The 69,739-nt window shown below is 53.0% G+C and overlaps 2 protein-coding genes across 4 annotated transcripts in view; one reads left to right on the top strand and one right to left on the bottom strand.

Annotated features, from left to right (window-relative positions):
• The window catches only part of VPS37C (VPS37C subunit of ESCRT-I), a 28,667-nt gene extending 8,266 nt beyond the window's left edge, over window positions 1–20,401 (top strand). For 2 of the 3 annotated variants that reach the window (XM_060159044.1, XM_060159045.1), the window contains 4 exons: window positions 13,315–13,413; window positions 16,424–16,595; window positions 17,341–17,423; window positions 18,223–20,401. In XM_060159044.1, coding sequence (XP_060015027.1) covers window positions 13,321–13,413; window positions 16,424–16,595; window positions 17,341–17,423; window positions 18,223–18,912 — 1,038 coding nt within the window. In that variant the 5' untranslated portion in view covers window positions 13,315–13,320 and the 3' untranslated portion in view covers window positions 18,913–20,401. The remainder of the gene's footprint in view (window positions 1–13,314; window positions 13,414–16,423; window positions 16,596–17,340; window positions 17,424–18,222) is intronic. The other variant, XM_060159046.1, reaches the window with a different exon arrangement.
• A 4,755-nt stretch (window positions 20,402–25,156) lies between these two features.
• Window positions 25,157–46,532, bottom strand: CD5 (CD5 molecule). Its single transcript, XM_060157663.1, has 11 exons — window positions 46,414–46,532; window positions 35,100–35,147; window positions 33,050–33,361; window positions 32,517–32,579; window positions 31,938–32,270; window positions 29,630–29,923; window positions 28,847–28,972; window positions 28,085–28,138; window positions 27,034–27,153; window positions 26,425–26,516; window positions 25,157–25,596 (listed from the first exon to the last, which is right to left on the bottom strand). Exons 1-10 carry the CDS (start codon window positions 46,463–46,465, stop codon window positions 26,428–26,430), a joined length of 1,491 nt encoding a protein of 496 aa, XP_060013646.1. The 5' UTR covers window positions 46,466–46,532; the 3' UTR covers window positions 25,157–25,596; window positions 26,425–26,427.
• Window positions 46,533–69,739: the final 23,207 nt, after the last annotated feature.

A 69,739-nucleotide genomic window follows, 5' to 3' on the forward strand; every position in this document is an offset into this window, starting at 1 on the left:
CGTTCTCTGGAGGTTACTGGGGGATGTGGAAGAGGGCTGGAGAGGGCTGAGTCTGCTAGAACCAGGCAGGCAGCTGCTGGGGAGGCTGGCTTGTGGTGGACGTTCTGCACCAGGATGGAAACGAGTCCAGAGCTGAGTGCGGCCGCTGGTACGGCATTGCCACCTCTAGCCTGTTTGACGATAGCCTTTGTATAGATTCCTGCCTGAGTCCAGAGTAGATCTGAGGAGGCTCAGGCCTGGTTTCTCTTTTTCTGTGGCTACACTGTTGCCCCCAACACACCTGCCTGCCTCTGCTGGAGCCAGAAGTTCGTAGGGTCAGGCATCGCTGGCAGGGGTAGGGTCCGGAGCTGCCCCACTTTATACTAGCCTAGGATGGCCCCAGATCAGCGAGAAAATAGAGTCTCATCATCTCGGACTTTGAACAGACACGCTTGAGTGACCCCGTACAGACTCCTGTTATTTGTCCTGAGTGTGTCTTTGGCTTGACCTTAATCTTGATCCTTCCTTAAGGATGGTTGAACCTATGTGGTCAGCTTGATCTGCAGATTAGAAAGTGTGGGGTGGGGTGGAGGACTGACAGCTGCAGTGTGAGATCCCTTCTGAGTCACCTCAACAGTTGGGATGGAGGAGAAACAGATGGAAGTTCAGTGGGAAGAAGCTGAGGATGGTTTTCTTCTCAAGTCAGAGCCAGGGACCAGACAACGAGGACGCTTCTCTAAGTGGCCAGGTTGTGCTTTACTGTCAGGAAGTTTCAGGAACAGGCTGCTTGCTAGATGACCTGTTTCCTGGCCATCGTCTTGATTGAAGCTGAATGCTGTTGATCAGAGTTATATCCAGCCATCTGAGTTCCGTCGCTCTGTTGACTGATGTGGTCTCTGGAGGAATCTTAAGTTTTCTCTCCTTAGTGTCCACGTGGGAGGGGCTTGAGTTGCAGAGGTAGGAATGGGCTGAGTGTGTGAGCTTAGCCATGTGATGAGAATCATGACCCTTTATTGAGCCCAGCCTGAGAGCCGGGCATTAGACTTCCTGGGCACTAACTCATTTCATCCTCATAAAAGTCCTCTGTTACTGACGAGACCGACGTATGGAGAGATTAAGTAAGCTGCCTCTGCCCTTTCTTGCTTCGTCTCCCAAAGACTCGTCCTGCCCTGTGCTCTGTGAGTCCACGTAGCATTTACTACGCAGAGCCCTCCTTCCCTCCCCCTTTGCCCTGCTGGTGAGGCATTACTGCTGGAGGAGGGGGGCTTGGGCAGGGTATGGGGCGGGGAGTGTTGGGATTAGCAGGGGTGAGGGGTTAGGGCAGTGCTTTTCCAGCTGCCTTCTGGCAAGGTGCCTCGGGGGCCCCCTTGAGGTCAAGGGGAAGACTGAGCTGGGAGAGTAGGGCTCTCCCCCTGCCCCTTCGCCCAGAGCATGGTCTCTGTGATCTGTTCCGTGCGCTGGGGGTTTGAAAAAGTTTCGGAAAACAACAGGAGTGGGCACACCAGGCAAGTGGGAAAAGAGGATGGCGGCGGCACGTCCTGACAGCATGGCAGGCTGTGCTTAGATGGCTCCCAGCTGGAGGGTCAGGGTGGGGGGAGATAAGCAGAAAAGAGAGGGAGGGAAGGAGGGAAGAGATGGCTAGCTTCAGGGAAGGTTGGAGGGAGGTGGAAGCAGTGTTTTAAAAAAAATGAATCCAGAGGTGCCTGGCATATTAGAGGTGGGGAGACCCACTTGGAGTTTGTGGAAGGGCCGGGGTGGATGCACCTAAAAGACATTGGAACAATGACTAGATGAAACCTGGTGGTGGACATCAGAGTGAGGAAGATGGCCTGGAGAGTTAGAAGTTAGGGTGAGAAGCTGGAGGATGCTGATGGAAGTGGAGGTTGGGAGGGGAGTCTAGTTTGAGGAGAAAAAAGTCTAGTTGGATGGGAGTGCCCCCTGCACTTGGCCCAGTAAACAGCTCATCATTCCTGGGTCTTCTCACTTGGGGGCCTGCCTCTGGGAAAAGAGGTGTCAGATGGAGTTATTCAGTGAACGCAAGGAGGATTCGCTCATGTAAATATCAATGTAGAGATGATACTTTCCTTCCAAAAACCTTGTCCTGAGAGATTGTACATCCCTTCTGTAGGTGGGCCCCCTTTATGTTTGTGGACCTTTGTTCAGATGGGTCTGGAGCCCGTTTCAGAAAGCTACACCCTCTGCTTCCCTCTGAGACCTGTTCTTTCAGAGTCCTCCCCCACGAGCCTAACTGGGTGCCTGGCAGGGTTGTCAGGCAGCATTTTACAACAATAAGTTTTATAAAGGTGTGAGAATATATGAATTGATGCTACCTAGCGCTTGCTTGGTGGTTTTCCTAGCACCTCCAGAAGGTTTCATGTTTATTTCTTGTTAAGTCCTCATAACCAGCCCATGAGGTTGGTAGAGATAGTCCCATGCTACCAATCAGAAGCAGAATTAGAAGGCTGAATAACTTGCCCAAGGTCATGTAGCTAGTAAAAGGTCAAGCTGGGGTTTGAATCCAGAATATTGGACTCTCAAGCCCTGAACTCTTTCCACTGCTTTTCACACTGTCTTAACTGTTCAGCATTGGGGGCTATGGAGGGAGCTCTGACTCCCAACCCCAGAAATTCCTTAGAAAGAATGAAAACTAAAGAAGTCTCCCTTCTGGAGCATACACACCAACTTTTCAGATTGTTGGGGCAGGTTAATTCGACGGTGTTTTGGGCCAGGTGAGAAGCGCAAGATGGTTGGTTTGCTTTTATCAACTCCTGTGGGAAGTTAGGTGACTGAAGGCCTGGTTACTTGATCGCGTGGCTGGAATCATCCTGGGAAAAGAAAAATAGATCAGGTCAACACGTATTTCCTCATTACGCAGCAGGCTTAGAAAGGTTTCTGAGGCAACCACAGGTGTTTCTGACGAGAGGGGTGGGATGGGGCCAGTTCCCTATAACATGTGCAGATTGAACTGTGCAGGTTGCTATGGTAACAGCTTCTTATGCTACCATAGGGAGACGTGGGAAACTTACAAGAAACCAAAGGCCTTTGCAACTCTCCTTGCAGTGTGATTTCAGGCTTGAAGTAGCCAGCAAGGAAAGGTTGGCTGGTAACTGAGAGGAAGGGAGTAATTGGAGCCAGTGCTTTAGCTCCTGGTGGAGTCAGGAAAATGGAAGCGCCTGGCTCAGTCACAGTTCTGTGTCATGGTTCAGAGGTAGCGGTCATTTTGCTTGACTCAATATTGAGCCCCAGGGGTGTCAGGAATCGCCTCTAATCATTGGATTGCCCGCCCTCCAGGAGGCAGAATAATTAATACTTGTTTAGGGCACAGGAGCTTGCAGAGCTCTCTCAGGGCCGTTTGCTCATCCCAGGCACACACGCGATCCTCAAGGTGGGATTATCATCATGGTGCCCATTTTCCCGATGAGGAACCTGAAGTTAAGGGACTTGATCAAGGTCACACAGCTAAAAAGCTGAGGAGCCAAAACGCAAACCCAGGGCATCAGTCCTCAAATTCTGTGTGTTTCTACTCTGCAGCCAGCCAGGAGAGAGCTGGCACTAATTGTTCAGGCAGAAGCAAGGGACAAGGGGCACTGCGAGGCATCTCTAGGACTGGTACACCTTATCTCTGATCTGAGCGCCCTCACACTTAGAAAATGCTGCGTTTTGCTTTCAGTCTTTACTTTCTTTTTTTTTCTGAGTTTATCCTTGCATAGGATCTGATATCAGTTGAAACTATTTGTTGTTGAGCTGAACAGTCCCGGGATAGATCCCTGTTGAGCAAGAGCCGTCAGTACCTTGCTTTCTTTTCCACCTGTTGAGGTCAGATCTGGGGGGCTGTCCTGAGGTGAGCATTCGCCAGCATCCTCTCCCCACCGGGACATTCTGCAGCCTCCCCCTCGGGGAGTGGTGAGGAATGGCACGGCTCTGGCCTGGATCCACTAGGGGTAGTGTAGTCGCCTCTGGGCCTCACTATCTTCCACTAGATCGTGTTCGCCGTGTCCGAGGTATGTGGAGCTCGATTTCGTCAAGATAGGGTAGTGGAAAGAAGTCGAGGCCAAGAGACGCAAGCAGCAGGGGCCGGTGGCTGGAGACTTCGCGTCCCCTCCCAGCGGCGTGTGGCTTCCCAAGGCCCAGGGGCTGCACCTGGAAGCTGCCTCCTTGGTTCTGGCTGGCGCTGCTCTAGCTATGTCAGGCCCCGCACAGTGCTCTGTGACAGAAGGTGGGCTCCAGGACACCTGAGAAATGTCTGTCACCTCCCCCTTCCCCTCCCCCCACCCCTCCTGTAGAATCTCTCCTCCTCGCCTGTGTCTCTCATGGAGGGTATGGTGTTGATTTCAGGTGACAAACCACAGCCCACCCTGTGTTTGTTACAACTTTGAATTGGTGACTGAAATTTAAAGGTGGGGTGATGTCGCAGTGATCTGGATTTCTAGCCTCCCTTGGAGACCCGGCAGGTCTGGCAACGCTGGACACCCCCTCCTACCTGCAGGAGGTGCCCGTGCTTTCAGGAGACACGGTGTCTGACATGCCTGCCTGGCCTGTGTGGGCATCTGGGTTTGTGACCTCTGTGGAGGTGAAAGCTGCAGAGGAGACAAAAGAACGGTAGGAAGGAAGGAAGGAAAAAAGAAAGAAGAAGAGAAAGAAGGAAAGAAAGAAGGAAAGAAAAGGAAAAGAAATGGGAAGGAAATCTCAAAAAGAGGGGATATGTGTCTACGTATAACTGATTCGCTTTGCTGTACAGCAGAAACTAACAACATTGTAAAGCAACTATACGCCAGTAAAAATTAATAAATAAAAAAAAAGAAAAGCAAGTTTTTTCCCAGGGGTTGTTAGGAAACGGTGATGCATTTTCTCTTCTTGGTGGAGGGAACGCAGATTAACACCTGCTCGTTTCCCACCTCGTCCCGGTCTCATCTCCTTAGAGTGGGTGGTGTCGCCCCGCAAAGAGCTGTCGTCTCGATCCCTGTGCATGCCGTGCAGCTGCCTCCCCTTCTCAGCTGTCCTCACCCCGTCTCCGGCCTTGAGCATCTGCAGTAGCTCCCACGACGGCCCGGCTGTCACCTGCCCCCGACCTTCTGATTCCTGTCCCAGCACAAATGGCTCCAGCGATGAGGACCTGTGGGCTTCTCACGCCCCCAGCCCTCAGAGCTGACCCCCTCCCCACTTCTCACTCTGCTCTCGCCTGGATTCACCGTGATTTGTTGTGAAGTGTTTCAGTTTTTGAAACCAAACTGAGTCCCTAGAGAGCTAGCATCAGTTTTTACATAAGGCTGCGTCTGGCACACAGTCAGAAGTCAGTAAATATTTATTTCCATCCCTCTGCTCCTGTTTATCCTTCCTCCCTTTATCTGGGGCCTTGTCCTGTTCTTGGTTTATAGTAATTGCTCATTAAATGTTTATTCAGTGAAGCAGGAAGAAATGAATGAAGGCTGAAACAGTAGAAGCAGCCCCGTCCTCAAGTCCCTGTGTCTTGCCCACCAGCTGACTGCCTCGTTCTCTCCCTGCCTCTGGCTGTTTTTCTGCAAGCATTACCCTGCGCTGTCTATGTGCCGGCCTCTGCCGGGCCCTGGAAATACAAAGGTGAACGAGAATTCTCCTTGCCTTCAAGGGGCTTGCCTCTCCTCACTTCAACTCTTCTCCCCTGGGGCAGACCTCGGGTACCACCCGAGAAGTACCCATCATCCTCCTGGGCACCGTGGTAACTGGGAGGGGGTCTAGCTCAGGGCCTGAGTGCCCAGGGCTGAGGTCGTTGGACTTGTCAGGCCTCCAGAAACAAAAGTGTATGGACTCTGCATCCCTAAATAGCTTCGCAGTAACCCCCCAGTTCTTTATACTTGGTGGCATCCCTGGTGGTCGTGGCCACTTTTAGAAGCTGTGGTTTGGATTTTTTCTGCCACCTTGGATGATCCAGAAGCAGAACACTGACGGCAACAGATGCCCAGACTTTGGGGGCACCTCCTTTATGGGCCTTGGGCAGAATATTGTCCTGTTCTCACCGCCCCCAGCCCCCCAACCTGTTTTTCAAATTATGAGAAGTGCTTGTTGCTCTCAGCCTCGGGCCTCATCCTTGGGTGACGCAGGATCAGGTGATGTCTGTGAACTTCTGAAAGAAAGGCACCGGTAACGTCCAGGGGTGGACAGTGCTGTGATAAATCTTGTAAGATGGAACTTGCCCGCTGCTCGGGCCTGAGATGTTGTCAGTGGGCACAGATGTGAGCCACCTCCACCCGGGAGGCAGGCGCCGAGGAGGGCCCAGGCGATCCGTGACTTGCACGGGTTTGTAATCTCTGCATCTTGGATGACCTTATAACTAAATTCTACCCTCATCGCTCCCCTGTGTCGTTTGTGAAATCAAAATACCGGAGATGGGAAGGGACGCTGGCCTCCGGTCGTTCGATGCCAGCAGTTTGTAGGACCTTGGGCAATACAGCCGTTTATAGGACCTTGGGCAATACCCTTACTGCTTCTCTCTGGCTTTCATTTCATCGCTGAAGTAGAGGTGATTATGCCCTGTGTTCACTTTACTTACTAGGCTGTTTATATAAATTAATGGGAGAGTTTGCAAAGAGGGCTTTGAGCTGTGGGACCATCAGGGTCCCATTTGACAAGTAAGGAAAATTGAGTGGGGCCCATTTGGGTGCGGGATCCTGAGCACACCTATTCCAGAAGAAATGGGGACGGGTGGCTCTTCCCCATGCCAGCAGCCTCTCGTGGAGCGGTGTGAGTGGAGGTGGCTGGGTGGGCAGAGCCTGGTGGAAGGAGCAGTGGCCAGGTCAGGGCTCCTAGCTCTGGTGTTCCCTCTCTTGTCTCCATAGGCAAGTTACATGCCACTCTACCTTAATTTCACCAACTGTGAAATGGGCATCGTAGAATTGAGAGGGATGTTGAGTTAGAAACCAGAAAAGGTGGAATAAGAAGAAAAGCACTACAGCCCACAGCCCACTATGGCCGAGTACATTTCACCTGAAAACTCGCTATATGGAAAGAGGTCCGCTTCCAGTAGTATCGAGGACTTCGGAATATGCAGGCTGGCCTCGAGAGTTCATTCTAATGACCTGCATGAAATGAAGGTATTTCATACCTGAAGTTCTTGAGGCATTTCAAACATGCATGGCCTGCTTTGAAGTCTGCAATGAAAGGGAATTGACACAGGAGAGAGGCTTTTTATGACCACAGGGCTGAGATGGTCTTTCTTCTTTCTGTATTTGAGAGTAGCGCTCTTTCCCAATCAGGGAATGGCAGAGATAGTCATCCCCGAAGGGTGAGGAATGCCAGGTTCAAGGCTTTGGCGCATACCAGCAGAATGGAATCCTCTTCCCTGGCCAGGGGGCCTGATCCAGGGAGATCGTGGTCTAATTAGGGGAGCTGTGGGTTTCATTCCTTGCCCTTTTGGGGTGAGTTCTTGCTGTCTAAAAGACACATGATTGTCCAGATCACCAGGTAGATAGATGTTTCAGGGATTTTTGCTGCGAGGAGTTTATTTTTTTCTAAGCAACAGTTTGTTTCTTTTCTTCCTTTTTTTAAAAAAAAAATTTATGTATTTATTTATTTTTTGGCTGTGTCGGGTCTTCGTTGCGGCTCGTGGGATCTTTCATTGTGGTGCACGGGCTTAGTTGCCCCGCCGCATGTGGGATCTTAGTTTCCGGACCAGGGATCAAACTGTCATCCCCTGCATTGCAAGACCGATTCTTAACCACTGGACCACCAGGGAAGTCCCACCACGAGAAGTTTAAAGCCATCAAACAGAACCAGGTGTGGGGCTTCAGCTGGCAAAGGAACGTTATCATTTGGGCCGGTGGTTGGAGGGGAAGGCATCTCAGGGGGCCGTGTGTAGTGGTACAGGGGGTCACACACTTCAGGACACCCTGGAATCACCTGGGGTGCTCCCTTGCTTATTTATTTCTTGATTGGCCACCATTCTTTATTGAACACAGGAAAGTCTCCTTTCTTGCTAAATATCTACAGTGACTTATTACCAGACTTTGATGAGTTACATCCTTGCCTCTGCTCCTGTCCTTGTGGAAGCAGCAGCCTCACACAGGTTTCAGCAACATCAGGGACTTTGTGTGACCTGGGACTCTCAGGCCCAGGGGGAAGGCTGGGCGGCTTTGTCTTCTCAGACTCACCTGCGGACGCCCACATGCACTACAAGTTCAAGAAGGATGGACGTGCACATGGGACACATAGAGGCATCAGTACTACCCTTTGGTCAGCCCCATTAGTACAACAATTCAGTGTGTTGTAAAATACTTGAAAGTTTTATGAAGATTTTTTTTTGGTGACTTTAATCAGAACATTTCCCTTTTGCGGGGGCGGGGGGGAAGTGGCTTGTGAAGGCAAGCCCGTCTGGGAAGCCAGGCCCCTCGGGGCTGCAGGGTGGGTCCTACGTCAGCACCTCCTGTGCAGTCAGATGAGCTCCCTGGGCCTTCTGGGCTGAGAGGCCCAGCGTAGACCCCCTCGGCCTCTCCCTGCCTCGGCCTCTCCCTGCCACGGCCAGCGTGCAGCGCGGCTCTCCTGGTCTGCTCGAAGCCTGACGTGGCGGGTGTGCTTGTCGTGTGGATCTCCCTGTGCAGGGGGCAGAGCTTGGGCTGTCCTCTCCAGACCGTAGCCCCCACGTTCTGCTGGTCAGTCTGGACACTGTGGTGGCCTCACGTGGTGGCGCTCAATGTCAGGCCGTAGGCATCTGAACGGTAGTGCATGTGGGGTCCTGGCGGAGACTTGGTAGAAATGGCACAGGGGGATTGAGCCCCCGATTCTCATCCTGCCTCGCAGGGACTCGTTGACAAATCCCTTCCTCTCCGGGGTCTCTGCTTTTCCTCTGTCAGATGAGGCTACACCCGCCTGAGTGCCCTCAGAGAGGAAGGGGCAAGAGGACGACAGATGCTAAGCTAGCTGGACACAGGTAGCTCAGTAAAAAAGAAAACTTCATTAAAAATTAAATTAGTTAAATTATTATGCGGAGTGAAATAAGTCAGGCAGAGAAAGACAAGTACTGTATGATTTCACTTATGTGTGGAAGCTAAAAAACAAATGAACAGGCATAGCAAAACAGAAACAGAGACATAGATACGGAGGACAAACAGGTGGTTACCAGAGGTGAGGGTGTGTTGCGGGGAGGAGAGAAATAGGTGAGGGAGACTAAGAGGTACAGACTTGCAGTTGCAAAATAAATGAGTCAACGAGTATCAGATGTACAGTGTGGGGAATATAGTCAATAACTAAGTAATATCTTTGTATGGTGACTGAGTGTAACTAGACTTACCCTGTTGATCTTTTTGAAATGCACGGAAATGAATTACTATGTTGTGTAATAGGACTAACAGTGTTGTAGGTCAGTTATATTCAAAAACAAACAAACATACAAATAAACTCATAGAAAAAGAGATTCTTGGTTACTAGAGGCAGGGGGTGGGGGAGGGGGAATTGAATGAAGGCAGACACAAAGCACAGACTTCCCATTGTAAGATAAGTAAGTACTAGGGATGATAAATAGATCATGATAAATATAATTTATAACAATTTTATAGATTTTCACTTATAAAAATGTAATTTATAATAGAGGCAACATAAGTATAATTAGCACTGTATGTTATATATGAAAGTTGTTGAGAGAAAATCCTAAGAGTTCTCATCACACACAAAAATTTTTTTCCTCTTTTTAAAATTTTATATCTGTAGGAGGTGATGGATGGTCATTTCATGATGTATGTAAGTCAAATCATTATGCTGTACACCTTAAACTCATACAGTGCTGTGTGTCAATCATATCTCAATAAAACTGGAAAGAAAGGAAGCAAGGAAGGAAGCTGAGAAGCTTCCTGGACTAGTTAAGGCACTGCCAATTCCTGACCTGGTGACCTTGGGCACCTCTCAGGGCCTCATCTGTGAGGTTGGATAATAGCGAGACTCACTGTGTAACGTGGGTTTGAGCGTCCTGGTAATGGCAAAGACCTACGTAGTGCTCACTGCGTTCCAGGTACTGCCGTTTTACAGGTGGAGAAACTGAGGCACAAACAGATTAAATAACACACCTAGTAAGTGGCGGAACCAGGCTTCAAATCCAGGCAGTCTGGCTCCAGAGTCCATTCTCCTAACATCTAGGCCAGTGGTTCTCAAAGTGTGTTCCAGGGACCCCTGGGGGTGTATCTCTGAGACCCTGTCTGGCCACCTATGAGGTCAGAACAGTTTCCACAACCTAAGACGTTATTTTCCTTTTTACTCTCTTTCTCAAATGAGTACAAGGGGAGTTTTCAGAGGGTTCACGACGCGACATCCTTCTGATGGCTGGTGTGTGTGCTTTCATACTGTGTTTTAAAAATCTCTCACTTTTAATTTCGATACATATATCAATAGCTAAAATCCACAGAAATGAAAACTCTTTGGGGTCCTCCGTAATGTTAGGAGTGACAGGTGTCCTGAGACCAAAAGGTGTGCCTTTGGCTCTTGAGGTTGCGCTGCCTTAAAGGTGGTCTCATCCAGCGTGGATGTGCTAAATGGTTGGGGAGAGTTGGGGCCAGTCCTGGGGAACTGCGGCTCTATGTGGGGCTCTCCCACTGGGTGTGTGGTGGGCACGTCTGGACCTCCCGGGGCCCTCGCGGATGGCACTACTGACGGTGCCGTTTGTGTGCGGCCAGCCAGCTGCCCACCCTGGAGCTTCCATCCTCAGTCCAGGGGTGTCTCTGTGCTCAGCCCTGACTGTGGGAAGGAGCAGACACCCTTCTGTGGCAGATCCCGCTCTGGGTGGAGCCAGGATGGGTGCCGATGAGGCCCAGCAAGTTTGGACTGTGTTGGAGGCCTCAGTAACAAATCAGTGACTTCTGTGGTGTTGGATCCTTTTGCCAGCATTGTTCTAGGCCAGGCCTCACGCTGGCCAGAGCTTTGCCTGTGTCGACTGTGGCACGAACCCATTTTACAGATGAGGAGGCTGAGGCTCAGGGTGGGTCCACCGTGCAGGGCCCCACAATGGCAAGTGGCAGGGCCCAGGACTCAGATGAGGTGAGTCTGATCGAGTCCAGGCCCCTGATGTTCCAGGTCTTCAGAATGTTTCTCCGTTCCTCCTGTGTGTCCAACTCGTGGTGGACTCACTGGGTTTGCAGTGTAATAGGGTGGGCCTCCCCATTTCTGCTCCTTCCCCAGGCCCCTGCAGTCTGCCGTGCCTCTGACCCAACCTTTAGCCCAAGGGTTTTGGGAGCAGCAGAGTGAGGTGTAGACAGAGTGCAGAATTTTGACTCTGCCATTTGTAACCTTTCTGATCCCCACCTGCCAGTGGGACGGTGCTGCCCCCTCGCAGGAGTAGGAGAGACAGCGCGTGTAAAACTCACGCTGCGATGCTCAGTAACCAGTGGCCTCCGTGTCACACGACAAGCAACGAGCTGTCGTCTTTCTCAGAATCTGACCCCGGATCAGCTGCATCGGCGTCTCTGGGAGAGCTTCTGGATTTCTGGGCCCAACTCTGGCCTACGACACAGGGCTCTGAGGGTGGGGCTGGGGCACCTGCATTCTCAGCAAGTGTCCCCCCAGGTTTAGGTGCCCATCGAAGCTTGGCATTCCTTGTCTTGGAGGTTGGGGGGCGACATTCAGCCCTCAGTAGGTAAAAGAAAGTGGGGGTGACCCTGTTTGGGTAGCTCTTTATCAGTAGGGTGACCATGGAATTTGTTGTCTAAACCGGGACACTTTTTATTTTATTTTTTTTGGCCATGCCGTGCAGTAGGTGGGATCTTTGTACCCCAACCAGAGATTGAACTCACACCCCCAGCAGTGGAAGCGAGGAGTCTTAACCACTGGACCACCAGGGAAGTCCTGGGATTCTTTTGAGCGTGAAAAGGGGCACCTTTTATAGCTACACCGGGACATGAGGGGTAAACCCGAACCTTCCTGACAAATGGGGTCGTGTGGTCTCTGTTTATTGGTTTCTCCTTTATCTTTCTGCCGCCCTGGGAGATGCCTTCCCTTACTAGTCCAGACGAGGAAGCAGGCCTGGAGCTCACCACTGGCTGCACAGTCATAACCCTGGGCCTCGATTCCACGGTGGCCCCTCGGCCCAGTCGTCACTCCCGCTGAGCCCTGGCGCCAGGGGTGGGGGCTCTGGGTTTCTGTAGTGTTGGCATCTTCGGAAAATTGACAGAGCCTCTGTGATGAGAAATGAGGACTATAAGACACACATCTAGAAAAGATAAAAGCATGAAAGGAGAAGATCCTGTCAGTAGAAGGGAAGGGAGTCCTGGTGCTTCCTCTTCTCGCTGGGGCTCCATCCTGGGGCCTACTTGTGACCGCTGTGTCACACAGACATCAATCGATGTTCCTCTGGGCAGAGCGACAGGGAGAGGACCGCTGAAACCAGGTCTTCTGTCAAAGCAGGCGTCCCATTCAGGTCGGTCGATTTCTTTTCCTTCTGGTGGCTGTAGGGCCAACTTGGTGGTGATTTTTTTGTCCTTCTCTGACAAGGGCACGCATGTGACAGTCTGGTTTTTTAAAAATAAATTTATTTATTTATTTTTGGCTGCATTGGGTCTTCATTGCTGCACGCGGGCCTTTCTCTAGTTGTGGCGAGCGGGGGCTACTCTTTGTTGTGGTGCATGGGCTTCTCATTGCCGTGGCTTCTCTTGTCGCGGAGCACGGGCTCTAGGTGCGCAGGCTCAGTAGTTGTGGTGCGCGGGCTTAGTTGCTTCGCGGCATGTGGGATCTTCCCGGACCAGGGTTCGAACCCGTGTCCCCTGCGTTGGCAGGCGGATTCTTAACCACTGCGCCACCAGGGAAGTTCTGACAGTCTGTTTTTGTGGCACGTGGAGTGGATGGCTGTTGCAGAGAATGCTTGAGGGAAACCCAAGGTGGTTGGTGCACGCTAAACATAACCGGCAGGGAGGCTCCTGAGCCTGTGATGTTAAAGCCAGCAAAGCCCCCATGTGGAGGGTGGGTGTATTTAGGGTTCAGGCAGGAGTGGACACCTCCCAGAGTGTGTGCTGGCCTCAGGGCTCACAGGCGGCCTTGGGCCAAGTTTAGTCTCTGCCCCTGGCTGTCAGCCTCCCTCCTCCTGCCTCTCCTGTCTGCTCCTTGGGGAGCTTCATCTGGCACTGCCGGGAATCATGGTTTTGCCTCTGATTGCCCAGTGCCTCCGTGTAGCCTGCTGTTCATGGTCTGGGTGGAGGAGCAGCTTCTCGGTCTCCCTGGGGACGGGGGTGGTTGGGGGGCTGGACTCTGACCCTCCTTGGTCCTCCCTGTGGACTGGAGGCATCGTTGGGAAACTCCAGTTGGTCCTTTGACAGACGATGAATATGGGCTTGGGGGTCCCTTCCCCCTGAGCAGTCCCTTCCTCACTTCAGTGTCGTTCTGTGCTCCCAGGGAAAGATGGAGACCCTGAAAGACAAGACCCTGGAGGAGCTGGAGGAGATGCAGAATGACCCGGCGGCCATCGAGCGGCTGGCCCAAGACTTCCCTGAGGTAGAGGAGGGCTGTCACGGGGCCAAGGATAGCAGATGGGACTGAGGCCCTTCTTTTTTAATTTAATTTTATTAATTTTTATTGGAGTATAGTTTTTACAATGCTTTACAATGTTGTGTTAGTTTCTGCTATACAGCAAAGTGAATCAGCTATACATAGACATATATCCCATCTTTTTTGGATTTCCTTCCCGTTTAGGTCACCACAAAGCATTGAGTAGAATTCCCTGTGATATACAGTAGGTTCTCATTATCTTTTTTTTTTTTTTTGCGGTACGCGGGCCTCTCACCATTGTGGCCTCTCCCATTGCGGAGCACAGGCTCCGGACGCGCAGGCTCAGCGGCCACGGCTCACGGGCCCAGCCGCTCCACGGCATGTGGGATCTTCCTGGACCGGGGCACGAACCCGTGTCCCCTGCATCGGCAGGCGGACTCTCAACCACTGCGCCACCAGGAAAGCCCCTAGTTATCTATTTTATACATAGTGGTGTGTATACGTCAGTCCCAGTCTCCCAATTCGTCCCAGCCCTGAGGCCCTTCTTAAGGACACTGGCTTGTTGGGGGTTTGGGCCAAGTTTATCTGCCTGTTCTGTGGCCTTCACCCTGGCCAGGCAGAGGAGCCCCTGGGGTCTCAGTCTAGTTCCTGGGCCCTCTGGGAGTTGCGGGGGCGCAGTGCCAGGAAGTCCAGGGCCCCCACGCCAACTCGGGCACCTGGTGCCTTCCGGGACCCGCGTGCCCCAGGAGCCCCCACACTGTCGCTCCAGCCTGGATTTGGAGGTGGTCCTAAAAGCACTGGTACCGTTTTGTAACCGCCTTTCCCCAACCGCCTGGCCGGGCCCTGCGTCTGCAGGAGGAGCCATTCTGGGGCTGGGATTAGGCTCATCTCCTGTTTAATCCCTTCCCTATCATAACAGACACCAAACCGTCTCAGCTCCTAATCGTGGTCCTCACGGGAATAAAACAGCCCTTCTGAACGTGCGGAGCTTTACACTTTATAAAGGGCTCTCCCCGCCTTTTCCGGCGCCTTGACCCCGTGACTCCCCTGCGAGGTCGGAAAGGTCAGGTGACCAGACGTGGCCACGGTCCAGCCTGTCCGCGGCTCTGCACGCTGCCGCCTCCGCCCCCGATGCTTGGGAGGCACGGACACAACTAATGCCAAGCTCGTTGGTTGGCCTTTGGAATGTGGTTCCATTTTTGCTGATGACAAGGGAAAGATGAAGGAGGGCAAGCTCCCTAGACTTTCAAAACCCCTTGGACTAGGTTCCTAGCACGGGCTATAAGATGGTAATTGAGTCACCATGGGATTGTGAGGGGAGATGGGAGCTCTTTGAGTTTGGGGTGTGGACTTTGCTCAGAGAAAAGAGTAGGGGACCTCTCTCCATGTGGAAAAGTGTGAATATCGGGGTCTTCTGGTGGGGTGCTTGAACTGTCTTATTGAGCGATCAGGGGCTTCCTAGGGAACCCCTAATGGAGAAAGATTTGGGGGAGGCTCTGGGGAAAGGGGGCAGAAACGGGTAGGACCAGGTTTAGGGGAAGATGACACGGCATAGATTTACTGGTTAAGATCCAGGGAAAAGGCAGTGGAGGTATACAGAGGACATGTCCACTGAGGATCTGGGGCCCCGTAAGGGGCAGCTGAGCAGAGGGCTTCAGGCCCCCCGCTCTGTGTCAGACACATAAGAAAAGAAAAGCTCTCCCGGCTGATGAAAGTGAGACTGGAACTCCGCAGTGCGGGCGTCCCTGAGTCAGGGTGCTTGCTCAGTGGTTCCAGAGGGTATTGGTGGCAGCAAGGCAGACAGCCCAGGAGTGAGGGCAGACCTGAGAGGCCGTGGTCAGGCCCCATGACTTCTGGTAGCCGTGGCGTCTCTCTTTCCAGTCTGGAGTGGGTGAGCAGGCTCCAGGCCCACCACAGAGCGCAGCACTCGAGGCCCTGTGGCTGGGGACCGGCAGGATGGCAGCCCCCGGAAGCCCCCTCCTCCAGGACGCCCATGGCCTTCCTGCGTCTGACTGGGGACGAGCCAGTCAGGCTTGGCTCGCCATGTGCCCACCGTGGTGGAGAAGCTGCCCAGTGGCTCCCGCGTGGAAGCTGGTCTTGCCAAGCTGTGCCCTGAGCCCTGCCGTGGGTGCTGGTGCCACTGGTGCTGCTGGCGTCCCCGTTCCCTCAGGGGTGTGGGTCTGACTCTCTGCCCTCCTGTCAGTAAAGAGGACCCCCTGACAAATGGACAGGGCTTCAGGTGAGAGCAGGTCTGGGAAGGGTTCCCGAGGCTGCCGCCTTACCGGCTGGTGACAGCAAAGACCTGGACGAGGAGAGAGTGCTGCTCAGCTTGGGGGCGTGTTTTCAGTGGGGCACATCCAGGTGCAAAGGTTGGCATCAGAGCCTCGGGGGCCACGGGTCGCCTGTGCCGGTGGGAGTCCTCAGCTGCTCCTGGGGACTCCCCTGCGGTTCTTGGGGGCCTCTGTGTTAGCTCATCTAAGCAGCTTCTCTGTAGGACACACCTGTGGAGGAGGCAGGGACAGGTCCCTCTGGAGTCGGTGTCACGGGCTGGCCCTGGCGTTCTCACTCCTCACACTAACTTTATTTGGGGGCTTCGTTGCATGTCTGGCCTGTGGTCAGGTCTGGGCCACATCAGTGTACCTCAGAGGAGGTCTCTTGACTCTGAATCCCGGGGGCAGGTGGTTGGGACTTGGTCCCTTCCCTCCTAGGAAGGCTCTGACTTTCTCCGCCCCCCTCCCTGGAGCTCTGCACAGCCTACGGGGGAGTCTCCTCCCGCTCGTCTTGTGGCCCTTCGCATGCATCCACCACGTAGGCTGTGGGGTTGAGGATTCGGTGAGGTGTCTGTTTGGAGTGCTTTGCTCAGAGTTGGAACCTGGGTCCGTCTGACTCTAGTTGGGGGCTGAGTGTTGCCCGGCCCCGCCATGGTGAGTGACGGGTCCTGGAAGCCCCAGGTCCAGCCCCCTGCGAGCTGAGTGGTGGTGTGGCGGGTCTCACGGTCAAGTGTCCTGCTCTGTAGGTCCAGGACCTGCAGCTGGAGCGGGAAATGGCACTGGCCACCAACCGGAGCCTGGCCGAGCAGAACCTGGAGTTCCAGGGTCCGCTGGAGATCAGCCGCTCGAACCTCTCGGACAAGTACCAGGAGCTCCGGAAGCTGGTGGAGCGGTGCCAGGAGCAGAGGACAAAGCTGGGTGAGCGACCAGCCCCGGGGGTGTGCGCTGGGGTGCCTCTGTCCACTCAGGGTCCCCGTTCCTGGTGGGGCTGGGGCAGCTGCTGGAGTCCCGTGGAAGGACAGAGTCCCTCTCCCTCCCCAGGACAGGAAGGGGCCAGCAGTCACTGTGGGTCACCATGTCCCCAGCCCTGGCTAAGTGCTTTAACAGCCATCTGAGGGTAGGTACTGTCATCATTCTCGTGTCATAGATGAGAGGAGTGAGGCTCAGGGAGATGCAGGAACGTGGCCAGGGCTCCACAGCTACGTAGAGGCGGAGTTGGGATTTGAATCCAGAGAGCATGCGTCCTGGGCTGCTGCTGGCCACTCAGCCAGCCCCGCTCTGGTGATTTGTGGAGCTGGTCTGGGCTCTCTGTGTCCCAACCTGCTGTCTGTGAAGGTGAGGGGCTGTCCTGTTCCTGAAGGTGGGGGACTTCACGCTCAGGCAGATGAAGTAACTCCCTGAGAGGAAGAACAGGATTGGGGGGTGGGGGGGGTGGGCTCCAAAGCCTGAGGTCTCTTGCTTCCTGGGCTGGCGTGGAGGGGCTCAGCTGAGCTCCTCTCTGCTCAGGAAGGGAACCGACTGAAAGTGGCTCTGCTGCGGACCCCAGGGCGTTGGCTGGGCCCCCAGCACACAGGACCCTCAGAGAGCCTTGCAGAAACCTTGGCCGCCACCATGGAATCCAGAGGCACTTTTGAAATGTCAACCTTTCTGCCCTTCCTTCCAGAGAAATTTTCTTCAGCACTGCAGCTAGGGGCCTTGCTGGACCTTCTGCAGGTAGAAAGCATGAAGATTGAAGAAGAGTCTGAGGTGAGCTGGCCGTTGACACCCCCTCTTCCTTGAACAGTTGCCCCTGCAGCAGGAGCCCTCGTCCTGAGCACCAGTGTCCGCAGGGCGTGGGGCCAGGGCTTTAGTCACGGCAGCGGTGCATGGCCCCTCCACCGGAGTCCCAGTGGAGGCCCTTTTGGGTGCAGAGAACAGGAACCCAACATCACTGGCTGAAGCAGAAATGGGCGACAGATAGCACAGCTGCGGGGCAGCTGGCAGGCCTGGGTGGGAGGGCAGTGCAGTAGGAGCCCTCCAGGGCTGAAGCCAGGCCCCCAGCCCCTCCCCACTCCTGGGGCTGCCGGGTCTCTCCCTTCTGCTTCCCTCTGGGCCTCTCTTCACTCTCTGTGGGCAGACTGGCTCTCTCCACATGTCCATGCTCTGGGTGGAAGATGCTTCCAGGTCCCACAGCCCCTGGGCTGAGCTGTGCTAGTGACCAGGGGCCAGTGTCCATGTGGCCAGTCGACACACCGTGTAGCAGCTGCTGTGAGCCTGGCACGATGCCGGGGTGGGGACGGCGGTGGCCATGACAGGTGGTCCCCGCCCTCTGGGGGCTGATGTCCTGGTGAGGGAGACAGAATAAATAAACACACGCTTATATAATATATCAGCAGTGAGAAGAGCCATAGAGAGAAATTCCCAAAGCGGGGGGCGGGCCAGAGAAGACAGGCAGCTCCTGAGCCTGGCTGGGGTGGGAGGGCCGCAGCTGACCTCTGACCCGGGGGTATTCAGGTGGCCTCGATCCCGGCAGACCCCTGTTGCCACTGGAGCTTATGTCTTCCAGGCCATGGCTGAGAAGTTCCTGGAGGGCGAGGTGCCCTTGGACACGTTTCTGGAGGACTTCTCCTCCATGAGGATGCTGTCCCATCTGCGCCGGGTTCGCGTGGAGAAGCTCCAGGATGTGATGAGGAAGCCCAGGGCCTCCCTGGAGCTGCCTGGGGACGCCCCTCCTCCCCGCCCGCCTCCCCCATCTCTCCCGGGCCCCCAGGCGACGCCCCCAGTCGCTGAAGATCAGCAGGCTCCGGAGGCCCCTCCCTACCCGTTGCCCTACAGCCCCTCTCCAGGCTTGCCCGTGGGCCCCACCGCCCAAGGGGCGCTCCCACCGGCCCCGTTCCCTGTGATGTCCCAGCCCTCTTTTTCCTACAGCGGGCCTTTGGGTCCCCCGTACTCATCAGCCCAGCCAGGACCCAGGGCTGCCGCGGGCTACTCCTGGTCCCCACAGAGGAGCACGCCGCCCCAGCCGGCCTATCCTGTGGCCCCCACTTGTGCCTCCGGCCCTGGGTACCCCGTGGCGGGGGGCCGGGTCCCCGGTCCTGGTTATCCTCAACAGCCCCCCTACCTCTCAACAGGAGGAAAACCTCCGTACCCCACGCAGCCCCAGCCCTCAGGCCCCCTTCAGTCGCCCTATCCCCCTGGGCCTGCCCCTCCCTATGGGTTTCCACTGCCTCAGGGTCCTGCCTGGCCTGGGTATTAGGCGCGGTCCTGGCCCTTGGCCCTTCCCTACTTCCACCTGTACCACAACCTTTGGCCGCCCCCCGCCGAGATTTGAGGGTCAACTGGAAGTGGAGTTGGCTCCCCGTGGACTTGTGTCATGCGTGGGGGCCTGGAGGGACCTGGCTGGGAGCACACAGGCCTGGCAAGGCCCCGGGCGGTGTGACTGGCTCGGCTGTGCCGGACGGCCCCAGTGCTTGCTGGCCTCCTGGGGGAGGGGCGCGCCTGCTTTCGGTGACTGCCTTTGGCTTTCCTGGTTCTCACCAGGCAGGGCGTTCGGTCCTCTCTGTGGGCTGCTCACCCCCTCCCTCTCCTGTGGGATTTGGCACGTTCGACCGAGGTACCCATGCGAAGGGATGCAGCTCTCTGTGCGTCTTGGGTCCATTCAAGGATGGCCTGCCCCACGCACCATGGCAGGGTTGGATCAGGGAGAGAGAACAGAGTTAGGAAAAACACTTAATGATTTTTAAGTCACGCAAAACCATAATTGAACTCCGACAGGCTGATGTCAGTTGAGCCTGTCCTGTGTGCTGGTTTGAACGACAGCAGCAGAGCCAGTGCAGTGAGCCGGCCGGGGATTGTGGAGGCGGACCCCAGCCCTTGCTCGCCCTGCCTCGGACCCTCTGGCTGGAGGAGGCCCAGGAGACTGCAGCCACTTCGGGAGCTCATTTAGGAGTGGAGGGCCGAGTCACCTCCCCGGCCACCTCTCTTGTCTGGCGTCCCCTGCTTCCGGTTGACTTCTGAGGCCCACCCCGTCCGTCTGCTCCCTTAGTGCCTTGAGTCTCGTTCACAGCAGCCCTCACTTCATCCCCTTCCTTTGGCTGCCTGATGTAACTCTTCCCCACCCCCAAAAGCCCTCCTGAGAGAGACATCAAAAGATACCCTAACAGTTTCTTCCCACGTGGTGCTTTGTAAAACTCCATCACTGCATCAGAGTCGTTTCTTTGCATCTCCCTCGTCTTCAGAACGTATAGGGCAGGGATTGTGACTCTGAGCCACATGCAGCCCCCAGCACGTTGGGGATTTTCAGCGCATTCAGTAATAAAAACGACAGTAGACCAAAGGGGGGGTGTGATGAGCAAAGCATTACCTTGGTTGCTGCAGGTGTGAACCAGGTCTCAAGGGCAGACTCTGGAGCTGCTATCTGTTAGGAAGTCATATGTGCCTTGAATTGTCCACTACTCAAGTACCCAGCATCTGGTGGGCCTGGGGTGCTGGGGGCCAACGAGGAAACTTGACCTTCTGGTGCCTGCCCCCCTCCCCGGCCTGCGTGCCATCAGTGGGTGCGTGTGACGAGATGCTCGATTAGCCCTGTCGGTCCCTGACCAGCTGTGCTTGCTTCTCATAAGTTATTTATACAGAGAAATCACTAAGGGACTCTATTGGTTCGAGTGCTTCTGAACTGGATGTACGATCGCTGGTATGTTTGTATTATATAATTAGTTGCCATAATAAACTTTGATGAGTTAAAAGTGTTGTGGTTCCAGTGAATTTGAGAAGTGAAGACGTGGCTGCCAGCGGGGGGCATTGATTTTGTCAACTGAAAGAAAAATGCACAACGTAAGCCTCGTGGATTTCAGTTTTATTTGGAGACCTTACTGCAGACTACCGCCTGGGGAACAACCTCTCAGTAGCTCTGAGAAACTGCTCCAAGGAGTTAGGGGGAGAAGCCAGTATATACATGATTTCGGCTAAGGAACAGGTGCAATCAGGCACCTCTAGGTGTCACCCTAGAGTCGTTTCAGCTCTTCTGTGTGTCCCCGTTTCTCCCTCTGGCAGTCTAAAACCACTGTGGGCACACAGAGAGAGCCCTGGATGGCCAATCCCTATGTGTGGGTCCCTGGATGAGCTAGTTTTTAAAATTAATGAGTGGGTTTCCCTATGGGACTGCTGCACGGTATGAGGATTTGCTTTCATCGCTTCCGTAAATTTCTCAGTTGCCTGAGAAAGTCGTAACTGGCCGGTAAGAGCCGTGTCCGTTTTTGGAGCCGAAAGCTCTCATCTGGTATCTTCGCTTTTGTCCTGACAAACCCTGTCAAATTGCCAATTTGATGAAAGACATCAGGCTGGCCTCCTACCTAATCACCCAGTCAGAGCCTTCCCGGTGTCTTTCAACCGGATAGTTATTCTGAGTGTCTTTCAACCGAGCACTTTCTCTGTATCTTTCAACTGAGAAGTCAGGTACCTTTTTTATCTACTACCGAATGGAACTCAGGATGGCCAACCAAGATGGGAGCTCTGAGACTCAGGAGAGACTCACCCAGTCGTCCGGACTCACTGAGGAGGCAGAAGGCACAAGGGGCCTTCGTTGGTACCAGGGCTCCAGAGGATTGGAGAGTTCAGGTGGAGAGAAGTCTGCTCTGGGTCCCTCTGTGGTCACCAAAACTGTCAACTGAAAGAGAAGCGCACAGTGCAAGAGCTGTGGGTTTCAGTTTTATTGAGGGGCTTTACTATATATGGACTATTGCCCAGGAAACAGCCACTCACTAGCTCTGAGAAGCCAGCACAGGTATGATTTTGGCTGGGGAGTGTATGCAGTCAGGCACACATCTTGGTTAAAAATGACTCTGCTAGTCGCGAGGATCAGACATCTCAGTTAATGATTTTAGTGCTTTTCTGTGTATGCATGGGAAGGTGCAAGAATCTGGGTGCATTAAACTTTTTTCCGGAGGCATCTCTATCTCAGGAGCTTGTTTTTCCAAAGCACAAGTGCCTTTTTGTTTTTTCCTCCTGACTGCATTTCAGGGTGCACTGTTGGTCAGCGACTGCACTGGCTAATGACTTAATCCTTGTAGAACTGGATGGTGGGCAACGTTGTTTGTTTTGCGATTTCTTCTGTAGCCTTCAGGCTTCTTTGGTTCATGTTCACAGAGCCCCATCTTTCTGAATATTGTTTCTGGAGCTGCTGCCCTCCCCTGCTCCTTCACCCCCAGGGCGTGGCTCTTACAGCATTTCCCTTTCCACTTTTGCCCCGTTTTTTTTTCCACCTGAGGCATTTTCGCGCTGGAGCCTGCACATTTGCCCTGTCCTGGGTGGAGAGCTTGGGCCGTGAGAGGCCACAGCGCTCCTCTAGCGGGCATGCGAGCCTCAGCGGAGCACAGATGGGGCCCCATTCTTGCCACCTGCTGGGCTGACCGGGACTGTCAGCTTGTCCACGAAGGACCCCCAGCTTGGGTTCGAATCTTCGCATCCGGTTTCTAAAGGCGGATGGAGGGGCAGCAGGCTGCTAAACTGGCTGTGCAAGCGGTTTTCTGCCTCACCCAGCCTGCCTCCCTCTCCAGCTCCCCCTGAGCTCAGCTGCTCATCGTGAGGCCTGGGAGGGTGTCTTGTTCTTTCAGCAGGAAGGGCAGCTTCAGGGGAGTCAGGAGACCAGGTTTCTAATGGACCCCTGAGTCAGCCCTTCTGTTTCCTTCCCAGCAAGGTGATGAGGGCAGGCTGCCTGTGGAGGATGCCCAGAGACGCTGAGAATCTCCAGCGTTGACTACTCAGCGGGGCTGCACCTTGTATTAACCTTCGATGTGCATCCTCTCAGCAGCCCTTCGACCCCCAAGTTTAAACAAGGGGAGGAGACTGCAGGTGGGTAGTTCAGCGGGTCACTCAGCCTGGGGAGGGGGGGCAACCCTCGCACCTGCTGTGATCTGGCTGCAGGGGGTCCTCTGAGATGCCACTGTGGTACCAGAAATCGTCAGGCTTCAGGAGGCCACAGTCCTGAGAAAAGCTTGGGTAATCTGTGCTGCGAATCCCCCTGGACTCGGGTCAAAGGGTTACTGCCCTTTGCCCCCTCCTGAACTCTGACCTTGCCTTGCAAGCGTATCAGGGACTGAGAACGCAGGACACCAGGGACAGCTAGGAGACCCCTGGGCTTTGTAGGAAGAAGCTGAAAATCTCAGGGCTGGGGGAGGGGGCACAATCAAGTCGGTGCTTTGCGTTGGTCCCAGAGTGGTGGCCGGGGGTACCAGGGGCCGAAGAGAGGAAGCAGCCCTTTCTAAGCAGCTCGGCGGAGAGCTGCTCTAGCTGGTCACTCAGGGCGTGCCACCCCTGCTGCTCTGGCCTCTCTCTCCCCAGGCCCTCTCCACCCCTTCCTCCCTGTCCTGCACCCGCCACATGAAATCACTGGGCGTCCTCTGCCAGATCGCCGTGGGCTACTATTTTTTTTTATTTTTTTTTTGCGGTACGCGGGCCTCTCACCGCCGTGGCCTCTCCCGCCGTGGAGCACAGGCTCCGGACGCGCAGGCTCAGCGGCCACGGCTCACGGGCCCAGCTGCTCCGCGGCATGTGGGATCTTCCCGGACCGGGGCACGAACCCGCGTCCCCTGCATCGGCAGGCGGAACGTCAACCACTGCGCCACCAGGGAAGCCCCCGCGGTGGGCTTCTTGCTGCCGTGGGGGCTGCACGGGGACAGACCCTAAGTGTCAAGTTCAGAGCCTCACAGAGATTCCTAGCGCGGTGAGAAGGACACTTAGCTGCGGCGAGGCCGTTTGAAATGCCCTTTCAGTGCCACTCGGTACTCCCAGACCCTAGCGGCGTGACAGGTTTGAAGCTAGACCCGGTCCTTGGTAGTGCGAGTGAGCTTTCCTCTTGGGGTCCCCAGTTTCCTTAACATGCGGAGGACGTGCTAGAATCAGGTTGCCCGTGAGGGTCAGGTAGGCAACGATTTAGGGGAGTGGGCCGGGGCAGATGAGTGCTGCCCTCTCTGGCTGAGGTAGAGGGTGTATCCTCGGCTCTGCTCTGGGCTGGGGGTGGAGGGGTTGGGGGCCGCAGGCTGGCACGTGGCCCCAGGGGTGAGCCCAGGCCACAGTAGGGCATCCTCTGCGGCTGAGGGAGACCGGGCAGTTGCTCATCAGAGGAGCGGCGCCGACCAGTGGCCTGTGGGCTGTGTCTGCCCACCGAGGCTGGAACTTGGCAAAGGTGCTTCCGAGGCTGAGGTAGTTCCTGTTCAGTTGCTTAACCAAACATCTTTTCGGAAATGCATCACCCAAGCCCACCACCACTTGCAAAACAGTTTTGTAGAGAGACTTTCTGCTCAACACAGCTCTTTTTTTGGGGTGGTGTGTTTTTAAGTAGGTCATGGTGGCTGTGAGGCCACTGAATGGTGGCCCGACTAGAGATTAAAGAGCTTTTATCCGGAAAGGGGCTGGTGAGAGACATTTGGTGCCTCGGGCCCTTTGCGCCTCCCTGAGAGCCGCCTCCCAGTTCCCTTTTGAGGAGCCCCTTCAGTATAGGAATCTCTGCCAGGTGACTCCTGGTACCCAGGTGACTAGGTGTCCCTGTTTCCGGATTCCCTGCGTGGTCAGGGGCAGAGCCACACCCTGGGCTCTCTCGGGACAGAGTCCTGAGCTGGGGGTGGGTGAGAGTTCGGTTGGAGGGTGTCCGTGGGGCCGAGGGCTGGCCAGGCTCTTCTAGCATGCTTGTGCCACTCCAGCTCCCCGATTCTGTGAGCAGCCCCCCCTTCATCCCCACCATATCCTTCTAGGAACTTCCTTTTGCTCTTCCAGAGTTGCTTCTGTAGCTTGGACCATTGATATCTCCTGGTGGATATGGGGCCAAATCGAGTGGAGCAAGGCCCCAGCCCCGAGATGTCTTCTCAGGGCCCAGCGAGGCCCGGCCAGTCCTCTCCCTTCGCTAGACCCTTAAGTTCCGAGTCAGATGCCCTCCTCTGGCTCGTCGTTCAGGAAACCCAGGCACTGCAGGACTAGGTATGTGTCTAGGCTTGCTCGGGAGTCGAGGGGACTATTTCAGTTAAGGGAATTACTTAACCCACAGGAATGTTCAGTCCTGGTCTCTCACTCTCAGGTTAGAAGATTAACTGATTGGCTGAAACGACTTGAACTTTGGACTTTCAACAGCTGTGTGAACCCAAATCCCAAATCGGCTAGGATTTACTAGGTACCCACTTTGTGCAGGGCCCTGAGGTGGCACTGGTGCCCTTTGGACTTGACAGCCAGTGGTCCCTGCTCTCGGTCAAGTGAGGGGCTGCGAGGGGAGGGGGCACAGGTCGAGGGCCGGTGATGAGGCTCTGGGTCAGGCAGCCGCATGTGCTGGCTGGTGGCCGCTGTGCTGTGTTAGGTCCTGTGTCAGTGTTGCACCCTCTGACCATGAGGCTGCAGAGCCCTCGCCCCCTGGTAGGTGCCCCTTCCCACTGGCACCCCCAGAGGGATCCACAGGGGTGGACCCTGGATTGAGGAGGCCGGGCACTCTGGTTCTCAGGAAGCAGAAAAATCATTATTTACAAAGAACGTATTAAAAATGCATGAGAGAAATCAGCCCTTGCCTCCCACCACCCGCAAGGTGTGAGCATCCCTGTGGAGCCTCATGGGTCAGAGCTGGAGAAGAGAACTGAGTCCCCCAGACGGGAGAGGGAGCTGCCCGGGTCTGGACCCCGTGTGTCTCTGCTTGGGAGGGATGCCTGCTTCCAGGCTCTGCCCTTTCACAGCTGCTACACCTGGAGGGGGGCCCGCTGAGCTGCGTTGGGGTCTTCGCCTGGGCTGGTGAAGATGTGGAGAGATGTCTGAGCTGGCCTGCGTCTGCTGGGCAGTAGGACATGTTGGAAAGTCACGTCCATGGTCCTGCCGGGCAAGGTCCTGGACACTGTTTTCCAAGCAGTGACTGCAGAGTATTCTCAGGACAGAAGGTCTTTCTCTTGATGTTTGTTCCTGGGTCCCGGTTCTGTGTGGTGAGAAGGAAGTGTGTCGGCGGAGGAAGCCTCATACTCTGGAGATGGTTCAGGGAGGTGGGGGACAGGCCCAAAGCCCCCAGCCCAACGTCAGGGATAGCAGCTTCTCCTTCCTGCTGGTGTAAGTCCATCAGGATACTCTCAGGGGTGGTTTCTTAAAAAAAGTCGAGGTATAGTTGATTTACAATATTATGTTAGTTTCAGGTGTACAACATAGTGATTCAAAATGTTTATAGATTATACTCCATTTATAGTTATTATAAAATACTGGCTATCTTCCCTGTGCTGTACAATACATCCTCCTAGCTTATTTCTTTTATACATAGTAGTTTGTACCTCTTAAACTTCCCCTACCCTTAGGGGCTCTTTTATGTAGTCTTCTGAGATGGAGGGGTTTTTTTGGTTTTTTTTTTGCGGTACGCGGGCCTCTCACCGCTGTGGCCTCTCCCGTTGCGGAGCACAGGCTCCGGACGCGCAGGCCCAGCGGCCATGGCTCATGGGCCCAGCCGCTCCGCGGCATGTGGGATCCTCCCGGACCCGGGCACGAACCCGCGTCCCCCGCATCGGCAGGCGGACTCTCAACCACGGCGCCACCAGGGAAGCCCTGAGATGGAGTTTAAGGTCCATGACCCCTCTGCTCAAATGGCCAGAGCGGCTCCCGTCACCTAAATTGCTGACGCTTACTCTTTTCCTTTATAGGAGTCCAGATGCTCGTCCCCCAGCCCCCCACCCAGGTCGTGGCCGGGCAGGGTGAGCAGAGGTGAGGAACCAGGTGGCTGGTGCTTATTTATCCCCAGGGCTCTGCCGGGGGCCAGGCTCACCTTTTACAGCCTCTGAGCCCCGTGCAGATCATAGTCACTGTCAGAGGAGTTATCGGGCTGGGTGGAGACACGACGCAGGGCCCCTTCCAGAGCTGTGGAAAGAAAGGAGGCCCTTTGAGCAGGGTTATCCCTCCAGGCTACACAGAGAGAGCCCTTCAGAGCCAAGAGCCCTGCAGGGGCTGGAAGATCACAGAGACTTTCTGAGCTGGTGGCTCAACGGCCCTGAAACTTGTTGTGATCAAATCAGCTGGTGTCCTCTAACGATGCTGAACGCCAGGCTCCCTGCAGCTTAATTGTCAGAGCCAGTCAGGGAGCACTCGATACAGGGCTCTGCGGGCCACTGACGGATGCTCTGTTCTGCCTCCAAGGGATCCGAGGGGCCTCATTTATTGAGAAACAGGTCCTTCAGGTCACAGCGGTGCTGGGGTTAATGACATCCCGGCACATTCTCTCTAGCTGTATCCCTTCCATACCCTGCCGTGACCGGCTGTCAGAGGGGGGCCGTTTGATCCTTCTGCCCCCTGCTCGGCCTCCCTTCTTTCTCCAGGCGATCATGTGACCCTCTGCTCGGCCCTGCCGTCATTCCTAGGAGCGCCAGCTGGTGCTTACCTGGAAAAGCTGAGATTTGGGAGTTCCTGGGAGGCTGACTGTATTCATTCTCCAGGTGGGAGGCCGTGGGGTTCTCAGCCTGGGACCGGACAGTCACCGTGTGGTTGCGATGGAAAGACACTGAGCGGATGTGGGAGATAGTAACATTAGACGTGATGCTCTGTCCTCCTCTCCAACAGGGCCCCAACTCGAATTTCCTATTCTCACTGTGTAACGTGGGGGTGGTGGTGCAAGGGCCCCCTGAGCTCCTTCAGTGCAACCCTTTTTCCCTTTCTTCCCCGGGAGGCTCATTCTAGCAGCGCTCGGGCTTTTAGAGCAGCTTTGGGTCGGCTGGCAAGCTGACGGGCGGGCAGGCCATCAGTCAGACAGTCAGTCATCAAACATTTATCAAGCCTGGAATTGGAGCACAAGTGATAGGGCAGATATGGTCCCTGCCCTCCTGGAACGGGGGGGCTTTATATTGTAAGAAAGACTTGACAACACAGCGCCTTCTTGAAGGAACTGGCCCTTGACACACAAAGTGGGGGAGAAGGTGGAGTAGAGGCAGGAGGAGGGCTGTAGTTCTACCCACAAAGGGGGCTCTGGCTGTGGCCAGAAGGAGAGAGGATGGAGACCAGGGGTGGGGACAGGGCCGGCTGCATCCAAACGTCTTAAAACTGGCCTTGTAACGTTGTTCCACGATAAAGACGTTCCATGATAAATCTAGCTTGGACAACCCTTCTTAACATACGTCCGCTTTGGAGATGAACCACGCAAAAATGCCCATGAAGGTTCTGACAAGTCCTGAAGTAAAGAACCGTGTCTGGCTTTGCTTAACTCACTGATTTCCGAGTCTCTTTGATCACGGGGCCCTCTTCTCTGAGTACCACCCATTAACACCTGTGGCTACGGTCACACCTTAGATGAGCACAGTGGAGGTCAGAGGCCTCAAGGAGCCACTGGCTCTGTCCATGGTCGGCAGTGACCCGTGACCCTGCTTCACGGCCTCCTTCCTGAGTCTCGTGGCTACTGACCTGGGCCGAGGGAGGATCCTGCCTCCGGGGCTACTTACTGTTCTGGTTCAATCCCGTCGGGCCAATCCACTGGCGCTGCTTCTTCTGCCGGACTGGGTGACAGACAGGAAAGGCACATGGTGGGGGGGAGGGGGGTTGAGACAGGCGTAGGCAAGGGGGGCGGGAGCCAGGGAAGGAGGGAGGAGGCGGCAGGTGCATGCTGAGGGGCCGGTTCTCCAGGAGAAACCACCGCGGGGTGCTTAGAACCAGCATTAAGACCTGGGAGGGCAGCAGGGACCCAGCCATCACTGCCCACCTCTGGCAGTGGGCAGCCTCTCTAATCTCACACCCTTGTCTCCGAATGATTTCCTCCCGAGTTCTGCAAGGCCAGGGTGATACCCGCTACCTTCACAAGGTCTGGGGTCGCCCATTTGTGGTATGAGGAAACCAGAGCTCAGGGAGGAAGTGGTTCGATTAGCTGCTAAGTGGTGGAGCCGGCCTGGGGCACGTGTCTTCTGGGGCCAGACCGTCTGGACCCACCACAATCTAAAGAATGCCCATACCCTCCCTTTGGGCTGGAGTGGGTCCCAGCTGGGCCCCTGGATGTGGGCGAATCAGTGATTTTCCTGACTTTCTGTTTGTTACTTGGTGCGGAGAAAGGCCGGTGGGCAGGAGAGGGGCAGGGCTGGGTGGTGAAGCGGAGGTGCTCCCGGCCGGCTTTCTGGAGGCGGGAACCCTCCTCTGTGGGGCTCGTGCGCAACCCGTCCAGTCTCCCCACGCAGGGGCTTGAAAGGGAGGAGGTTCGGGGCACCTACACCTACATTTCTTCACCAGCTTCTTGTAGGCGAGAGGGCCACACACCACCAGCAGCATTACCACAAGCACGAGGGCCAGGATGACGCTTGCCACTGTGCCCGCACCCAGGCCCGCTGGGCGTGTGTTCTGGCCTGCAGGAGGCAGAGTTAGGTCAGCCCCGGCCTGGGAGGCAGCAAAACTGTCCGTTCAGAGGGAAGCTCCTGGCTGGCTGGCTGGCTTCCCCCAGTAGCTCACCAGCATGTGCGGAAGGCAGTTTTCTATCTGCGGTCTCTCCACCCGTCTCTGAAATTCTCTGCTACCCGTTCATTTATCCACCATTTACTATGTAACAGTTGATCATCGGCTATCATTTGCCCCTCCTGTGATCAACTCTTTAAGTTTCCACCAGTTTCCAGTTACTATGAGTGATCACCTTGCCATCATATACAAATAGCCAGCCAGCCATTCATCGCTCTCTCTTCTGTGTGAGTCAATTACCATTAGTGCAGCAAATATGTACCCCCCTCCCTTGCTTTTCTGCTTTCCATCTGGAAGAGCAGAAGACGGAAGGAGAGTTCTATCATTCATTAGCTGCCTGACAATGGCGGCCAGTCTCCTATTGACGGTTCGTGCTCACTGCTGCCTGAGCACTCTTGTCCCCTCTCCCCTCATCTGTCATCCCTCCATCCTTCCCCAGGGCTCTCTCTTTAGTTCCTGGGGCCTGTTCTTCAGAAATGTGCTCATCGACTGAGTCTTAGAAGGAAGATCCAGAACTACCCTCCACCCACCGTGGGCTGGGCCCAACTCACAGGTGACAAACACTCTCTTGCAGTGGGATTTTTTCTGCAGAAGCTGGTGGCACTGGGACAGCTTCCCCGGGGGACAGAAGAACCCCCCGGAGGTCTTCTCGCCGGTGTCCAGCAGCTGGTAGGAGCTGACGTTGCCGCACTGCTGCTCCCGGCACACGTCCTCCCACCTCGCCATGCCCTTGGCCGAGGAACTGTCGCACAGGGCGTCCCACTGCTTGCCCTGGCGCACCTCCACGGAGCCTTCACACGTGCCGCTGCCCCCCACCAGGCGGCTCTGCACCTTGGGCTGGAAATCTGCGGGGAGAGCAACGGGAGGTGAGGTGGCGGGCTCGGCGGGAGCTCCCTGGGCCCCGAGCTTGCATGCCTGGTCACTGGGACCCCGTGACACTGGCAGAGTGGGGGCCCTGGCAGGGCCCGGCGCTCGGGGGTCTGGGTACCACGTGGGACTGCCTTCCTTTCTGCCTTTCCCTTCTTCTGGCATCCTCTCTGGCATTTTCCCCATCAAGCCCTGTCCCTGGCACCTCTGGGCCACTGAAACAGCTCGGGCACATTCGGTGAAGAGGCTGGCAGTGCCCGTCAGCAGCCACCAGCAGGGAGTCGTCCCCCACCCAGGTGGCAGTAAGAGAAGTGGGGAAATAGGCCCCACCTGGGTCCGCTTCCCTCTTTGAAACGTCCTCTCATTCTCTTGCTGCTCCTTGAGAGCTGGGAGGGCTTTTCAGAGAGGGGAAACTGAGGCCCAGGGATGGGAAATACCTCCTGCTCTGAGAACTGGAGATTCGCAGGTGGGACTGAATCCAGGAATCCTGCTGCCCAGGCCTCAAGCCTGGAGGGACCAGCTTTCATAACAGGGCCTGGTCCAGCAGAAACTGGTTCATTTCTGCTTATCAGGGTTGGGCCTGGAGGCCCACATGTGCTCAGAGTTAGAGCGAGTTGTGATCGCAGCAGCTTTGGCCAGTTTCTATAGCAACATCCATCTTCAAAGCTCTAGTAAATCTTCTATTTAGAAAAAAAAAATCCAAAGGCAAGCCTTCTGGGTATGGTTTTGCAAGTTGTACCCTACAGGAGGGCTCCTAGCAGAGGGGTGGGTGGGCCTGAGAGCCAGCCAGGTTTTTCCATCAGGCCAAGAGATCCTTGGGGGCTGCTTCTGCCTGGAGGGGGCAGCATCTTACTAATTCACACCATGTGTCCAGTGGTTTGGGGGCATCCCTGCCTGCAGGATAGCCCAGTGGTCCAGAGCAAATGCTTCCCAGATGGGTGCTCATGGGTCCCTGAGACTTTGCTGAAAGGCAGATCCTGATTGGTAGGTGGAGGGTAGGGCCTGGGACTCTGTAGTTCTAACCAGCCAGGTGAAGCCAGTGCTGCTGGTCCGGGACCACACCTGGAGTAGCCAAGGCTTACACAACAGGCTCTGGAGTGATGCTGCTTGAGGGGAAACCCCAGCTAGTGCTCCATGATACTGAGGAAGAAATTTAACCCCTCTGAGCCTCAGCTTCCTCATCTGTAAGGTGGGGATAATAATAGCACCCACCTTCTAAGTTTGTTGTGAAAATGAAGGAATGCCCTGACTAGTCCCCAACGTGATGTAAGCACTCAGGAAGTATGACTTCTTAAAGTCTGGGCTTCACTAGACCATCTGGTGATAGGAGCCCACTACGTCCCGAGGCATGCTGTGATTATCCTTATTTTGACCTGTGGTCCCTTTCCCCGCAGTTTCCCCATTGATCCTCGTTTTGGGATCCCCCAGACCGGCCTCTGGGCTCCTGGCCTCGACCACACCGGCATCGCCAGTCTCTTCTGGTTGGTGGCCTGTGACTCGGGAGCCTCTGCAGGAAGTCCCCTGGGGGCCCTGCTCTGGTTTTTCTCTACCTACTGTGCCTCAGGGACCTCCTAGGTCTCACCATCGCTCCAACATCATCTGTTCCCGGGATTTATAAACTCCCCTCCTGCAAGCCTGGTCCCCTCCAAGCGCTCCATCCTGCTTGGGCCCTTGACACAAGCCACAGTCCACCAAACTCACCAGCGGACCGTGCCTCCTCCTGTAAGTCCTGCCACTTCCCCGTGTGGCAGCCGAGCCAGCGGTACATTTGGGCTTGTTCTGCGTTACTTTGCAGAGATGCCCGGGGCGTTGGGTGTGAGTGTGGCCTCCCCACCCCACGGCCGCCCTACCTCTTAGAGGCCAACGATCAGCCCTCCATGTCCCTTGTGTTCTCCGTAGCGCTAGTGCCCTGTGCTGCACGGAGGGCTTTCAGGAACGTGTGGTGACTGACCACATGGGGGCGCCCGTGAGTCTTGGCCCGGTCCCACTCACCAGAACAGATGAGGCCAAGAGCTTGGCCTCCCGCCTGGGGCTGAACTTTTCTGAAGCACTGCTCTAGGGTGGCACATCTCCTGTTCTGGATCCTCCACCGGATTGGCAAGGGACCGCTCTCTCCTGGCTCTAGTTTCCTGGCTGCCTCGGTCTCTGGCAGAGGCCTCAGGAAAGAGCCACACTGGAGGGCTGCACAGATGAGGTTCCCCAGGTCCTGGATCCCGTCCTGGGACTCGATGCCGACGGTGCCACCCAGGCTGCCGCTGTAGAACTCCACCAGGCCTGCACACCGCAGGCCCCCGGGTCGCGCCACCAGCTGCAGCCTGGGAGGAGCTGGGAGGTGGGGAGGGACCTTAGTGCTGACGACCAGCAGCAGGGCCTCTCCTGCTCTGTGGTTCTAACACACAGACGGGTGAATGACTGGCCGACGGCCCCGGGAGGTGGTGAGGTCCCAAATATTGCATGGAACACAGGCTACAACTTTTCATGCTTATCTGAAATTTAAATGTAACTGAATATCCTGTGTTCTTGTTTGCTAAATCCGACACCCTACCCCCAGGGCCCTCAGAATCCTTTTACCTGTGGGCTCCGGAGTGGTTATGGGCGGGGGGCTCGTGGGAAGAGGTGTTGTCCTCAGTGGCTCTGAAAAGAGATGCTCTGGTTAGGGAGGGGGCCGGGACCCTGGGAGGGAGGAGGGAAGGGTAGGGGGTGTGGGGAGAGTTGGGGTCAACAACCGGCCATGTTGAGAAAGACCTGGAACTCATGATGTAAGTACCACGGGCCCCATTAAGTCCACTTGACCCACACGTTGTGTCTAGGCCTCCTGCGAGGCAGGCAGTACCGGCCCGTTTTACGGTTGGGAAAACAGAGGTTAAGAGGAGACAATGAAGTTAACTGTTGGCAGAACCAGCTCTCGACCTTTTCCTTCCCCTTGCCAGCATGGCCTCAGTACTCCTCCTCCAGTTCCCCAGCAGTGTATGTTTCTGAGAGGGTAGTTGTAAATCGGGGACCCCTTCCACCTGCCTGCTCAGGCCCCAGATCACAGGCGTGGGCAGCCTCCTCGGGGCTGGCGCCCAGGCCCAGGGAACCCACGGGGCCAGCTAGTTACCCACCTAGGCAGATCAGGGCCAGAGGGTCCCCCTGATTTGCCTTGCTGTCGCTGCAGTTGGAGAAGGACCCCAGTTGTCCGCGGCAGGTGATCTGGCTCTGGGGTCGCTTCCCTTTGAAGTGACGGAAGTGGGAGAGGAGCAAGGGCTCCCTGCATCGCAGCTCCTGGCAGAGCTTCCAGGCCTGACCGGGGTCCTCCCGGTGGAACGGGCGCAGGCCCCAGCTCTGGCTGTGCACCGTGTACCACTCGTCCTTGTAGTTGACCTCCAGATGGCCCTGGCACCGCGAGCCGGAGCCGCTTAGTCTCACTGTGAACCCTAGGGGTCAAAGAGGTGGAGGGGGCAGTCGGGCTGGAAAGGGCCCTCCATGAGGGCCCCTCCCTGTACCTTCCCCATCTGGACCCCACCCCTAGCAAGGCTCCCGTTGCCCACGGGCTGCCTGCTTTGCTCCTCCTGTGAGCGTTGTCCTCTGGGACCTTGCAGGGACTTTCCAGAAACTCAGGCTGATGCTGCCCCTGATCTGGGCAGCCCCTTGAAACCAGGCCAGGAGGACGGGGCTTGAGACCTCAGAGCCCAGGGAACTCGGGGCAGTGAACGAGGGGTTCTCAGCACCCACCGTCCTGCAGAATCGCCCCTTCCTGGAAATTCTGTTTCAATAGACCCCAGATAGGGCCCAGAGCCTGATCTTTTTCTCTCTCTCTAACTTTTATTCTATTTTTTTTCTGTTCATTTTTTTAATTGAAGTCTAGTTGACTTACCATTGCTGTGCCAATCTCAGCTGTACAGCAAAGTGACTCAGTTATACACATACAGACATTCTTTATTTAATATTCTTTTCCATGATGGTTTATCCCAGGAGATTGGATACAGTTCCCTGTGCTATACAGTAGGACCTTGTTCTTTATTCATTCTAAATGTAACAGTTTGCATCTACCAACCCTAAACTCCCAGTCCATCCCTCTCCCTCCCCCTTTGCCCCTTGTCTCTAACTTTTAAAATCAGTTTTATCGAGGTACAATTTACATACAGGGACATGCACTCATTTTAAGGACACTTGTTCAATGGAATTTGACAAATGTATGCACACCTATAGCCCCCACCGTGCTCTAGAAGAGAACACGCCCATCACCTGGAAGTTGCCTCATGTCTCTTCACAGTCGATTTCCCTGAATCCAGCCTCAGGCAGCCAGTGATCTGCCTTCTGTCACTAGAGATGAGCTCTGCCTGTTCTCAAACGTTATATAAGTGGGACTGTACAGCAGGAAGCATCTTGCTAGAGTTTGGAGCTAGGATGCCATTGCAGGCTTCCAGGTCCCGGCCCAGGGCCTACCAAGCCCTCTGTGGCCCCTTTTGGTTGCCTGGTAGCTTCATGAGATCCTCTCGCCACATTTGTCACCAAATACATTCAGCATGATGTTATCTCAGGAAATGTGAAAAAGAGAAGTCTGTGGTGAAGTGAGTCTGGGAACTGCTGAATCTGAAAATGCTTAACTGAGCTCCTCATTGCAGGACTTCTTGGAGCCTTTACTAGGCCAGTGTCCCGTCAGGAGTCTGCAGTGGGTGATGTAGTGTTGCCTACCCTTCGTCCAACGAGTTCTGTGGAACCCTGTTTGGGAAACACTAGCCTCTAGGCTTAAAGTCCAACCTCTAAGGCAAGACATTTCACACAGTTTACAATCTGGTGCAGCCTCTCTGTGCAGCCCCAGCGGCGAATGTCTCTGGCCAGGGAGCATCTGGCAGGACTGGGCAGGAAAAGGACTTTGCAAGGTGCAGTTATGGCCAGTATCTTTTCTGTGCCTGGTGAGTGGGTCATAATAATAATTAGCACGACACCCAGCATTTGTGGGGTGCTTTACAGCCATCCAGGGCATCTATCTGCAAATGGGCCTCAAGTGTGTGTGCACGCATGTGTGCGTGTGTAGGGGGTGTGGGCTGCACTCTCTCTCTCTCTCTATCTCTCTGTAAGGTGCGATTCGCTCCGATGGAGGGATGGCAGGTCCCCCTACAGCCTGGTGGGATCGTTCCACGCCCCCCTCTCCACGTGGCTCTTCCTTACCTTGGTCCTCTAAGTTGAGCCCTCTGAGGCCTCTGAGGCAGGAAGTGACTGCAGAAAGGAGAGAAGAGGGTCAGGAAGGGAAGTCTCTCTCCTGCTTCGCCTCACCTCTAGTCACAGCCTGATCAATGGCATTTTTGCCTCCAGCCACTGTCGTGGGCTTCAGGGGCAGGGATTTTCATACTACAGATGGCAACCCTTAGGTGGGTCATGAAACCAGTTTAGTGGGTTGCAACCATCAATTTTCCTTCTTGTTTTAAAACTTTACTTTTTATTATTATTTTTTAATTAAAAAAATTTTTTTTGTGGTACGTGGGCCTCTCACTGCTGTGGCCTCTCCCGTTGTGGAGCACAGGCTCCGGACGCGCAGGCTCAGCGGCCATGGCTCACGGGCCCAGCCGCTCCACGGCATGTGGGATCTTCCCGGACCGGGGCACGAACCCCTGTCCCCTGCATCGGCAGGCGGACTCTCAACCACTGCACCACCAGGGAAGCCCAAAACTTTACTTTTTAAAAGAACATGCAGTAAATTCCATTTTCTTTTAGTGCACAATTCTATGAATATGAACACATACACAGATCTGCATAATCACCGTAACCATCAAGGCCATACAACAGTCCCATCACCCCCCAAAATCTCCTCATGCTGTCTCTCTGTAGTAATATGCAGCATTGCTACCATCAATTTTTTAAAAATCATGTAGTAACACAACCATCGATTTTTAAAAAACTGAAACGGAGTAGAATAGAAATGTCAGAACGCATCGTGTTTTGTGAGGATACGGCTCACTTTGTGTGTGTTGGGTGGCAATATAAAAACATCCTGAGTGTTGCTTTCAGTCAAAAAATGTTTGAATGTCATAGTTCTAGAGAGCTGAGAACTGAGCCGGAATGGGAACCCAGGACATTTGTTACTTTCTAGAATTCCCAAGGCAGGATAAGCATGATAGCAATTCCTCTTTAACAGCTCCCAGTTCTAGAGGAGGAAATCAGAGCTCAGAGAGGCAAAGGGGCTTGCCCAAGATCACATGGTCAGTTGGTGAAGGAGCCCAGTGGACTTGGGTCTGGGGGGAACTGGCCTCCCCTCTGTCCTGGCTCCTGCCTGGGCGCCTTCAATAGGAATGTGGGCCATTGGGCAGTCCCTACTCCTCGAGCCTCGTCTGACTGTAGAGCAGGGGTGTCAAAGTGGCTCGTTGTCCGTGGCCATGTGTCCGGCTCACGTGTGGCTGGGGCGGAGGTTTGATCTGGGTGGGGACGGGTCGGGTGGCACGCCTGTATGGCCTCAGAGCCCACCCTCCACGTTGACTGCCTGGCTTTATCAGTCGTGGAGCAAGTGTTTGGTTTCCATCTGCCCCAGGCTTGCTTCTCAGTTGGGAGCTGGGCACAGCGTCGGTCAGGGTGAGTACTTTATATAGTAAAGGGCTGTGTTTAAGTTTCTTTTGAGAAATTGTTGCTGGGTGTAAAAAGTCCCGTTTTTGCCTGAGTGTTCTGAAGCTGGTGGTAGAATTTTAAGGGGAGTCATGCCCCACCAGCCTGCCCTCTCCCTCCAACCAAGACTCCTTGTAACTAAGTTGTGGCCTATGGTAAGTTTCTTCCATCTTGGCAAGAGCCCGCCATGGTTGCCCCGGGAGTCCTGGGCCTTGGAAGGGGAAGGTATTTCTCACACAGAGGGCATGTCGGGTCCAGAGCAGAGGCCAGAGCTCTGGCCTGGGTTGGGAGGGGGTTGGCCAGCTGTCAATCGTCTGATCTATTGCAATGGGCAGGGCAGCCTCAGGAGGGCATGGTGGAGATGCCCAGCTAGCTTGGTGAGAAAGGAGGCAGGGGGCCTTTGTCCAGCCCTCACCTCTCACCCCTGACCTTCCACTCCTACCTCCCTCCGTCCCAGTTTCCACCATGAATGGGGCTGTACACCTTTAGGGATTCATTTCTTTGGCTAAACCCTGAGGGCACTTATGGGGATAGGGGACCCAAAGGTCCATTCTTTGGTGCTGAATGTTGCAGGATAGGTTTTCTGGCACTGATGCCTTTCTCTGGGTCTGAGTACCAGCTCTGCCACTTCCTTAGCCCCCGTGAGCCTCAGTTTCATGGTCTGAGGCTCAGTATGGGAGCAAGAAAGGGACCAGCTTCATAGCAATGTTGTGAGGATGAGATGAAATAATCTAGGCAAAAGACAGCCCGTGCCTTCCTGGCTGGCATTCATTGCTCAGAGCTGGTGTTACTGGTTGTGGAGCTGGCTGGGCCCGGGGCAGGGGTGGGCGGGACTGCAGGCCCGCTGGGGAGTTTTCCCAGGGGCAAGGGTCCTTGTCTGGACGCTTGGAGAGCCAGATCACAGGGCTCGCCACCTCCCTTTCCCACCTGGGACCTTCGCAGTCCCAAAGTCACCACAGTCAACGTCCGTTAACAGCAGCTACCAATTATTGAACATCTACTGTATACTCAGCCCTGGGCGAGGGGTCCTTATGGGTATCGTTCATCTTCCACACGGCCCCACAATTTGAGTTGAATATGTTCACAATATAGCTGTCGGGAGAGGCAAGTGCCCTGTCCCGGGTAACACTGCCAGCAACTGGCAGGGCCTGGATTTGAACCACGAGTATGCCTCCAAACCCATCTCTCTGCCTTCTGCCATCCAGCTGGGCCTCCAAAGTGTCAAGTTCAGGGAATGAACAAATGAGCAGAAATGAACATGACCTTGACCCTGACCCTGGTGCTGGAGTCCCCAGACCCTGAAGCCCCTGGGGACAGGGACTGGGCCTGACCATCCCTGCGGATCTCACACAGAACAGCCAGAGAACATTCTCAGGAAAGACTGAACAACCTGAGAACCAAGAAAAATTCTAAAAAAGAAAATGCTCTGTGGAGAAAAGGCATCTATGCATTCCAGGGCTTCACCTCCCTCTGGGAGCCTGACTGGCCTCAGGTGAGCAGCATTTCTTGTCTTGTCCCTCCATCACCGTCACTGTCACCACCACCATCGCCATCACCACCATCACCATCACAACCATCAACACAGTCACTGTCACCATCACCACTACCACCATCATCACCATCACCATCACTGTCACATCATCATCACCATCAACACAGTCACCGTCACCACCATCATCATCAACACAGTCACCGTCACCATCATCAACACCATCACCAACACCAGTACTGTCACCATCACTGTCACCATCGCCATCACTGTCACCATCACCATCACCACCATCACCACCACCATCCTCAACACTTTTTTTTTTTTTTGCGGTATGTGGGCTTCTCACTGTTGTGGCCTCTCCCGTTGCGGTGCACAGGCTCCGGACGCACAGGCTGAGCGGCCATGGCTCACGGGCCCAGCCGCTCCGTGGCACGTGGGATCCTCCCGGACCGGGGCACAAACCCGTGTCCCCTGCATCAGCAGGCGGACTCCCAACCACTGCGCCACCAGGGAAGCCCTCAACACTTTTATAGTTGTACTTTCTCCTAGACACTTTTATACATTAACTCTCTCAAACCTCACCACGGCTCTGTGGAGTTGGCACTATTATTTTGATCTCCATTTTACAGATGAGGGACAGAGAGATTAACTAACTTGCTAAGCAGCTGATGCAGAGTGGGCCCAGGACTCCAAGCCAGGCCACCTGGCACACAGTCTGTGCTTTTGACCGCTGGGCCTAGCTGCCTCCCTTCCCTTCAGAGGGAAGGCTGCCACGGCCTGCTGTGTGTTTCACCAATTCCTGCATGTTCCCGGCGTGCAAACCTGATGAAAGAGAGTGAACTTGTGATTCCCTTCAGTCAGTGAAACATACTGTGGGAAGACTTTCCATGAACTTGCTGTGTGATCTTGGCAAGTCACTCAACCTCTCTGGGCTTGGTCTCCTCGTCTGTAAAGTCAGGAAGTTAGAGTCCACCCTCCCTCACCTTCCTTTCGGTTCAAACTTCCATGATCTATAATCTTCAGCTCCTGATGTAGCTCAGCGGCAGGCAGGCAGGCAGGCGTGGGCAGGTGAGATGTGTGACTGACTGGGAGCCTTCCTGGGTGCTGCTTCTTCCTGTCTGTCCAGGGATCCGTTCAGGTTTTGATTGTCCACAACTTATTTTCATTCTTTCAGCTGCTTCTCACAGGGATCAGACCAACATCCTCCTTCCCCTGAACCCTGCTGACTGTGCTCGGGGTCCCTTTGACCCCCTCCCTGGCTACAGCTTAGCCCAGCCCCTGCATGCAGCCCGAGGCCCAAGGCTTTGCTGCTGCAGAACCTGCAAACAGAAGCCTGGGGACCCACGATACCAAGAGGGACAGGAGGCACAGAAGCATCCTGCCATTCCCCAGTCTCTCATCCAACACCACACCCCGAGCAGCTGGGGCCAGGCCCCTTCCCTCCCCTGCCAACCTTTCCTTGGAGGCCCCACTATTTAGGGCTTAGACTGGCCAAGCCAGGGAACGATCAGGGCCAAAAATCCAGAGAGACAGTAGGAAGGCTTTTTCACTCTCCCCTCCCATGTCTGCCTTTGCAGAGATTTAACCATTTTGACTCTGCCTGCCCTGATGAGGTCTCAGTGAGGAGTAAATGAATTCCTGAAAGAGGCTCTGAGACATTTACGAGCTCACCCCCTTCCTCCCCTCTCCTCTTGCATCCCCCCCCATTCTGGATGGTTCTCTCTTTGGTTCCCTGTACAGCAATACTCTGGGCCACGTCAGGCCACAGATGAGTTTTATTTGCTCAGCACAGTGTTATAATTTTTTTTCTGGAGCCCATTGTTTTGTAAGGTTTCTTTCTGTTTTGTTTCTCTTTTTCTTTTTTGGGCCGTACCGTGCCGCATGCGGGATCTTAGTTCCCCGACCAGGGATGAAACCTGAGCCCCCCTGCAGTAGAAGCGCAGAGTCTTAACCACGGGACCTCCAGGGAAGTCGCTTACTTTTCTTTTTTGTAAAAAAAATCCCAAGGTCCAGATATTTTTGAAAAGCAATATGCTTTGGCCACGTGGGGCTGCATCCCCATGAGCCCCCAGGGCAGCCTGTTCTGTCCTGGTTTGCCAGCACCCTCGGGGCAGCCTACTGCCACCCTGCATCTGGAGAGCCTCAGCTTCAAACACATGATGGCTTCTGCAGCGAAACATATGAATTTTCACAGTAAGTGGGATGTGTCAAGATTATAAATTGTCTCCTATTCCTTCAGGTCAGGATTTGCACTGTAAACGTTTGCTAGAAATTTGCAAATTTGGGGGAGGGTTGGAATTGCAAATGAACGTTGGTGGACCTGTATTATCAGTCCCACTTTACAGCAGAGCCAGAACTTGGCCCAGGCTGCTGGCTTCAGCGCTTGTACACTTGATGCCACCTCTGACCCACTCATGGGCCTGCCTGGACCCGTGAGCACCTATGCTTGCAGCCCTACACACTGAGAACTGGAGACAAGAGTGTGGCCTGCCGAGGGTCCCGGGGGCCCCGGGATCCCAGGGAGGAGCTGGGACTTTACGGATGATAATAATAGTCACAGCGACCTCTGACCCCGTGCAGGCCCCAAGGGTTTTTCACGGGAGACCCCATTTCTTCCTGACTGCCTCAATCAGGGGGGGCTGTCATCACTCTGTTTTCCGGATAAGGAAACTGACAGACTGATTTAGTGCGGTTTGGAAGTCTGATGTTCCATTTCTTCCGTTAACAGTGATTCCCTTTAATAGTCCATAACATTCTCACCAATTTACAGCAAACACAATTTGTCAACTGCCTTTTGGGGGCATTCCGGATTTTCCTTCCCTCCTCCTCTGCTGAGAGGCTGACTCGGAAGGCCAGGAACTCCGCTTTTCTGAAACGACTCTCATCAGTGGGGCTGTGTTAACCTGAGTCTGTATCAGGGCTTCAGGGAAACAAAGATCTCAAAGGGCCGAAATTCTGTTTGTCGGGTTGAGCACCAGAAGAAGTGGTTGGTTTTTGATCAGGAGCCTTTTTATGTGCAAAACTTGTAGAAAATCACACTGGGCTTATGCCAGGAGGAGCCTGGGGGCTGGAGCCTGCAGAAGGAGCAGCGGATTCAGGTCTCTAATCTCGCTCACCCAGGGTCTGCGCCGATGAGCGACGGTGCGCAGCTTGTGGGCACGGTGGCCTTCGTATCTGAATTGCAATTCCACGCTCTCCCTGGTGGCCTCGTGTGTTTGATTGAATTTGCATGAGTTTCACGCCACCGTATGTGACTCCACTGTCACAAGGACAAGGCCTCCTTTCTGTTCAGAGCTTCACATATCCCAAAGCCCGCACAGGGGCTCGTCCTTTCCATGCACAGCCCTGTGAAGAAGGGACCGAGCTCACCCCTATTTTCAGATCAAGAAACCGAGGTTCAGAGAGGCTCAGTGACTTGCCCAAGGTCACACAGCTCGCTGTTGGTAGGGTCGGTGAAGAAACTCTGCCACCATCACTTGACAGGGCCCCATGGGACTCTACCACTGGGAGACCCCAGAGCCCGCTCGCCCATGGTACAGAAAGGGGAAACTGAGGCCGGGGAGAGGGAGGGGCTCACTCCGGAAGGGAGTCTGTGGCAGTACAGGGGACCCGTGCTGCCTCTGCCAGTTGCCACCAATCTCCTATCCTGTTTCTACCACATCTCTCCCAGCTGTGCCCCAGGGACAAGGGAGTATCAGGGTCCCTGTGGGAGCCGTATGGGTCAAGCCCCCCCAGGGGTACATGCCAATGATGAGGGCAGGGGTGGTGACAGTAGTAGTTATAGAGGAAGTGATACAGGGCCACGATTCACTGTCTGCAATTCAAAGTCTAAAACCAAAAGTCTTTTCTGATGCATTTGGCAGGAAGGCATTTGTGCCTTCAGTGTGCGAATTCGGTTTCACTGCAGAAATGGGAATGTGTTTCATTATGGCATGTTGCCCAGTCTGGAAAATTCTGGGTTCCCAAATGCATCTGGCTGGAGGCTCCAGGTAACGGCTTGTGGACCTGGAGAGGCAAGAGTTCCAGTTTCTCTCCAGGGCACTCTGCCCCCTTTCTCCTCTGCTTGGCCCCTGGGTGCCTTGAGTTCATTGGAGAAAACGCTCTGTGCTCATGGAGGCTTCCACAGCTGCCTCGCCACCAGCCTGTGTGTGACGGCCCGTCTGCCTGCGGCCGTCGTCCCCGGGTCCACATAGCATGGTGCAATCGCTCATTTCCTACATGTATTTACTTAAATGTTATCTTCTCGTGAGACCCACTGCAACTTCCTGGGATACAGCATGGCCCCCGAGCTCCCAATCCCCAGCCTCACGTCACTTCGTGACCTCCTAACATCCATGTGATCATTGATTTAGCTTCTGTCTGTCTGTCTCCCCATCACACCCCAACTACGATGTTGGATGCACCTGGACAGGAATTTTGATTGTCCATTGCTGTGTCCCCAGCACTTAGAACAGTACTTGGCACATAGTAGGTGCTCAGTAAATACTTGCTGTCTGAATGAATGAACCAGATTTAACGATAGCAATTATCCTTTGAGATGGGCACAGTGGTTATCCCCATTTTATAGATGAGAAGGCTGAGTCTCAGAGGGGTGTTCTTGTCATTTGTGAGTGGCCAAGCAGAAATCGAACCCGGATCTGCGTTGCTCCAAAGCCCCACAGGCCTTCACACATGTCTGCACGCAACACAGGCACACATATAGCAGGTACACACACAGCACACACACACATGCTCACCAGGCACCCACAGGCACCCACATGCATGCACACAGAACAGGTGCTCAATCAATTTTGTTGGGTGGAGTTGAAGTCCCTCCCTGGTCCCCTGGTCACTGCAGGGAAACCCCTCTGAACTGTAGGCAGGCGCTGGTCAGAGTGACCAGAGGGGACAGTGCCAGCCCCTGAGCCCCCAGGTCCCTCTGCTACCCGCTGGGGGTGGGGAGCTCGGGGTTGCTGGGGGCCTGATTCTTTGCACCCAGAGCCAGCAAGGGCCTCAGCTCTGCAGCTGGGGCCGTGGGCGGGATGGCGGGCTCACACTGGGCGTCCCCTCTCCTCTCCTCTACTGTAGATGCCCAGCCCCCCTCGGCCTGTCCTGCCCGTTGCCTTCACCCTTGATGTCCTCTCTGCCTGGGACACTCCTCCCACTTTTCTCTGCCTGGCTGGTTCCTTCCATCATTCGGGTCTCAGACGAGACATCATCTCCTCAGAGAGGAGCCCCTCAGACTGGGAGCCCCTTCGAACGTGAACTTGGTTAATGAGTCTCAAACATTGCGGTTTCCTTCGTTGCACTGATCACGATATTTAGAAATTTGTAAATATTTCGGGTGCGCCCTCCATGAGGGTGGACCCCTGTGTGGATCACGGCTGTATCCCCAGAGTTTTACACAGAGCTGGACACCTAGTAGATGCCCAATAAATGTATGTGGATGAATAAATGAATGAATAACTAGCCTGTGCAGGAGGACTGGGGGAGAGAAAGACTGATGGCTAGGCTCGAGGCCTCCCCACCAGGTCCTGACACCTTGTTTCTTGCTGACTCTGATAATAATAATAATAAATTTATATAATAAATAAATTTATATGATAAATTATATAATAAATAAAATAAAAATTATACATATAAAATTATTATATATAAATAATTATAAAAATTATATAATAAATGAATTTATTATTATTATTAATGCTTACTGAGCACTTACACAGACCGACATTCCTATCAAAGCTCTGTATTCATTGATTCACTTAATCCTTATAAATCGCTATGAGGCAGGTCCTATTATTATTCCAATTTTGCAGAAGAGGAAACTGAAGCTTACAGAACGGGTCCATGGTCACCCAGCTGGCAAGGGGGGACCAGAATTCAAACTACCAAGTCCGTGACTTTCCCAAGCCTTAGTGCCAGCTTCCGGAGTCCCGGTGGCCGGGCCTGAGCCTCTGGGCAGTGATCAGGGCTGCCTCCATGCCTCACCTTCAGCAGGTGAGCCCTGAGCATGTTGGAGCTCAGGGCAGCTGCAGAGGGAAGCAGGCTGTGAGCATCTTCATGTACCAAAGGTCCCCAAGCCACGGGCACAAACTTGATGGCCAGCCGAGAGGCCGCAGTGTTCCCAGGGCTCTGGCGGTGAAGCATCTCTACTTGGAATGTCTTGAAGGGCGCCTGTGCTGTTTGCCCCCAGCCACAGCCCTGACCCTCGGTGTCCCCAGCCCTCGGTGGCTGCCTGTCTGCTGGTGGTGGTTGTGTCCTGCAGCCATTTTCCTACTCGTGGGAGTGGCTTTGGTGTGCCTTTGCTCTTGGCTAGGGGTACAGAGGAGCCCCCACGAGAGCAGAAGCACTGCGCTGGGGTGGGCTCTGCAGCTCACTAGCTGTTCCCCCTGGACCTCTGTTTTCCACACTGTAAAATGGGGACAATGGGCCCACCTGCTTCCTAGGCTGTTGTGAAGCTTTCAGAAGAAAATGGCTTTAAAAGTATTTCTTGGGCTTCCCTGGTGGTGCAGTGGTTGAGAGTCCGCCTGCCGATGCAGGGGACACGGGTTCATGCCCCGGTCTGGGAGGATCCCACATGCCGCGGAGCGGCTGGGTCCGTGAGCCATGGCCGCTGAGCCTGCGCGTCCGGAGCCTGTGCTCCGCAATGGGAGAAGCCACAACGGTGAGAGGCCCGCGTACCGCAAAAAAAAAAGTATTTCTTAAGCTGTGACCTGCTGAACAATGGGAATGTTTTTTATCCACCAGTTACACACACACACACACACACACACACACACACACACACTGGGAATCCTGAGCTCCTGGGCTTCCAGATGGTTCCCACACTCTGGTGAAGGCACTGCCTCCAAGGCTTCCTGACTCTGGGCTCCATTAGGCTTAGTCCTACCAGGAGCCTCGCCCCTGATGGGGTTCAGGGGGAGGCCAGCAGAGCACTCCCAGGGGGCTTCGCTAGACTCCTGCCCTGCTGGGGTCAGAGGCCACAGGTGAGGGGTCGGTGGGGAGCTTAGGGGCCTGGTCCTTGGAGTCTCCAGGGCCAAGGAGGGTCCCGTAAGCAGCGGGGTCCATCTGTCAGCCTCTGCCCTGGGGACAGAAGGCACTTTGCACCTCCTGCAGCTCCATGGAAGAGTAGCCGTGAGGACACGTGTGCACATGTGCCATTGCCACATGCATGGGAGAAGGCAAGTCTACATTTGGAGGCCATGTTTTACCCATGAAAACACACACACGTACACACACACACACACACACACACACCTCTCACACACACATACTCACACCTACACACCCGTTTTCTAGGAGGGACTGAGGCCCCCCACCAGGCAGGCAATGTCCCCAAGTCCTTTCCCTTCAAACTGGGAAACTGCAAGCTGCCGCCTGTTCTCACCTGTTCCCGTCCCGAGTCAGTCACCTCTCTCACCCTGCCACACCTTCCAAACCCTTGAGAAGTGGTCAGATCTTACCCAGTTCACCCCCCCTGCATTTTATAAATAAGGAGATGGAGGCCCCGAGAGGCTCGGACCTATCTGAGGTCATACCCGGCCAGGCTTGGACCCCAGGGCTCAGGTCACGAAGTACCCTTCCCTCCCCGCCCCTCCCGCTTGCTCAGGACCCTCCCCACTGGCCAGTGTCGGTGACACCCCAGCAGCAGGGCTCCGGTCCTGAACTAGCGTCCCAAGGCCTCAGGGATGGAGGACTGCCCTTTCTACCGTCTCCCCTCCGGCAAACAGTAGGCCCCAGACTCACCCACCCCAACCTTATCCCCAGACAGCTTCTCCAGAGGCCCCAAGTCAATTCTACAGTGGCCCCCGGGGAAGTGTTCAGAAGCCCCTCCTCTGGGTCTGGAGTGACAGTAGGCCCACACCTGGCTGGCAGGCCTGGCTGAGACCCCCTCTGGGATGAAACCAGTAACTAGGGACTAAGGTGTATGTCTTTGACATCTGCTTGACGGTGATCCGGTCCCCACCCTGCCCTGGTCCGCTCTGCCCAGAGCATCATCAGAACTGCCCAGGAGACGGCAGTTTCCTGTCCCTGGAGGCATCCAAGTAACGGCTGGACACTCATGGGGTGGGGGGGTAGCAGCAGAGGGAGGCCGGCATTGAATGAGGGCTGGACAACTTGATTTCTAGGCCGAGAGTCTGATGTTGGCATGGATTCCACCTCGAAGGGGACAGTAAGGTCCCCAACAGTGCAAGAGAGAAGCAGAGGTGGGGCCCTGGGGGTGGGACAGGCAGGGCCAAGAGCCGAGCTGGGGCTGGGGGAGAAGACAGGGATCCTGGTGGCCCCAGTCCTCCGTGCTGCTCCAGAGAGGTGACATGCGGGCCTGAATCAGACTGAGGGGATCTGACTCCGGCACCTTCTTCTCTGTACCCTGAGCCCAGGTACCCCAGAAGACACCCCAGAAGGGGTACTCACCCAGCAGCCCTAGCAGGTACAGGGCGGCCAGCGGCGGATGTCGAGACCCCATGGGCGCGGCCTCCTCTGCCTCCACCTCAGCAAGCTCGGCCCCTGTAGGTGAGGGTGTCTGGCCCTGTGTCTGCCTCTCCGGGAGAAGGGGGAGGGGCGGGCAGGCTCATGCAGGGGTGGGACAGGGGAGCAGGCAGTGTGGGGCCTGTGTCATCGTGTTTGAAGTTGAAACTGTCAACTTCCTCCTGGGTAAAACCATCTGCCCCAGTTCGAATGGCGGCCCTGATCTCTGCCAGCTTCCTGCCCGGGGTGCCTAGGCCTGGGCCAGTGCCCTGACCCCTCCATGCTGGGACAGGGCTGCGGCCTGGGGGAGCCCTGAGCTGGGCCGAGGGGAGGGAGGCCTGGGGGAGGGGGTTGGGAGAGACGGGGGACACGTCTCTGAGCGGTGCTGGGGTGATGAGTGAGAGGTGGGAGGTGGTGGGCACCGCCCCCGTCCTTGCAGCAGAGACTCAGTGATGAAAAACCAAACCAAACCCTCCAACTCTGCTACCGGGATGAGGTAGGAGTTGGAGGTGAATCCCCACAGGTGGCATTTTACGAGCAAACACAGGAGAGGGCTCCTCCATGGACCCTGGGCTTGCATCAGGGTGTGTATGTGAGAGCTCAGTGTGGATGGCGTGATCTCTGTGTCGATGTTGCTGAAATAAACCCCGGGCTGCTGAGGAAGAGGAGGGGTGCTGGGCATTTTGCAAAGCAGATGGGGTAGGCCAGCGACTGACCAGGGAAAGGTTCAGCCTCTCTGGGGTCTGGGCTCAGGTCCCTCACTCCAGGGTAGACGGAGCCCAGACCCAGGCTCCTTGGGGCTTCTCGCAATCCGGGCCATGCCAGGGGTGAAGTGGCTCAGGGACATGACAGTAGCCGAATATGAAGAGTTGGAGGGTAAGGGTCTGAGCCAGGCCTCCCAGCTGCACGGCCCCCATCTCCACATCCCCTCCGCCAGCAGCTGGAGGCCCTCTAGGGCTGGGGGGTGGGGGTCTCCCTCCCTGGGCCCGTGAAGTTGCCTCAGCAGCTGCCCAATAGCATCCACTCAGCTCCCAGCATCCAACACTCCCCAGTCTCCTCTAATACGGGGCCGGGAGGGTGTTGGGGTGCTTGAATCCATTCCCTAAGGAAAGGATCAAGGCCTGGGGTCAAGCCCTGTCATAGGTGTGATCGGGGAGGCACACCCACCACCTCATACAGGATTCGGAGGTGCTTCCTCCCCTCCCCAGAGGTGACATGGAGGCCTCAGCCTGCCCTTCCTGGCCCCGCGCCTTCCCACTCCCCCCATTCCCCTTACCCTCCCAACCCACCCACTCTCACATCCATCCTTCCCATCCTGTGACTGGAAATCCCAGACTTTTCATTCCTTCCTTCAATTGTTTGTCCAGCAAATCTTTGCCCCATGCTAAGCACCAGAGATGCAGAGATGGAGACACGTGGTCCCCACTCTGCTTACACTCCGAGGACCCTCTGGATAATTTTTCTCTTAAAGACTCGGTGTTGGGAATTCCCTGGCCGTCCAGTGGTTAGGACTCTGTGCTTTCACTGTTCGATCCCTGGTCAGGGAACTAAGATCCCACACACCGCGTGGCATAGCCAAAAAAAAAAGACCCTGTGTTTAGGAAGCTTTTATTGGTCACACTAGTGGTGTGTATTAAGTGGCCCTTCGTGACCCTGTTACCACACTCAGTTTACCTAACTGCAGCCGGGAAGGGAGAAGGGGTTTTTATTGAGCACCTACCCAAGCTGGGGGGCGTGGCCTCTTCCCAACCACCATGGGAAGTGGGTGGAGTTTTCCATTTCACAGACGAGGAAACTGAGGCTCAGAAAGTAAGGTACTTCGCCTCAGGAGGTTAAAACTAAGATTTGAACCCACATGTCTCTCACTCCATAACCCTTGCCACTACCCTCCAACCTCATTACTAAAAGCAAAGAAAGCAAACAAAAAATTTGGCTTTTTATTTGATCTCAGAGTCTTTGTTACAGACAAGGGGATGGTTTTTACTCTTTTCTGTTCGTTTTTGGAAAATTGAAAGCAGCTCAGGACCTCGGGTGGAAGGGATCCCGACACTCCTAAAGCGTCCATTCCCTCCCCAGCCGCTGTCCTGTTGGCGCCCCGCTCTGCCTCCTCAAGCCCCGCCCCCTGCCGCCCCCACCACCACCACCGGTGAGCCTTCCTTCCACCCCTCCCAGGCCTCCAGGCCCACTGTTCCCACTCAGACCCCAGATCCCTGGCGGGAGTTTCCTGTCCCCAGCGCCCGTACTTTCCATGACACAAGAGGAAGTCGGCTGAGCCGGGGTTGGGTTTTCCAGGCTGCCTGGCCGGGGTGGAGGCCAAGGGTGGGGGTGGGGAGGGGGTTAGCACCCCACCCAGGGCCGTGTCAGTACCTCGTCGGCCTCCGCGGGAGAGGCGCCTGCCTGCGCTGCCCGGGCCCACACCAGGTAACCACGGGGGTTGCGTGTGTCTGCCACTCAGTCGTCCAGCGCTGCCTCGGCCCCTCTGGGCTCCCTGACTCCCCAGCGCCCACAGGATTTGCCCTCTCTGCCAGGGCAAAGGGGCCACAGGGAACACGTGGAGAAGGGGGAGGAGCTGAGGGTTGGGAGGGAGGGAGGGGCAGCGGGAGGAGATGAAGGATGCGGTGAAATGTGACTGGTGCCTAGTAGGTCCTCAGTGTTTGTTGAATGAATGGATGAATCCGTGGGGTGGTTCCCAAAGACCCGGGACGGCCCGGTTGCCAGAGGAGGTGTCTCTGCTCTGCAGTGGGCGGGAAGAGCTCTGCACATGTTTGTTTGTTGAATGACTCAGTGACCTAAATCCTCGCAAACCTGTACCTGGAAGCCTGGAGGGGGTTGGGGCACGCGGGTGGGGAGCAGGCTTGGCAGCAGCTCTCTTCTACCTCCCACCTCAGGAGGTGCACCCCTCCCCCAGCTTTGCTCCAGCTCAATCAGACATTAGTGGGGGGCCGGGAGGGGGGAAAAGGAGGGGCGTAAGATTTGATTCTGGATCTGGGTGGGCAGCTAAGGGGCATGCAGATGTGGTGGAGGGGGCCCACCTCTGCCCTATATGGCCGCTCAGAGCCTCAGCTGACTTACCTGCAAACCATGGGCCTGGATGATCCCAAGACCAGTTCTCTTGTTCTAGGACACCCCCTTCCGAGGCTGCGCCATCGCCATCTGAGTTGGAGGTGGGGGATTTGTCTGTTCTGGGACCTGGAGGGTTTGACTCTTTCTCTTGAGTGAGTAGATGTCAAGTGCCAGGGCTTTGGGGGAAGGGCCGAGCGCAGAGAATCAGAGGTTGCCCTGGGTAGGGGCATGCTGGCTCTGTAAGGTGGCTCAGTGTGTGCACTTTCCTGGAACCCCGGGTGGCCGTACAGCCTGCAGGGACAGGTCCGGGCACCCTCCCCCCACCTTTCCCAGCCCCTCCCAGGAGCCGGGTTTTGCTCTCTGATGACACTGGTCTCACATCCCCGTGGTGAAACCTTGAGTCAAGGACTCAAGCAAGTTACCTAAACTCATCTGTGAAATGGGACGGTTTGAAGGTGAAGCATGTTAACCTGTGTAGAGAGCATAGCACAGTCCTGGCTCCTGGTCAGGGCTCTGGGAACCAGAGTTGTTATGATGATCATTTCAGGGTGGAGAGTATAGGGTTTGGGGGCCCGGATGCCGACTTTCCATTCTGACTAGTTGGGTGACCTTGGGCAAGTCATTTCCCCTTTCTGAGACTGATTATCTTCTTTCTCTAAGATAGGGGTAGGGAATGAGCCCTGCATCGCAGGGCTTCTGGAAGCTTCCATTATAATGACATGAAGGGCTTGTAAACCCTACTGCACTTGCTCCCTTGGGTAAGTGTGAGGCTGGTTAGCTCAGGCCCCGTTCACTTAAGCCTCCCAGGGCCTATTCATATTTCCTCATGGGGACCATGTGCCTGGTGGCCCAACAGATGCCCTTGAATGAACTGAACTGCCCTTTTCACTCCCACCCCCACTGGGCCTTCTGCTAGCCTCCCCATGGTGCGTGTGCAAGAAACATCCCACAGCCCTTGGCTCGTGTGCGAATCACACATCTCGAGGACTCAGCCTTCACAGTTTCTCTTCTGTTGCTCCTATAAGTAAGATTGGACTTGTTCGACCACAGGGCATAAGTTTTGATTGAGAAAATGGGGCCACCTAGTAGACAGAGTAGAACAAGTGTTAACCGAGCCCATTTTTCAGATGAAGTAACTGAGGATCAGAGAGGTTAGGTGAATTTCCCAAGGCGCACAGCTAACCAACAGTGAGGTCTGGACTGAGCCCCCAGGTCTCCTGGCCTGTGGGCGACCCTTTCCCAGCATGGCCTCTCTCTCTTATATCAGGCTGGTGCTTCCCCTACCCTTTGAGGATTTTTGCTGTGTTATAATAGAGATGATGGGGGCCTAGGAGGTGGATAGACCCAGCTGTGTGTCCTCAGCCGCAGCCTCCTCTCTCAGAGCCTCAGATCCCTTCTGTAAAATGGGCAGAACAGAATCTCTCTGGAGGGATGTTGCTGGCCGAGTACCCCTGTGGGAAAGGCACATAGTGGGTTGTCAGCGTAGTAAGCTTCCTGGTGCCAGGGTCTGCAGCCCGATAGGACAACATTCAGCATTTCTAAAGTCCTAGCACCTGTTGGAAGTGCTTCTGTTTCTTTCATTTGTTCTCCAACCCAAGGCTCCTCTCCCGGCACTGGTACACAGCTCTTTCTTGAACAAATGAATGAATGAATGACAGGGAGGCTTTGAGCATGGGCACATGAAAGGGACTGACCAGCACCCCCCATCCGACAGGCAGCTGGGACAGTGCATAAGAAGGGCTAAGCTTGCAGGAGGAGATGTGTCCAATCCAACCCCTGAGAAAGTCAAGGAAGTCTTCCTGGAGGGGGTGACAGGTTGAGACCTGAAGAATGAGTAGGAGTTTGCCGCTTTGGTGATAGGATTGGTTTTCCAGGCTGAGGGCAAAGGCTTCTGGATCCTGTTTGCACAATAACCATGTTACTATAGGTGAGAAGGGTCTAGAAGTTGGGGGAGCTGGGCGTCAGTCCTGTCTCAGCCCTTTACTGGCTCTGTGCCTGGGGTTGAGTGTCTCCTCACTGAGATGGTCCCTGAGATTCCTCATTCTGGCTTAGGATCTTACTTAAAGAATACCATTCACCAGAACCTGAAAAATCGACATAGCCTTGTTTAGGACAAAATGGCAAAAGTCACATTGTTTTTAAAACAGCTCCTACTCAGTGTTACTTTTAGAGAGCTCTCCTATATTCCCCAGGGTGCAAGTCAATATATGTAAGGGTGTTAGGCCACTGAGGGATAATGAAAAATGGAAAGACAGGGCAAAAGGCAGATCAGTTTCACCCCAGCTCTACTCTGGTATATGATACAGTCAAGAGAGAGAATACAGATCACAGGGCACCGGCTCGGAGAGATGCCTGTTCCGCTTAGTGAAAAACACCACTTCAGGACAGTTTGTATCTTGCAATCTTTTTTTCATAAAATAAAAATATGAGTGAATTGAATAGCCAGATAAAATGTTTCTACATTCACAGAAGGAGGTTTTGCTGAATATTCATCAAAATAATGATAAGAGAGATGAATTATGGGGGACAAGTTTTGGTTGAGGTGGAAGAGTGAGGTTGGGTTGGGCTTTTGTTTTTATTTTATGCACCTCTGTATTGTTTAGTTTATTTTTGCAAAGAATGTATATTATGAAGTTATGATAAATTTAAAAATAGCATAAAAGGGATCTGCAGAATATCTTTTAAAGAAAAACGTCCCATGTATTTATTTGTATAATTATAGATGACGTATTTTTATTATATGACTTTCCTTAATAATAAAAAAAGCATGTTTATTGAGAAAAATCAAATCTAATAGAGTATAAAGAAAAGTGAAACCACCCACAATCTTACCATAGAGCATGACCACCATTAACATATTAGGGCATATATTTTTCATTTTCTATTTATAATTATAATAATTATACTTTCAAAATTAGTATCATATATGATATATATATATATATATATATTTTTTTTTTTTAACGGTACGTGGGCCTCTCACCACTGCGGCCTCTCCCGTTGCGGAGCACAGGCTCCGGACGCGCAGGCTCCGGACGCGCAGACTCAGCGGCCACGGCTCGCGGGCCCAGCCGCTCCGCGGCATGTGGGATCTTCCCGGACCGGGGCACGAACCCACGTCCCCTGCATCAGCAGGCGGACTCTCAACAACTGCGCCACCAGGGAAGCCCGATATATATTTTATATATATGTTAAAGATATGTATGTCTATATATAACATATATAAAGATATATACATATACATATATACACAGAAATATATATATATATATATATATATATATATACATATATTTGTAACCTGCTTTTTCTCTTAAAATATATCTTGGGTGTCTTCCCAGGTCATAGGCTTATAGAACATGGTTTTTAAACGGCTGTGTGCCATAGCTAATATCTAAAAGTCCTGATGTTTGTTTAACTCATTCCTATTAGTGGACATTTGTGTTGTTTACTTTCTCTCTCCTTTTTTTGTTATTAAAAATAACTCTGGGGCTTCCCTGGTGGCACAGTGGTTGAGAGTCCGCCTGCCGATGCAGGGGACACGGGTTCATGCCCCGGTCCGGGAAGATCCCACATGCCCCGGAGCGGCTGGGCCCGTGAGCCATGGCCGCCGAGCCTGCGCGTCCGGAGCCTGTGCTCTGCAACGGGAGAGGCCACAACAGTGAGAGGCCCGCGTACCGCAAAAAACAAACAAAAAAACTCTGTGATAAGTATTTTTGCACACACACCTTTTTTCATATCTTTATTTCCTTTAAGTAGAATTATTCGAATCAATGGTTATGGCCATTCTAAATACCAAAAGCCCTTTTAGAACATGGAGTTAGTTCTCTCCACCCCAGCCTAGTTTTAGTATATCTGAGTGCTGACTGGCTGAATTTACTTAAAAAGGAACACAACCCAAATGGTTTATAACCACTTTCACGATCGGGTTTTTTTTATCCTGTGAGTGGGCACTCCGGGTCAGTGAGAGAGGGGCCCAGGCACACCTCGGAGGGCAAATTCGAGATAATACTAAGACACATTTTTTTATTTTGGTACGCGGGCCTCTCACTGTTGTGGCCTCTCCCGTTGTGGAGCACAGGCTCCAGACGTGCAGGCTCAGCGGCCATGGCTCACGGGCCCAGCCGCTCCGCGGCATGTGGGATACTCCCAGACCGGGGCACGAACCCGTGTCCCCTGCATCGGCAGGTGGACTCTCAACCACTGCGCCACCAGGGAAGCCCCTAAGACAGCAGATGCCCTTTTTGATGATTGAGTGTCCAGGGCTGTCCTATGATGACTTCCGTTTGTCTAGTGATCTGGACCCATTGGTGGGAGGTTCTGAAGAGCTGAGGCCACTGGTCCTGTTTTAGAGATGAGGAAACAAATCCTGAGAGATGTGGGGATGGGCCCAGGTGCAGTTAGCCTCCGAAGGGTGGAAGAGGCAGATTAGCAGAGGCATCTGGAGAGAGATCAGCTCTGGCCTGGGGTGGAGGGTAGGAAGGTGTAGCCCAGAGCCTCCACCTGGTCCAGACCCACATGGAGCCCTCACCTGGATGTGCATCCCAGCAAGTCCCCAAACTTCAGAATGTGTTCCATGTTCTTAATTCTTTAAGCTCTGTTGAGGGCAGGGCCATCTTGGTTTGACCCTATGAGATGGTCTGGAAGCAGGTATTTATTGGCTCTGTATGTGGTGCTAATGGTGATGGTGATGATGATGGTTTGAAGATGATGAAGATGATGTTGGTGATGATAATGGTGTTAATGATTTCCACTTACCAAGGGCCTGCACAGTGCTAAGGGTTCTGAGTACTCGTTATTTTGTTTCTTTTTTAACTTGCGTACGCCACCGTCACTGATACGGAGGATGACTTGAGGTGGCTTACCCATGAGCATCTTTATCTCAATAGCTATGTGTTTGTTTTAATTTATATTAATTTAATATTCTAGAAAGCAAATAATTAGCACACCAAACCCATGACTTATGAGAGTGATGTCAAATGTTATTTTTAGATTATTTAAACTGCTGAGTTGATTTAAGGGAAAAATATGAATAGTTAGCACCTCGATAAGGTAAATATCAGGAAGGTGGAATTTAATGTATTTATTATTATTATTATTTTGGCCACACCATGAGGCAGGCGGGATCTTAGTTCCCCAACTAGGGATCGAACCTGTGCCCCCTGCAGTGGAAGCATGGAGTCTTAACCACTGGATCACCAGGGAAGTCCCAAGAAGGTGGAATTTAAATAGTTGACATTTGGGACCATTAGAGACAGAGACCATTATAATCCCTATTTTTCAGTGGAGAGAGCGGAAGCTGAGAGTTTCATTAGCCTGAGATCACGATACACAAGTGGTGGAGCTCGGACTTGAACTCAGATGCCTAATTTACAAAACTTCTATTTAAATATAGGACACGCCTAGAATAGTGCAGATATACACGCATAGCTTCAGCGACTTCACAAACTGAACACACCCATGTCACCAGCACCCAGATCAAGAAACACAACCTGACCAGCACCCAGAAGGCCCCCTCCTGTGCTTCCGTTGTCACCCACCCCTCCCCACCCAGGCATCCACCATCCTGACTGCTGTCATCATAGATTGGTTTTGTCTGTTCTTGAACTTTATCTAAACGGTGTCACACAGTTTGTACTTTTCTGTGTCTGGCTTTTTTCACTCAACATTATGCTTGGGAGATCCATCCATGTTACCATGTACAGCAGGAGTTTGTTCTTTGTTGCTGTATAGGGTTCCATTGTGTGATGGTAACGCAATCTATTCATCCATTCTACTGTGAAAAAATGTACAAAGTCCACTTTTTTTTACCCTGAAGCTCTGCTGCCACCCACAGATACCTGCACATAAAAGAGTAGACAGGACTTTCTCTAAAGAGCTAGAGACCAAGGAGGGGTGTGAAACACACAAACCCACAGTTACAGAGGCAGGTGCTTTCCTAATCGCAGAGCAGCCTTGAGGTGGCCTGGTGGTCAGTGGTTTGGACAATCTTACCGCTTCTCCTGCAGCATTGCACTTTATAAAGCACTTTTTCCTGCAGCATCTCACAGCCCCATTGGGTGGCCGGGGGCTTGTCCCCATGCTATAAATGAGGAAACCAATGCTAAGGGAAGTGACTCCAACACCACAGGGTGAAAAAGAAACAGGATCAGGATCTGAGCTCGGCTCTTCAGATACTAAATCCTGGGCTATTTGTACCTCCTTCCAGTTGCCTAGTAAATCCAGGAAGCTAGCCAGGCCGTGGAGACCCTCAGTAGCCTGGGGATTCCAGCTGCCTTCTGAGAAAGAGTTAAAGCCAAAACAAGTCCCTGGCTTTTTGGAGTGAGAAACTGCCTTCCTTTGAGCCTCAACTTTATTTCATTTGAAAAACAGGGGGAGGGTCCCTGCCCCACCCCACGGGAGGACTGTGGTCGCCGAGCGATGATCAATAACGGTTTCTGACTGTCACTCCTCACAGAGTTGAACTTTCACATCCATTGTTGCAGACGATCTCATAACCACCCCAAGGAGCAAGGCAGCCCAGGTGACATTTGCCCCATTTTTCAGGGAGGTGACGTGACGCGCCCATAGTCACTTGGCGGGTTAAGGAACCAACAGGGACCCAGGGTTCCTGACTCTCAGCCCAAGAGAATAGCCCCCTCCTTGCTACACTGGGCCTGTCCACCAGGGGAGGCCTGCTTGTAGGCCTAGAGCGTGCACGGGGGCCTTGGGGCCTGAAACACAGGAACATGAAGGCCCAGAGATGTTAGGGGGCTTTGCCAGGAACCACAGCAAGAAAGGTCAGGCCGGGTGGGAGCCCATGGCCCCCGCATCCACTGTCTGCAGGACAGGTCTGGGTGGGGAGGCTGGGGGACGAGGGTCACCAAGAACCTCAAGACAGACTGATTCTAGGGCAGCCTCCCTGGCGGGGACATGGTGGGGAGAGGGGCTTCCAGAGCCCCTTCTTATCATCTGGAAAGCTCGGCCACTCACCAGCTGAGCGACCTCTGTAAAATGGGAATGATAACAGCTCCTGCCTCCTTAGACTGGGAATTAAATGAGGCAAAGCAGGCAGATCTGAGAACAGTGCCTGGCATGGAGGACCCCTACCTCCAACTCTGCCGATGAAGGGGAGGAACAGGATGCCTGTGGCCCTGGGGAAGGGGCAAGCAACACACTCCCCTCCCCAGTATCCCAGAAGGGAAGGTGTTTGTGAGACACTGGATCCAACTGTCAGAACCAGCATGTAAACTGTGATGTTCCATTGAGTCTGTGACCGGGCTGCTCTACCGGGTTTTACAAGCAGGAAAGTAGGACTGTAAGCCATGCCCTACTTGTGCAGGTAGAGGGAGGGGGCTGTGGGGAAGCAGCTGGCCTGGGCTGTGTGTGTCTGTGGGGGCCGGGTCCTGCCTCAGGGGGACTGCGCTCAGGGCCTGCCCTTGGTGTCCCTGTGAGGTTGGTCTGCCCAGTGTGCAGGGCTGGCCCCGGCCCTTGATGAGACAGACACTAGGGAGGCAGATGCCCACGTGATGCTGGGGCAATGCACCCAGGGTGAGGGCTGGGTGGGGCTTGGGAAGGAGTGTGGGGACTGGAAGGAAGCTGGAGCTGGTCTTGCCCCCATTCTCACCCTCAGCCAGGCCCTGGCCCAAGGCTTCCTCCCCCAGGAAGCCCTCCTTGGTTTCCACTCTGCAGTGAGGTGTGAGCTGCCCCATCTCCCTCCACCTTCTTTTCTCCTCTGAGCTCTCTTCCACTTTCCCTTCTCTGACAAGGAGGTGGGACAGAAAAGCTAAAAGTCTAAACTTCGGTAATCCTGAGAGCTCGTTCCTCTGCAGGCTCTGTTAAAGGTATGGCTACCATGGCCACAGGTTGAACTGAGAGGTTCCAGGTCAAATCCTGGTAACAGATTTGGAGAGGGCACAGGAGATTTAAAACATGAATGAGGATTTCTCATGAGGGGTCCTCTGCTCAACGGGGTGTCCCTCCAGCGCCTGGATCCCTGAAGAGGGTGGCTGCGTACTGGGGCTGGAGACTGATGCTGGGGTCGGGATGTCAGGGAGCAGAGGGACTTCCCCTGCCTATTTGAGGTCCAGAATGGTAAGGACACAGAGCCGTCCCACAGAGGTGGGATCTTTCAGCCTGAGGACACTGCACAGCACTCAGAGAGCTGCTTTTGGGGGATCCTGTTATCCACTGACACCCCAGTCGTGAGAGATTCTGAAAGGGGCACCTTTGGGGCCTAACTGAGGACCTGCCTGGCAAATCCCCGGGGCTGCTAGGCCTCCAGCCTGGCTTCTACTTCCCCAGGGGCTGCGCATGGCCAGGGCTGCCGTCTAGGTGCACCCTGAGCCTGGGGTGGGACCCAGTCCAAACTTGGGGTCCAGTTTCCGCTTCAGGGTTCCACGAGCTGCCCGATGTCACGAGTGCGCATTTGTGCATTTTTTGGGGGAGAAAGCACATACCTTTAGTCTGAGTCTCCGTGCCTCACCGGCACCTCAGAAGGCCCCAGAACCTCTGATGCAGGACGAGGCCGTGCAACGTGGTCTCGTGTTTTGTTGGTTTGCTGGGCTCTGCTGCAGAGAATGCACCTTCTCCCCTCGGAGGAAACCAGGAAACCGCTGCCTGGGGACCCGGGCTTTGTGCTTTTTGTTTGGGTTCTGTGTGTGATCAATTGTTCTGCCAGAGATTACAGCCTGCCTGCATTTCCCAGGGCTCCCGAGTCCTTCCATGGGGAGCCTCTGGCATGGCGCTGGCTGCCGGGGCTGGAGGTGACATGGACCCCACTGTACAGAGAAGTGGGCTGAGGCCCCCAGGTCAAGTGACTGGAACAGGCCCAAGGCCAGCGCGGAAAGGCGTCTGAGACTTCCATTCCGGGTCCCTGGCCTTTTCATCCCATTATCCCCCTAGCTCTCAGCCTTCCCTGTTGCCATGGCAACGACAGACCGGGGCTGGAGGGAGTTCCTATTTACTAGTACTTTCCATGCATCATCAGCCGTTTCATCGATTGCTCTGCAACCCTGCAAGCCATGGATCTTTTGTTTTTTTAATTGAAGTACAGTTAATTTACAAGGTTGTGTTAGTTTCTGGTGTACAGCAAAGAGATTCTGTTATACAAACATACATATATATGTTCTTCATATTCTTTTTCATTATAGTTTCTTACGAGATATTGAATATAGCTCCCTGTGCTATACAGTAGGACCTTGTTGTTTATCTATTTTATATATAGTACTGTGTATCTGCTAATCCCAAACTCCTAATGTGTTCCTTCCCCCCACTTTCCCATTTGGTAACTGTAAATTTGTTTTCTATGTCTGAGTCTGCTTTTGTGTCGTAAATAAGTTCACTTGTATCCTATTTTAGATTCCACATATAAGGGATATCATATGATATTGGTCCTTCTCCGTCTGACTTTACTTAGTGTGATCGTCTTGAGGTCCATCCCCGTTGCCACAAATGGCAAGCCCAGGATCTTGTCCCCGCTCTGTGGCCGCTGCCAGGGGGCGGATAAGCTGGCAGACCCCAGAGCCCCTGCATTTTCACAGCTTCGCTCTGCCTCACCACGGGCTTCTCACACTCTAGTCGACAGCCCACTCATTTCCAGCAAAATTCTAAATTCAGGGCCTCAGAAACGTGCTGGCCTGAGCAGATCTGACACCGAGCCCCAGCGGTCCCCCCTTTTGGTTGACAAAGAGCCTTCTCAGGCTTTGTCTGAGGTCCTGGGGAATTCGGGGAGCTTGGAAATCAGGGGAGGGAATCAGACACAACAGAGCTGGACCTGGGAGAGAGGAATGGCCCAACCTCACGTGAGGAGAAGGTGTTTGTTTCCCCTTACATCCTGGCCCTTTTTCGATGTTAAATGTTTCTCTTTCGTTCCCCAGGTGTGTGGCCTGGGACCTGTGGGTTTGGGAGCTCTTGAAATGACGAGGCCCCACTGTGGGGGGATTCATGGGGACAGGGTGGGGAAGGCCACTCCCAGGTTTTCAGAGGAAAAAAATCTCTAAGTGACAGAAATGTGATAGATTGGTTATCAGCTAGGTGAACTGTGAAACACAAGCTCCTCTCCTATTTGCTGTGATAGTGAAAAAATTCACAGGCATTTTATGGGAAACTTAGAAAACAAAAAGGGACCGCTTTCCAGTCCCGGTAACCTGCTGCTGTTACCCCGGTGTGTTTGCAGCTGTGCTCGGCCTGAGTCCCCGGGTGGGTGAGGGGAAAGGAGGCCTTCTTCATCCAGCCCCCAGCCGCAGACCCAGTGCGGTGCCCCTCTCTGGGGCACCTAACCCTCAGCCCTTAGTATTTGTCTCTGTCTGACCCAGTTTCCCTCCCCAACCCACAGTCAGAGAGCTCAGTTTTCTTTTCCTAACTACCCTCTTTTAGATTAGAAAAAAATAATACTCATTAACTACCTTTTGTACAAAAATCGGAAGATACCTAAAATATATAGAAAAAATTTAAATCACCACATAATCTCATCACCCCGAGATCCCCGTGGTACCACCTGGCTGTGGCCACCCTGCTAAATTCTTCACTTATGTGTCCCTGACCACCTGGCTTAAACCTGACCTCTTTAGCACACCCAGTTAAGCTTATTTATTTCAGCTTTGTTTTTAAAGCATTTTTATTATTGTAAAGACTGCGTGCTCACTGGAGAAAATTTGGAAAGCACAGAAAGTTACTTTCTTGCTTCTTTAAACAAAGAAAGGAAACTCGTAATCCCATCTCCCCGAGGTGACCACTTGTAGTTTGGAATAGCTTCTTTTTATCTTTTCGGACTTCTAAAAGAGCCTATATTGAAAGCATATGTTTCCACAGTTGAGAGCATATTAAACAGAGGACTCTAGGTCTTGGTCTGCCCCGCGATAGTGTGAATAGGCATTTCCCATGTTAGTAAAAGCAGTAGCTCTTGTGTATGGTCTGCGTGCGCTCAGGCTTTGCCCAGTTCTTTGCAGGTGACATCTCGCTTAATCTTCTCACCACCTTATGAGGCAGGGCTGGTGTTAACTTCACATGTGAGGACACTGAGACGACCTTGTCTGCGGTCGGAGAGCTATAGCCCCGCTTTGGCTCCAAGGTCCGTGCTCTTAATCACTAGGTTATCTCTCTTCCTCTGAAATTTTAATCACTTTTCTAGTTCTATAGTTCTGTATAAAAACAGCAAACGACCATTGTTAAATATTCAGAAATGCCGAACAGCGTAAAAAATATGAAGAATCCCGTGATATTTATTTCAGACATTTGACAGCACTCTGTGCATGTATAGGCTCTGTATTTTTATAGTTGATGTCATCCTCACCAGTCAGTTTTGAAAGATTTTTTTAAAAAATCTAATCTTATAGGTATTTCCCAAGTAGACCTTTTTGGAAAAACATAATTTTTATTGATAGTTTATCAGTTAGAGTGGGTGTAATCACTTCCCGGAGGCTGGGTTCTCTTTCTGAATATATAAATCACTCAGGGATAGATAACTTTCTGCGTAAAGCTCTTTCTGTATTTCTGATGATTTCTTTAGGGTCTGTTCCCAAAACTGAATTACTGGGCCAAGGGTTTTTACAGCTCTTAATTCCTGTTGCCAAATTATTTTACAATCGGTCAGTCACTCTGTACTCTTCAATGTCCAGCTTCTGCTTTCCTTCTAATTAGATGAATATAAAATGCTACCCTGGTTTAATCTGCATTCTCTTTATTCCTAATGAAGCTGAATTTTTAAAAATGTGTTGGTTAGTCACTTGTATGTCTTCTTTTGTGGAGGGTCTAAGCGCTTTCCAATCAAACTTTTTTTTTTTTTTTTTGCGGTACACGGGCCTCTCACTGTTGTGGCCTCTCCCGTTGCGGAGCACAGGCTCCGGATGCGCAAGCTCAGCGGCCACGGCTCCCGGGCCCAGCCGCTCCGCGGCATGTGGGATCTTCCCGGACCGGGGCACGAACGCGTGTCCCCTGCATCGGCAGGCGGACTCTCAACCACTGCGCCACCAGGGAAGCCCTCCAATCAAACTTTTTGTGATGATAGAAATGGTCTGTATCTACACTGTTTAATGGGATTCCAATCAGCCAAATGTGGCTCTTGAGCCCTTGAAATGTGGCTAGTTTGAGTGAGAAACAGAATTTTTGGCTTGATTTAAATTTAGATTGAATTTATTTATTTGTCTTTAAATCTAAATTCATTCAAATCTAAATTTAAATAGCCACACGTGTCTGGTGGCCACCATATTGGAAAACACAAGTCTAAGCGTTTCCCTGATTATGTATTGGAGTCTCAGTGGGTGTTTTGTATTGATTTATATGAGCTCTTTATATATTACGGCTATTAATCTTTTGTCGTATTTGTTGCAGATATTTTTCCCAGGTTGCAATTTGACCTTTACTTTTTTGTTCTCATTGTTTACAGAGCAACAAAATGTTCGGTCGCCAGATCTCATAATCTTTACTTTTGTGGTTTCTCCCATAGCTTTAGGCTTAGAAAGTCTTCCCCCTCACCAAGGTTTGATAAATATGCTTATCAACTTTATGCAAGTCTTTCTGTGATTTTTTTTTCTTTAGCCCTTTAATCCACCCAGAATTAATTTTGCTGTGTGGTATGAGGTACAGCATGTCTTAGTCATCTCTGTGCCTGGCGTAGAATATGTACTCAATACATTTTATCTCAGATGAGACACTTTGGCGCCTGCAGATTGGGTGGGTGGGGAAGAGTGGGTAAGTCGGGTGAAATTAAATAGAGCATAAAATGCCGCTACTTAAAACATTGATATAGTTTTAAATTGTGATGTTTATAAAGATTTTAATAACGTAAGAAAAGGACTCCAATACAATGTTATTTTCAAGGAAAGATACAAAATCATACCTACAATGTAATATCAACTATGTTTTTAAAATGCAGTGAAAATGTTGGAAGAAATATTCCAAAATATTAATAGTAATTGTCTCTGGGTGGTTGGCTTTTTTTTTTTTCCTGCTTCTTAACATTTCTATACTTCCCCAGTTGCCTACAGTACTTTGATGATCAGAAATGTTAAATACAGCACTTGAAGAAACAATGCATGATCACTTGATACTTCTAGCTTCCCAAGCCATCATTGGCCAAGTCAGCAATTCACATGGCCAAGTTCTGGGTTGAGGGCAGGTGGGCCATGGTGGGGAAGGGTCCTACCTGCCTTTCGGTTCGGGCAAGCTGAGACTAGACTTCCTTCTCAGCTCACAGCATTTGACTGTCTCAAGTGATATAACCTGGGGCAGTTTTCTCATCTCTAAAATAAAAATAATAATGACTTTGTGTGTGGGCCTGTGGGGATACATGTTTTGTTGTTAATTACACACACAAACACAGTATATATGTACAATATTATACATTGAAACATATTCAAAGAACACCAACATAAACTTTTTAAAAAGCAACATTCCTTCATCTCTATCATTCTCCACCAGATGTAATCATGGCTAAAAGTTTGGTCTTAATCTTTTTTTTTTTTTTTAAGGGAGGGTAACATTTATTGTGTGCCAGGAACAATTTTAAATATTTATAGGTATTAACTCACTTAATGCTTGTATCAGTCATATGAAGTATAGGTACTATGAGTGCCTGTATTTTACAGGTCACAAAATGCGAGGCACAGAGAGATTAGTGACTTGACTAAGGTCTCTTGGCCATCAGGTTGCAGAGCCAGGACGTATACCTAAGTGTCGAGACTGGTACTGCCTCTGACCTGGGCTATTCTGGAGCTGCTCCGGTGGAAGACATCCTGGGACTTGCAGTGGGTCACCCATTGGATGTCCCTCTCCAGAACTGGTCTGAATCTGTATTTACTTATTTATTTACAAAATGGGATATTATACTTGTATACATATATACCGTATAATTGCTTCCCTTTTTTCACCTCCCAATAAATTGTGAGTGACTTTCCATGATAGTATATGTGGATTATGTCATTGTCTTTAATGTCTGCCCAATTGTCTAAAATATATGTGTGCCATGATTTATCCTTCTCTTCATCAATGTTTAATCTGCTCCCTTTGTAATAAGGACAGCACAGCAAACACGTCTTTAGGCATGTGTGTTTACTGTCTTTTAGGATGGTTTTCCAGGTGTAGCGTTGCTTTGCGTGTATGAACATTTAAAAGTTTGAAAGATATTGCTGATGCCAAAGTGGTTCTTTTAAGACAGTTGAACCAGTGGACGTGATTACTGTCATGGTAGGAATGCTTTGATTGTCCCCCACCTCCTCAAAGCTGGATGTTACCAATAGTTTTAACTTTTACCAATATTATAGGTCTAAAATATCTAATTGTGTTTTAAACTTTTATTTCTTTAATTGTCAGGGAAGTTGACATTTTTTTCATATATTTTGTGAATATTTGTATTTCTTCATTGGTTAATTATCCGTTCATATTTTTTGCCTGTTTTTCTTTTAGGTTGTCTTTCTTTTCCTGGTTGACTTATAGAAACTCTTTATATATCACGGATATTAATTCTTTGTTTATTACATGCGTTGCAAATGTTTTGCCTCAGCCTGCCATTTTGTTTGCAACCATTTATTTTTATGGCATCTTTCACTATTCGTAAGTTTAAAATTTTTATGTAGTCAAAATTCTTTTTCTTTCTCTTTATGGATACTAGTTTTACATCATACTTAGACCTTTTCCAAATTGAGGTTACAGAAATTTCCCCCTATATTTTCTTCTAGTATTTTTGTTGTTTTCTTTTATAACAGGCTTCTTTAATCCACCTGTATGTTTTTAAGTCCGGTGTGAGATGTGACTTGTTTCAGTTATTTAAAATCTTCTTTACAGTTTTTATTTCTTAACTTTTTTTCTCCAAAAGGAGAGCAGTTACTTCAACACCACTCTCTGAAAACTCCACGTCCCCACCACGGATCAGAAACACCACCACATTATTGAATTTTGTTAAAAATCTGGGTCTTTCTCTGGATTCTCTCTTCTTTTCCCTTAGTTAATCTAGTCAGTTTTAATTTCTGTAAATCTGTAGGCTTAACTGTATTCTCAATATGTGGAAGGACATTATTCTTCTTTCTCAAACATTTCTTAGTTATTCTCACTCATTTTCAAGTAAATTTGTCAAATCTCCCACCCCTGAAAAATCCTATTAGATTTAAATTTCAATGACTTATATGGATTGATTTGAAGTAAAATTAACAAGATTACAATCTGGTGTTAGACTAAATAAAATTTGCTTTGGGCCTCGGTATCCCCAATTGTAAAGAGAGGGGGTTGGATTTGATGTGAAATTCCTATCAGGCTCTCTAATTGAAAATTACAACAACAACAACAGTAATAGTCATTATAGGGCCTAAAGCACCACGCTGGGCGCTAGGGCACAAAAATATAGAAGGCAAAATCCCTATCCGCCAGGAGCGTCTCATCTAAGGGGAGATTCAGCACGTGCAAGACATTATGGCCAAATGTCCAATTGATGTGTTTCAGATTCACGGGCAAAAGTAGATAAAAGAGAAAAAGAAAGGGAGTTCCCTGGTGGCCTAGTGGTTAGGATTCTGGGCTTTCACTACCGTGGCCTGGGTTCAATCCCTGGCTGGGTAGCTGAGATGCTGCAAGCCGCTCTACATGGCAAAAGAAAAAAAAAAAAGAATAAGAAAAAAATAAATCGAGGGAGGGAGCTGCAGCTGTCAACCGGCCATCAACATCTTTGGGAACGCTTTGCAGGTGGCACAACTGTTCACTTTCTGCAGTGAAATATCAGGTGAAAAAAATGACCATTGGTACCTGAATCTAAATTTTTAGACAACATGCCACCCTTTGGAGTACCTTTCTGTTTTTAGTAACCAGCTAGTTTGTGACAGGTTGATTCCCTCTGACACAGTAAGAATGAGTCCAGGCTTGGACATTCACAGGCTCTTAGGGTCAGATGGAACCTCAGAGACCAAACTCTTTATCGTGTGGACCAGGAAAACGAGTCCCAGAGAGGGAAAGGAACTTGCCCAAAGTCACACAGTATATTGGAGCCAGAAGAAATTCAGAAGGCTCTGAGGGTGCCTTTTGGTTTATCCTATTTCCCTCGGGCTTCTGGAGGGAAAACTCTCCTCGGGGGTGTCAGTTGCAACCCTGCCCACCCCAACTCCAGGCTGGGTTGGAGGGCCTATGGAGCAGTGGGACGTGGTGGTTGCCCCCATGGGGCGAGCCGATACTGCATCCTGCTGATTCAGGCCTCTTGGGAAGCCCTGACTTTTAGCTAGAAAACTCCCCATGGTACAGTACACAGGGGGTCTGGGGCCCTGGCTTCTGATCCCGGATCGGATTCTGACTTGAGCAGGTCTCCTCCCTCTGGGCCTGAAGAAAGGGTGGGCCGAGCAAATGATATCTAAGTCCCCCACTGGGACTGGAGCCGCCAGAACTGGCCTGTCTGTGTTCTTAGCATCTTGGCCGTAGTTCAGGTACATGGCTCTTGTGTGTCCATCCTGCCGGCCTGAGTGTCACCACAGTCAGGGTGTGTGTGTGCTGAGGGGTGACGGTGGGCAGTGGCCCAATCAGGCCCCCGTGTGGCGGCGGAAGGTGAGGCTGGGGAAGGTTGGAACAGCCTCATGCTCACACTGGGAAGCTGCTTTGGTTCACTAAGTGGCCCATCTCCCTGCCAGCACCAAGCCCTCTGGAATCTGCCTCTTTGATTCTCGGTGCAGGGCAATCCCAGCAGTGGTCAGTCCGCGTCCCCTTCTGCCCGAGGCAAAGGCCACAGCTTCAACACCCCCAAGTCACTCAGTCTAAGCAGAGGAGCCCCTACTCATGTCTTCATCTGTTACGTGGACGCCTAAGGAGAATTAGACTTGGGCCTAATTATCCCGAACCCATGCGGCCAGGCCCTCAGCCTCTGAAGGCAGGAAACTGAGGCCTAGCCCCATCACCATCACCTCCCTCCTCTGGGACTGCCCCAGGTGAGGCCCCACGTCTTCCCAGAAGCCGACTCCCCCTCCCACTGTGTGCGGGTAGGTGGGGTCCTCTGGCCGGTTCCTGTAACTGGGCCCGTGCTCTCCAGGTCTGGCTGTTTCCTTCTTCTCTCTCTTTAAAAACAGCTTCTGGGACTTCCCTGGCCGTCCTGTGGTTAAGACTCTGTGCTTCCAAGGCAGGGGGCGCACGTTCGATCCCCGGTCTGGGAGCTAAGATCCCGTATGCTGCGCAGTGCGGCCAATAAATAAATACATAAATAAATAAATAAAAATAAAACCAGCTTCTGTCTTCAGGTCATAGACGCACTTCCAGCTCCTGAGACACTCAGGAACTGAGATGCTTATTTTCAAAGCCGTGGCGTGGGTCATCTTTGTGGGTGGACCGTTCATTCATTCATTCATACCTTCATTGATTGAGGCACCGGGCCTGTGCTGGGCACCTGCATACAGAGACGGATAGAAGGCGGTCACTTCAGTGATTCTAATCCTCCCTGCGCGAATGGGGGCAGTGGGGGATTTGGTAAGCTTCCCCCAGGCTGCTGGGGACGAGCCCACATGTTCCTTGGAGAGGGACAGGGGTCCCATCACATACTCTGACATGCGGGTGTCTGTGGAGACCAGCAGGGGGTTCCATTTCCTGTGGCCTTGTGCTCAATCTTGCTTCAGACCATACTCCCATATTCAGACCGTGCAGAGGGAGGCTGAGCCTCCCTGCAGGGCCCCGAGTGCTGCTGGGTGTATCTCCCCTAGGGCCTGGTCTGCCTGTGGTCAACCGAGGCCACACAGAGGGCCTCGCGGAGGGCCCCACTGGCCCATGAATCAGGGTGGCCCCCAGAGCTGCGTTCAGTGTTCTCACTTCGGGTGGACGACCCTCCTCCCCCGCCAAGAGCAGCCACTACTACCAGCTCTGCAGGAAGTGGTTCTTTTCTCTGTTTCCCCCTCTTCAGTCACACATAGACACCTGATGCCACTAAAAAGGAGAGGCCGGGCCGGAGGGCCAGGGCCTCAGCTTAGACGGCTCTCTTCGGGCGGTGCCAAGGTCTGGCTGCAGAGATGGGCCTGCGGGCTGGGCCCTTGGGGAAGCCTTTGGAGTTTTTAATGCGTTTTTCTAAAATGGGTGAATCCTTCTCTTTTATGAACTAAGAATATCAATATATACTAATTGTCAAATTATTTGTAGAAGACAGAAAAGAATAAAAAAGAGAGTTACCTCTAGGCTCTCTAACTGGAGACAACCACTGCTGACGTTTCTGATGTGAATCGTTCTAGACACTTTCCTGTGCAAATATACACACCTTCAAAAAAAACAAGAATGGGCTCATGCAACATGTGGTTTTGTGCTTAGTGTCATGGTTGTCTCTCCGAGTTAGGAGATGTAGGTCCCATTCACTGTTCTCGAGGAAGTCACGATTATCCATCCCATTCCCCTGCTGGTGGACACTCGTTTTTCTCCTCTTGCCAACACTGCTGGGATGGACATCTCCGGACAGTCACCGTGGGCACGCCTTCTGTGATTGCCTTGCAAGGAATCTCTAGGCGGGGGATTATGTGGTCACAGGGATGTACATTTAAGCGACCAAGGGTGTTGCTTCCTGTGTTTTGATCAGTATCGGCTTTAGGTTGAGGGGAAAAAAAATTCCCTGGTGTCTTCCCAGGTTCACTTGAGCCCCTAATCCCTTCATCCTCCTCCCAGCCCCAGTCTGCTGGTTTCTGGTTGACCTGCTTTCCCTGCGGCAAGAGCCTTGCTGGTTTGCCTGTCCTCTGTCCAGCATGGTCAATGTCATCCCCGTGCTGCTCTGGGGGGATCGGGTGGTAGAGACGTGGCAAAACCCAGCATAGGCCAAGACTGGGGTCAGGTTGGGGGGGTTCTCCTCCCTCTGACACGTGTCGTTGGGCCTTAGCCTGGGTGACAAGGATGCTGAAACCATGCTCGGGGCTTGCGTGAAGGCTAAACTGAGACATGATGGCAAAACTCTTTGTAAACTGTAAAAGGCAGGATAGGTATGAGGGGGCACAAGGAGGCAAAGGGCGTCGTGGAGGTTGAACAGGGGTGGGGTGGGGAGGGGAAAGCCATGCGCCCCGAGGAGGGGGTTCCTTGTCCCCACCTGAGGTGACACAGGGACCTGCTAGAGACACACCTGCCCTGCGTGTGGGCACTAAGGGGCCAGGAGGAAGGGGAAGAGCTTTGCTGCCGAGGATGTGGCCCCAGAGGGAGGTCGCTGGGCCTGGACTCATTCATTTATTCAACAACTTTTTTTTTTTTTTTTTGCGGTACGCGGGCCTCTCACTGCCGTGGCCTCTCCCGTTGCGGAGCACAGGCTCCGGACGCGCAGGCTCAGCGGCCATGGCTCACGGGCCCAGCCGCCCCGCGGCATGTGGGATCTTCCCGGACCGGGGCACGAACCCATGTCCCCTGCATCGGCAGGCGGACTCCCAACCACTGCGCCACCAGGGAAGCCCTCAACGACTTATTAAATGCCTGCTATGAGCTAGACACTGTTCTTGGTGTTGGGGATACAGCAGTGAACAAAACAGACCCCAAACACCCCTGCCCTCATGCTTCTAACATTCTAATTTGGGGAGAGAGACAACAAACAAAATAAATAAGTAAAAGCGTATTGTGTGTCAGGTGGTGAGAAATGCTGAGGAGGGGAATGAGGAATGGCGATTTTGTCTTTTTATTTTTAAAAATTTTGTTGGAGTAGAGTTAATTTGCAATGTTGTGTTAGTTTCAGGTGTACAGCAAAGCGATTCAGTTATACGTATACATATATTCATTCTTTTTCAGATTCTCTACCCATATAGGTTATTACAGAATATTGAGGAGAGTTCCCTGTCCTTAGGAATGGCGATTTTAAATAGGGTTGTCAGGTCAGGTTTCCACCTAAGGTGAGGAAGGAGCCGTGTGGACATCTGGGAGAAGGGCTTTCCGGGCAGCGGATCAGGCAGTGCAAAGACCCTGAGGCAGGAGCTGTGCAGCGTGTTTGATGGCGGGAAGACCAATGCGGTAGAAGCAGTGCAAGCAGGGGAGAGCAGTAAAACATGAAATTGGAGAGGCTCCAGGTCCTTTTTACAGGCGCTCGCTCTGTGTGCAGTGCAGAGAATACACTGGACGGAGCAAGGGCAGAAAGCAGGGAGACCAGCCAGGAGGTGAGAAATGATGGTGGCTCAGACCACGTGGCTGCTATGGAGGTGGTGGAAGTGGTCAGAGGTGCTTGTGGTCAGGGTCTGGCTACAAGTTGAAGGTGGAACCAGCAAGGTTTGCATTGCATGGATTGCAGGTGGGACGTGAAAGAAAGAGGGGTCGGGGTTTTTGGCCAGAGCGC

This window comes from Lagenorhynchus albirostris, chromosome 9, assembly GCF_949774975.1.
Source record: "Lagenorhynchus albirostris chromosome 9, mLagAlb1.1, whole genome shotgun sequence".
Taxonomy (NCBI): Eukaryota; Metazoa; Chordata; class Mammalia; order Artiodactyla; family Delphinidae; genus Lagenorhynchus; species Lagenorhynchus albirostris.

Bases quoted from the DNA above. Each gene is read 5' to 3' on its own strand.
- CD5 (XM_060157663.1), bottom strand. From the start codon at position 46,465: ATGGGGTCTCGACATCCGCCGCTGGCCGCCCTGTACCTGCTAGGGCTG. The intron at 33,362-35,099 runs GTAAGGAAGAGC...TTTGACCCCTAG, and splicing joins GCTCAACTTAGAGGACCAAG to GGTTCACAGTGAGACTAAGC. The intron at 29,924-31,937 runs GTGAGTGGGACC...CTCTCCCCGCAG, and splicing joins TCTTGGCCTCATCTGTTCTG to ATTTCCAGCCCAAGGTGCAG.